Raw genomic sequence first — 72089 nt, 5'->3', positions numbered from 1 at the left:
AAAAATCACGGATAATGTCCGAAGAATCCTCAAACCAAAAGAAATTATGATCAAAGTTCAATGCCAACTTGGCTAGTCTATGCCCTATGACATTAACCGAACGTCGAACATGGAGGATGCGAGAGTTGGGAAGAGAATTTTCAGTTTTCAAAGATATGAAAACAAAAAGTAAAAAATTGAAAAGAAAATAGTTATTAAACATATTTTTTAGGCGAACAACGCCCTAGCTTCTAGAGTTCGTTGGTTTTCCCAGGTTGGAGAAGGGCTTGTACTGCTCGCCTATTTTAAAAATAGGAAACTGAAAACAGTTACTAAACAGATTTTGTTTTAAAAAAATGAAAAAGTACAAACTAATCAAAATTAATGGCTAAAACACAAAATTAATGATTGAGATTGAAAATTGAAAATCTAATAATTGTGAAAAGTATAATCTAACGACTAAAACACTCGTACCATTGAGTGTTACGTAGCGTTAAAGCCACACCTAAAACTAAAAGCTAAAATATAAAAAATGAAAGTAAAGTGGTTATTAAACACCCCCTTAAACTTCATGCTTTGTGATAAGGAATCATTTTTTAAAATACCTAAATTATTGGATGAAGAATCTTCGTAGCTTGTTTATCCTTTAGCCAACCAAATTTATTAGACAAATATGAAGTAGTAGCTCTAACCATTTGATTTTTTTTTTGAGCAACGATATTATTTATATTAATGGAGTAGAGAAGTGAGCTAAGCTTCAAACTGAGCTAGCCATAATAATATAGTTCAAACATATTCATTGCTCATGAGTTATGACCAAGTCTTCACCCCAGACGGTGTGTTTTTATGCTTCTACACGTGTCAACTGTCTTGAAAATTATTGAGTTAAAACTGTCATTCAAATATCTCTAAGATGACGACATGATTCCGATCTTGTGTATCAAACCAGATAGTAACGTCTTATTAGGGTTTAACACATTAATTAGATTGCTAACCTCAATCCTTATCTGCTCTAAAAAACTAAATATTAAAAATTAATAGAGCCCCTTCCAAATTTCCAATTAGTTTTCAACATTCGGGTCCACTTTAGTACTAAAATTCCTTACCATACAATATGACTATGAGAAGTTTATTGAAACTAAACTTCCGAGCAGTGACTCAGTACTACTGATAGGAGCACATTTATGCGACTTAGTTGACTTGTTCTTGTGCATTTATGTCGTGTTTCCTTAGTTATTTTAATGTTTAAGTCATTTTCGTGTGTTTTCAGATTTTATGGACAAAGTATGCAAGAAGATGCATTTTGGAGGCCTTTGGAGCATGTTTCGGGCTTGGAATGGATAGCAAATGCATGGGCCAAGTGGAGGACAATCCCCCATATTCATCATTTTATCACAGAAATTCGTCCATACACACCCTAGGAAGCAAAACACCCCAAAAACACCATTCTAGTGCCTAGAAAACATAACAGCCACTCCACCTTCTTCCACCCTCTTTGCCTAGTTCTCCACCACCTTCCAACCATCAAACACTCTTCCACACTCACCCTAAACCCCTCCATATCATTCCCCATCCATTCTACACCATAAATCCACCCAAAAATATGTCCACAAGCTTCATGCCGCAACAAGGAGGAAGGGAGATCCATTGATGCACTTGCTTTCCAAGTTGGAGCATTTTAGGTGTTTTCTTTCCTTTGATTTTAATGTCTAATTTTATGTATCTTTGTATTGCAAGAATGAGGAACTAAACCCCCTTAGTTGGGGGGTGATTCGAAACCATGTACATGCTTGCAATATGATTTGATTACATTCAGTTGTTATTTCATAAGTTGCGGATTCAATTCGTTCATCTACTTGATTGATAACTTATTTGTGTATGTTGATTGAGAGTGCACGCTTAGTTTTTATGCATGAATATGATGCTAGATAATGAGGGAGTTTCACCTAATAGTTACAATCTTATAATCACAAGTAGTGAAGGTCGCTTGAAAACGATCGCGTTGAATGAATTCTTGGCATTAGTTTCATGCTCATCATAGTAAGGAATGCCTCGTCAACACTTATAGTTCTCATTGTGCTTCATGATTCTTGATTGTATCTTTATTGTGCTCATCACGTAAGGAACCTTTGAGAAATGCTTTGAATTGTTGTATGCGTTTTTCCATCCAATTCATTAACTTAAGGAGAACTTGAAGGTTAATTTAAGCGTATCTAATTAACTTGGGGTGTTGAGTTTCATAATTTATTGAAAGAACAACTGAAAATCATTTTGTTTGCAAGTGTGTCATGTGTGGAGAAGAACCTCCTAACTAGCCTTTTATCCATCCTTTTCATCCAAAAACGTTTTACAATCTGTTTTGTTTTAAAGTTTCTGTTTTGTTTTCAATTTTCGTCCAAAACAAATCCCCCTTTATTTTGAAGTCTTAGATTAGTTAGAAAGTGTTTTGATTTGTGTTTCTAAGTGTTTTGATTCAAGTTTTCATCCAACTTCGTCCAAGTTCTTGTTAGGTTCTCAAAACTGCCCAGAAAGTGGTTTTTAGGCAGTTTTGAGTCATTAGGTTGCTGTTTTGAGTTTTATGTTTGTTTAAGTATTTTAAAGTATAGTTTTGCATTCTTTGAGTCTAGTTTAGTGTTTTAAATTTTGTTTTTATGTTTTTAAGTCAGTTTTCAAGTGTTTAGCAATCCCTCCTAATCCCCGGCCTAGAACGATCCCTACTTACATACTTTACTACATTTGATAAAAAGAGGGTTTAATTTGTGTGTTAACTTATTTTACGCATCAACTACAGTCTGGTGATATTTCTTTTTACATGGAAGTAAGAGGTCTTAAGTTTGAATCTCGTAGATAACGAATTCGATACCAAATTAGGCTGCTTATTATGTGGCTTAGCCATACTCCCTTTCCCTTTAGTGTAAAAATATAAATGTACTCAAAAAAAAAAAAAAAAAAAAATTCTGTCTGAGCAAATCAATTCCACAAAGTGAAGTCATCATGGAGGTCAAACTGAGTGTAATCCCCTTATTGACTTTAACCATACCACGTTCATATATATGGTTTATGACCTTGATGTTGATGGTGTCTAACAACTCTTTTGACAACCCTCGACTTATTTCAAAATTTAATTTTAGTTGCCAGACTATTTCTGGAAGAGAACAATACACCTACAACAGATGCGCCATTATAATAACCAGTCACACGCTACAAGAAAACAGAACTTTAGTGACGATGCCATGTGATTGCAGAGAAATTGTCAAAGAGACGAGGCCGTGTGACCTGCTTGCTATGAAGGAGAGAGTTTGAGAAATCGACGGGTAGAGATTGATAGAGCGAGAGATCAATGAAGATTGAGATGAGGTCATGTGAGCTGCTCGCTCTCAAGAAGACGCGTAGTTTTGTTTTATGAAAAATAAACGCTTATGACTTATAAATAAAATTATTAAAAGAGAAATTAAATGGGCAGCAATAAGGTGCATGTTGTTGTAAATAATATTTTGTTTTAGGAATGTGATTATGTAAATTTAAATTGGAATCCCAATGGGATTTAGAGATCAAATTCTTATAGGCTTTGATTATTGTAAGGCAAGAAACCCTATCATGATCAAGGAAGAAAATATCGATAATATCGGCGAAATCGTTTTTTTGAAGGTCCGAAATTTTTTTAACTATCCAAATGATTTTCATCAAAATATCACAATATTATCGCGATATTTTCGATATTATTGATAATATCACGATATAATACTAAAAAATACTTAAATATGTTGAGAAAACTCAACACATACTTCATTTGATCATAGCCCAAAGGCCGAACAAGCTTGGATTTTCTCAGCAGGAGGAATGTGGGTTTTATAGGAAAATTTGCTTGCTCACTGCCCTCACATGGGCGATGTGGGACTCGCCCAATGGGAGAGAAAATCAGAATTTTCGGTCGAAAATTTATACCCACTTTAAACAGCCATAACTTTGTCAAAACTCAACGAAATCAAGCAAGACAAAAACGAAAGTTGTAGCCCTCGAAGAGACGAAGAGAATGGTACCTCACAAGACGTCTGAATCGTTGTGGTTTGGCCGGAAAATTCCTCGAAAGTCACTGAGGTCGCCGGAAACTGGGTAAGATTCAAATGAGTATAACTTTTTCAATACTCAACGAAATTGAGTGAAACAAAAAGGAAAGTTGTACTACTCGACGAGACGAAGAGATTGATACCTTGAACGCCGGCCAACTCGCAGTGGTTTGGCCGGAAATTGTCTCGAAAGCCACTGAGGTCACCGGAAACTGGGTAAGATTCAAATGAGTATAACGTTTTCAATAAGCAACGAAATTGAGTGCAACAAAAAGGAAAGTTGTAGCCCTCGAAGAGACGAAGAGAATGGTACCTCACATGACATCTGACTCGTTGTGGTTTGGCCGGAAATTGCCTCTAAAGCCACTGAGGTCACCGGAAACTGGGTAAGATTCAAATGAGTATAACTTTTTCAATACTCAACGAAATTGAGTGAAACAAAAAGGAAAGTTGTACTACTCGACGAGATGAAGAGATTGATACCTTGCACGCCGGCCAAAATTCAATTGACACACTCCTGGCTTCCAAAATTCAATTCTTTTACTTTATATAAACTTGAAAAAACATAATCGGCATCCAAATTAAAGTTTAGTCTTATTCAATGTATTGATTTTCAATCGTTAATTGATATACTATAATTTGGAACTTCAACGCCTAGACGCATGCTTATGTGTAAGAAATTTAAATTGTCAAATTCGGCACATTATTCTTCATCATTTTATTCACTTCCCTTTTTTTTTTTTAATATCCTAAATAAAACCTCCAAATATTGTACTAATTAATTATATATAAATGATTATGGTGTGTTTAAACTTTTTTCATTAATTACTACATATTTTCTATGATGAGTAGTTTTTATATTATATATTTTACCCTAATCTTAGTATATTTTGGTTAATATATTGGAAGAATTTTGATACTTTGAATTGTATTTTCAATATAGGACTTTCGACTTCCTCTGGAGCAAAACAGAACCAAATGGATGAATTTTGGAGTAATTCCAGTTGGAGGACGTTCGTGAGTCACTTAGCTTGATCGTATCAAAATTTGGGATTTTTCCACCAAGCGGTGATTTTCTGGCGATGAAATAAAGAAGAAGTGCGCAGTGCTGGAAAGTGACGTTTTTGGGCTTACATGACGTTTTTGGAGCCCAAGATGACCTCGGATGGGTTCGTGGCCTTCTGGAAAAGTGTTCAGAATATTCCAAACATCAAATCCAGCTATATTGGGCCAGTTTTGGAGCAGCTTATGGGCCAAAACGTGGCTGTTCAGATTTTAGACGAATTTTACTATTTTTATTTATGGTTTTTATTAATTTTAGTTGGCTAGGGTTTGTGAGGTGGCTTAGCAAATATATTGCTTAGCCGTCTACAGTTTGGGGGGACACTTTATTTTATGCAATATTGGAGACAGAGAGAAGTGCTAGGGTTTTTGAAGATTTTCTACTTGAAGGTGTTTTCAATCCTTTTCTTAAGAATATTTTCTATGATTTCAATTATGAATATGCGGAACTAATTTCTTTTGCTAGGGCGAAGCCTTGAGCCTTAGCATGAATATGTGATTTTTATTTAATTGCTTATGATCGATTGCATGTGTACTTTGAATTGTTAATCACCGGGATAAAAACTATCTAATTGTCGTAATGCCTGATCACCATTAGGATCTTTAGAAAAGTAATTTGATGCAATTTTGGTCGGAAGGTTCCCTGAAATTGACGCAAGCTTCTTGTGATTAATAATTGTAATTTCTCTTAGGATGAATATCACGTCTTAAGGATTGCATGGTTTTTCAAAGGATTTTCATAAAGCATAATGAGTCTTTCATGTTTAGATTTGATCCGAACGTCCGGACGAGTTGCATGTTAGATATACGTTCTATGTTGGAGGTTCCAAGTAGAATATGAATTAGGAAAATCTAACCTTCAAAGTGGCATGTGTAGATTATAAGTAATTGGTAAAAATTCATAGGATTGCTAGGTGACGGTGGAACCCTAGTGCTTTCTTAATTTGATTCTCACAAAACTGTTTTATTTTCCCTAGCTCTAATATTGCAGATTATCTAATCATTAATAGTTAAATTCGTTTTTTTTAATTTAAGTAGGTTATAAAATCAATCATCTAAATTTCTACTTTACAATCATTAATTGGAATCTGATTTGTTTCGATTTATTTAATAATCCCTGTGGAGAATGACCTTGCGAGATCCGTTTATACTACAATAACCTTGTGATTCTTGCAAGTAAAATAGGAGATTTAAACCCGTTCACATGAATAGTAAAAATCCCTATCATTCTACACTCACAATGTTTGCCAGCTCGCTATATAATCAACTTAAATCAGTTAAATCCATCATGCAATGCATTTCCTTCCAATTTTTTGTGATAAACTAATAGATAATTGACTAAATAAACATCCTACAAAGTTTCATTAAAAATTTCCAAGTTTTTCTTACAATTTCCGTGGTTTCCATGTAATTTTTATCGATATCGATATTATCCCGATATTTCCATCGATATTTCCGTGTTTTCGGACTACCGATATTTCCGATATTACCGATATTTTCTTCCTTGATCATGATTAGTATAAATAAATGAATAATGTCATGCGGAGAAACATATTTGTCACAAACACCTTAGCCCTTCATCTTTCTCTGTTGTCCCTTTCTCTCACCCACTCTTAAAATTTAGTTTACAACACGTTATTAGCGTGAACATGATTTTGCAAGAAGGAGAGGATCCTTGAAGAAGTCATGCGAAAAGCTTTTATCATCTTCGTCAACATCTAGGTAATCCTAAACCTTAATCTATTTGATTTTAATTTATATTTATGCCATGTACACTATTATTAATGTTCTATGCTATATGTATGTTATATGTTGGTGTATATGTGTGGGTATACTGAAAAAGAAACCTTAAAATCGTACAAGCGGTGGCTGGAAGTTAGGCCTACGTCTAAGCCGCCAGACTGAGTCACCAAACCCTTGCCTTAGACTGGACAACTCATCGTTCTTGATGTTGTCCCTAACCTCTAGTCGCTGCCGTTGCCCTATCTCCTCGACAGAAATCGAGCAAACTTTAGGGCCGCAAAGATTAGTCACCATGACGCCTAAAGCTGTTCTCCTGTGGTGGTGATTGTCTCTAAAGATCGAGGTTCAAGAGATTCTGGGAGAATCTTAGTAGATTGAGGTCGTTTCACCTCGCCACTGTCCTTCTAACAACGTCAGCATCGATACTTGGACTCCACTATATTTAGAGGTGGAGGACTATGCCTTGTAACCCATGCCAACGTTAAGATTCTTCCGTCGTGCCCTATTAGGTTACCACTAAGAATCCATGGATTTTCTCCTCTAGAACCACATCTCTCGATGATATCGAGGTTGATGGTGAGGTCTAGAGTGTTTGACTCGACCCATAACTTCTAGAGGATGCCTGAAATCTGTAGACTTGTTTATTTTGGCGAGGGAGACACCACCAGTGATTCGAATAATGTGTGTTGAACAATATAGACTCAGCTTCGGCTGAAGTCTGTTGAAGAAAACGCCCAACTTCAGCTAAGACCTACTGAAGAACGCGCCCAACATCAACTAGGACCTACTGAAAAACGCACCTAGCTTCGGCTGGGCGTACCAAATCTACTCACCTATCTTTGGCTGGAGAGTGCCCATCCATGTAGAGACCCGAAGTTCTCCATGTCTTAAATCCGTTAAATCATACTATGTCTCTAGAACATGAGGGGAAAACTTTTGAATATGCTAAGTTCATAGAGTAACGTATCGTATGCAATTAACAATTACAAGGAGGAAGCATGCTTGTATGCACGAAAAAATAAAACTTAGACTAAGAAATTCAAAGCCTTGTAGTTTGGTGAACCAAAGACTTAACTCAAATTACAAAGAGAGTTGAGATTTCTTATACCTTTGAAGATTCTCTATACCTAGCAAATGGTAATCACCCAAAGTGAGGACCTTCATTACTTTCCTTGAGTTAGACACTATACCTTTATCTTCATAACTTTGCTCCTTGGATTTAGATGCTTGAATGGATTCTCCAAAGCTTCCAAAATTGCGAGCCTTTAACTTTCGACACCAAGGATGATTGAGGAAGAAAATGAGTGACATGGGAGGAAGAAGATGGTAGTGTTCTTCTCCCATGTAGCTTGCATCCTAGAGTGATAAGAGAGAGTTGTATTCTCTCTTCTTTCTTTATAGAAACCTCTTAGTGAAGGAAATAGTTAAAAGATCTCTATGTAGCCACTCACATGTCAGTGGCACAAGAGACATTCTCCTTTCCTTACTTGTATGGCTAGCCATCCCAACTCATTTGGGCATTTGGGCTTCTTGAATTTTGTTGTTAAGTTATCATACAACTTAAGTTAATGGGCTTGAAATGGAAGCCCATTGGGCCTTGAGGCCCAACGTGTTTTAAGTTGTCATACAACTTAAGTTAATGGGCTTGAGTATTTTAATCTCATTGGGCCTTAAGACCCAATACTAACTCAAGGTCTAAAACGAACTTATTTTTTATTATTAATTAGTCATGCCATAAACTATTAAACTGTTTAATTACTCTACTCAACTTTGTTATATTCTTCAATCATTACACGATTTGCGATCCATTAGGTTCTTTTTAGCTAGGTAGTGGGTTATTAGAACTCTTACTAATCAATTGTGAATTGAAACTTACTTTCGTTTCTCCCTTAGTGATTGTTAATTACCATGGTCTAACCCATAAGAGACATCTAGTAATATGTCATGACTCCTAAGCAAACTAGAAGAGGTTGGAGAACTTGTTCAGTTTGGGATTACAATGCAATATGATCTTTCTCTAAATCAATACTCTTGATCATATTGTTTAGTTGATAGTTTTTTCATGTCTACTATCCAATGTGATTCTCTTATTTATATGATTACCTTGGATGTGATTTGGAACGAACTTCCTAAATCTCATTCATACTTTGGCCAGAGATTCTTAATTATATTATGGAGTATTCTCCCTCAACGGTTTGAAGGTTAGAGATACCTTGTTGTATATTCACATGCCCATGTGATTAAGTAGCTCAACCCCAATTATGTCGTGGACACTCTCTAACGGAATGCCCTTAACATAGTCAAAGATTAAGGACCTAACCACAAGACAACTATGATGCCTCAGGTCAAAAGACTACTTTGCATTATCCCAACTAGGGAGTTCTCATATGACATAAGTATGAGGACTCATGGTTGATCACGTTCAGTGGACTCACTCTGATTAAGCACCTATACACTTGTCTTGGTGTCATTCACACCATTGACTTGAGACCCGTCACTCTTTGAAGAGAAGACATAGTATGTAATGATTTATCGAGATTGTCAATGCCCAATAGATAGTCCTATGTTCAGGAATTATTAGGATATGTGTATAAAAAAGTAAAGTCTTATGAATCTAACATCTTTAGATTACATTCTCTTAGTTACATATTCCTTGAACTTATCGTTTAAGTGTATAACATTTAATGAGACGGCTTTAAACAATAATCTTTACCTTTACATTAAACTAGATTAGTTTAATATGTGAAAAATTCATAAAGTATCATCTCATGATTTGCTTTAGGGCACATTTCCAATAGTCCTAGCCATGATTCTTGTGAATATTAATTCAAAGCAACAAATCAACATATTAATTAACAAATCCTAATTTGGGTTTGTTAATTAATATGTTAACAAATCCTAATTATGGGTTTGTTAACAAATCAACATACTCTGGTTCTGGTATTCAAGCCTCAAATTGATACCGAATATGATCAATATTAGATTTTTGAAATCTCTTTTTAAGTTTTAACTATGACCATTTCATGCAAATTGGATTTGATTGTAAATTCATTTTTATAAGCTCTTATTTGTAACTATTAACTGGGAAAGATGGCAATTTATGAAGCATGTATTCACCCTCTTAGAATTGGGAAAAGGATGTGAACACCTTATACTGACAACAGAGGCTGCAAAACCTTTCTCATTATTTTATAACTTTTCTTATCTAGCAACAACATGACTAATGAGCTATTAATTTCTATATGTTCAAATGATTTAAGTAGTCGCTAAGTTAGCCTAAAGGCAATTCTCTCTTTTAATGCAATATTCTACTCAGCAAATATATACAAAGAAAATGATACAGACTTACAGTGATAAACCAATCCAAATAATCTATTAATTTTTTTTTGTAATATGGACTCGTGGACCTGGCTCAAACCGGCTCGTTTCAAACGGGCCAGGTAAGTTTTGGTTTCAAATCTCAGAATTCATATACTTGGTCTGGCTTGCCCCGTTGCATTTTAAAACGGTCCAGTTCAGTCCCTCCAAATTTAGTCTCGCCCCGACTCATGCCCACCCTTACTCTGAAGTATATATAATCTAATCAGTCCTGAAGTATTGTGAGGTTGGGTTCACAGAAGAGGATCTTTTGGAAAATACCAACTTAACTTTTCATGCTACAAATAATTTCCTGCATCAACAATATCAAGTGCAAAAATTTACTAAGGCATCGTTTGTGAATGCAAATTTCTGCCATCTTCTCCTTTGATGAAAATGCACCTGCAAAATAATAACACCTAAAATTAAGGCCAAAAGCCTCACGCACCCACAATGACTTGGGGATGGGGCTTTGGCTGAAGAATCTCCTATGCCAAAGTTAGAATTCTGAAAAGAATGTGTTTAGGAGTTTGTGGGTAGCAAATGGCTTGGCTTTTTAGTGGGAGAATATGGCTATTTATAGGGGAGTGGCTGACCCTATTTGGAGAATAGTGGCCGGCCATATATGGTGAATTTGTGTGAATAATTGCAAGGTATTATGTGAAAAAATATCTTGCAATTAACTTGGCAATTAATCCTAAATTAAATAGAAAATCTGGGAGTTACCTTTTAAATAAGGATTTGATGAGGAGTGATGAGAAAGATTTCAATAAATACCATTTTGATCACCTTTGACTCTTCCTTGATTGAGCCGTTATTGTTCGTTGCACGCGAATGAGAATTCCGGTATGCCTCAAGGGTAATTTTGTCCTTTAAGTCCACGTGTCACCTCCATAATTTTCTTGATTATTTTTGGCTCCACAAATACCCCCACACATGTTCGGCTGCTCGCAGGAAAGGCCAGCAGGTGTAGAGATATTCCCTTGCTTTAGGAAACATAAGATCATTTCCTATATTGATGTAGATTCCCACATTTAATTGGAAATTAGATCATTCTAGAAAAGGGAAATAAATCACTTCCAAATGCTATTTAAGTCTACCTTAAGTAGATGATTAAATCAACTTTAGAGAGCAATTTATTCTACCTTGCAAAAGAGAGAAAGTTAAAGGATATTTGTTCCCCTTCCCATAGCAATCTTCTATACTTGCCAGTGCAAAGGATCGTCTTTCATTGCTTTCTTCATCTTCATGTCGCACCAAGGTAAGAATAAATTAATTTTCCTTGTCTTCGTAATTTTTTGGAGCCCTAGAGCTTCAAATTTAGCTTGACGGGGGTCGAGGATGTGTGAAAAATGGTTGGAAGGGCCATGACATTGTTGCCATGGGTGGTAGGGTGCGGCAGCGGCTCGGCTTGGGCCGAGGGTTGGCACCGTGAGCCTAGGGCTCGGCACGTGGCTAGCTTGGGCCAGGGTATTGAGGTGCTTGGGTCTGGGTCGTTGTGCTTGGGCCCGTGTTGGAAAAAGGAATGCAGGCTTGGGCCTCTTTCTTGGGTTAGCTTGAGGATAGCTAGGCTTTGACCCATGCAAGAAGTGAGAGAGGAAGGCGCAATGGCGCTAACCCTTCTGTAATTAGGTTGGGTTGTGAGGCCTGCTGGCTAAGAGAGAGATGGACCAAGCTGTAGGGCTTGGCGCAGTTGCTAGGCTCATGAAGTTTTGGGTCATAGAGCCTGGTGTGCTGATTGTTTTTAACTGTCTAACGATTCTTCCTTGTATCTTTGTAGAATTTCTTCGAGTATGTCATCTTCAAGCCGTAAGAGTGACGATGATACACCGCTGTTGTATCACCAAGGCGAGTTTTTGAGTAAAGTGGGTTATTTCAAGGCTGCTCTCTTCAAAATTAGCTCTGATGACTCGTTTAGAGATTTCTTTGAGGCATATAGGCACGCCATTTGGTCTGGGGTACGTGTGAAGCGTGTCAAGAAAGGTAGCAGCTGTGAGCCATATAATTGGGCTCAGAGAGCCATCAAGTTTCACCCCTACTACTTTGTGTTAGGATTTACTTTTCCCATGCCGTATGTCTTCTAAGAAGTGCTTTGCTCCATGAAGTGTGCCCCCGCTCAATGTTCTCTAAATGAGGTCCGTGTGATGGTGGGATTCCTTAATCTAAGCCAATTCTTTGACTTGGATCTGACCGTAAAAAATTCTGGTACTTCTTTGACATAGGCCATATTGATGGAGTTGGGCAGCTGCGATTCCACCATAGGCTCTTCGATCATTCGAGCAAGGGAGATCATGACTGGGCTAAGGAGACTTTGGAGATAAGTGGAGAGTGTGAGTCTGATTCTTCCCTTAAGCTGCGCGTTTCGACGATTTTCATCACCGGTAAGCAGACTGCTTTGTGCTTTTGCTGAGTTGCTATCTGATTTATTGATTGTCTTCCCTTACTTATGTAGATTCAGAATTCGGCTCAACTTCCAAGACTTCTCCAGATATGAAGAAGGTGCATGTTACTTTTGGTATCCCCGTTGAGTATCGTGAATGACGTTGGCTGCTTAGTCCTCTTTGTCGGGAGAAATGTGGGCTGCCCCCGAGAAAGGAGATAAAGTGGATCAAGGAGGATGCATTAGCTTGTCCGATCGTTGTCGTGGAGCTTGTAGTAATTAAAGGTGGAAAGAAGATATTTTCCTCCACTGCTTGTGAGGGTCCTCTTGCTGCCAATAGGCTTGTGATTGATTTAACTTCTTCCAAGGGGAAGAAAGATGAGGCTGCTAGATCTGAGCCGGTGACTCTTGCCATGCCGAAGGTAGCTAGTATGATTGCTGATATAATTACTCAGCGTAGAGGTTATGTTGTGCCCCCAGTGCTGAAATCTGTGCCAAGACATCCGTTGGGAGCTAAGTTTGTTCACATTTGAAGAGGCTTGCTACTATGAAGAGCTATAAAAGCTGGACTCCACTGTTAAAGTGGCTCCAAGGCCCATTCCTTTTGTTACTGAGACTAGTTCACCTGCTGAGAAAGATGAGACTTCTCATATAGGCAATTGTGAGAAATCCACCAAGCCTGTTTCTGGAGAGGCTGTTGAGATCTGTGCATTTTTGAAGCCATATCTGCTTGAAGACATGAACGCGTATGCTAAGCTTGTTGATAGCGTTAGAGGGGTTATTTGCCTAAGTTCATTTGTGAAGCATATGACCTAGTATAGAAGGACTGCTCTGCTTGCTATGATGCAGAAAACGGCGATTCTGGCAGCCGGATCTATGTTCCTTAACCAAGAGGATTCCAAGGCTACCAATGAGATGGCAAAGACTATGGCGGTTGAAACTTATTATTCTACCGAGATGATCAAGAGGTTGGAGTTTAAGCTCGTTGTTTTAAAGAGGTCCAATATCTCTGCCCCACTTCTTTGCAGCTTGAGACCGCTTTCCAGGAGATCGTTGACTTGAAGACTAGGCCTTGACGCAGTTTAAGTTAAGTATGAAAGTGTAGAGAAGGAGATTGGATGTTACATACCTCAGATTCAAGATCTTAAGCGTGCTATTTCTGAGCTTCGTTTTGCTGCTTGCGCAAAGGATGAAGAGTTGATTGCTGCTTATAATCAAGTGATCCATTTCAAGAAGGTTTTCGATAAGCTTGAACCCTAAATGTTGGAACTCTAAGGTCCACTAAAGATAAAAAACAATTTGAAGAAGGAAGTGGATAAGTTGCAGCACGTCCGTGTTGGTCTGCTCGAGGAGAACGAGCAACTAAAGGGTTCGAGGCTGGGCTCGAGGCTTTGCTTGTTCAAAGTCAGGCCGATTTCTACAAGTTGGGTTATGTAGATCATCTCTTTGGCAGGCCGTCTAACTTTGAGTTTGCTGGGAAAGACTTCGAGACATTCTCTATTTCTCCGGAAGACTTGCATGCCTTTACTTTTGAGGCTTCCATTGTGAAGTAGTCAGAGAAGTTGGTGCCCAAGCTGAAGGAGCCGGGAGTTAAGCGCTGGATGATGCCACTGCTGAAAGTGTGGCGATCGAGTAGTTGTGGGATGTCCAAGTTGCTGAAAAGTAGTATTCTAAGTAGCCTTTAGGATTTTCTTTGTTTTTCTTGTTGCTTTTTTCTTTGCTTGAACTCCTTCAGCCTTTGGTATTTGTTTATCAATTTAGCTAAAAAATTTAATAAACTTGTTTCCTTCGATTTTCTTCATCTTTGCTTCTTTTGTTTACGCCCAACCTTTGACCTTTAGACCAACGACAGACGTGCTGCTTTTCTATAAGCAGACAGGCCCATGTAGCCTATGCAGTCGTAAGTGTTGGTGTAGAACTTTTGCAAAGTTGTTAGCCATAGGGTTGGCAGCTGGACTTCTTACTTACAGAAGCACACGAGTCCGCGTGACCACTTGGCTGTTAACCTTGGCTTTCTTCAATCCTTTGACCTGTGTGGCCTGCATCACAACATACTAAAGGTTTTTGGATCATGAAATTCGCTAATCTTTTGTAAGTACACGGTTGTATGGAATTCCGTAAGCAAAAAGGTCCAAGAGAACTCCTTGCTCTTTATGTAACCAATTTCGTGGGTTGCGTAACAAGTATCACAACACTTTAGGAATTAGTGTAGATCTAAATGATCATTTTACACTTGGCAGAGGTGAAGCTTATCGATTGCGTAGCATGTCGACAGTAGATAGAGCTTCGTATATGCACGCTAACTGTTTAACCTTTCACAAAAATGTCCGGTTGTATAAGTTTAGCCCAACTTACTGCTCGAAGGGCAAGCCGTAAACAATTTTTTGGAAACTGTAAGCTACCTTAGTGTACTCGATACCAACTTTAAGGTTCCAGGGCAGCCGTCCATGGGGCATACTGTGTAATGTGCCTCATCTGTCTCTAAGGCCCGATTCCTCACATATTAGGCTAAGAGACCAAAAATCCTTCAATTAGCTAAGCCTTGAAAAAGACCATTGTGGCTACTTCTAGGAATCATGGTGCAAGCCATCGTGCACCTAGTTATTCTAGGGCAGCCTGACTTATCCACGTCTGGATATTCGAACTGTATAGTTTATCCTTCCGCATCGGAGAGCAAACCCATATGGGTGTTAGGGAATTGGTTGACCCTCTAGCATTGGAGAGCATGGTTGGTCCCTAGCGGGGTGCAATTCATAAGATAAGTCCCTAAGAAGGGCACAGTCTTCTTTTGAAGTACATGAGTGATCAGTTGTTGTAAGCATACAGCCGAGCCAAGTTGTAAATTACTTCTAAATTCTTCATTGAAAAATGAGTGAAACGAGTGAAATCCTAACTGTAAGGTTGGAACTACATAATAAGTGGATAGTCCTCGGCTTGCGAGGTGGTGCCCATCGAGCTGCTTGAGTTTTCAGGCTTTGATGTAATGGGAGGCCACGCATGGTACTTCCTCGGATTGTAAGCGTTCCACTGCTTTTCGATCTCTTTGTCGTTCATGGTGGCGAGGGTGTAACTACCCTTGCTACCTACTTTGCTAATCTTGTACAGACTTTTCCAGATGGGATCCATCTTTTTGGAACATTCTCTGTGGGTAGTGATGAAGGCTTTTCTTATGACTAGATCTCTGGACTTGAATTGCCTGATCTTGGCCCTTTTGTTATAGTTGGAAAAAAGCTGCTGCTGGTAAGTTGCGATGTGGGTGAAGACTTTCTCGCGTTTCTGCTCTGTCAGATCTAAGTTTGTGGCCATCTTCTTTTTGTTCTGCTCGATGCTTGGCAGTAAAGTGCTGGTACTTGGTACGATGACATTGGGAAGAATGATTACTTCTGAACCAAATGCCAAAGAGAAATGAGTCTTACTGGTTGCTCGTAGTTTGGTTGTGTGATACGCCCATAGACATCCGGGAAGTTTGTTTGGCCATTTTTCCTTCTTGTTGGAGAGGGATTTCTTAAGGCAGTCTAGAATCGTCTTGTTAAATGCTTAGGCCTACCCATTGCCTTGGGGATACCTTGTCATGGACACGTGCTACTTGATGCCATACTTCTGGAAGAACTTCGCCAAATCTTTGCTTACAAATTATGGGCCGTTGTTTGTGACGATGGATTAAGGGATGCCAAATCGAAAAATGATGTTCCTCCATATGAAGTGCTCTATGTCCGTCTGAGTTATGGTTGTCTTGGGCTCTACTTCCACCCATTTGGTGAAGTAGTTAGTTGCCACGATCATCATGCTTCTGCCCCTAGTAGTGGGCTGCATTGGCCTTACCAAGTCGATTGACCACTGCATGAACGGCCAAAGACTCGTCTGCAGATGTAGTTCACTGGCATGTAGTGTTGGTACTGGCTTGTAACATTGGCAGCAGTAGCATTTTTGTACTAACTCCTTAGCGTCTTGATGCATAGTAGGTTAGTAGTAGCATATGTTAAGAGCTTTCTGTGCTAATGATCTGTATCCAGAATGATTTCCACAAACGCCTTCATGGATTGAACTTAAAACCTTTAGGTCGTTAGGAGACGCTAAGCAGTAGAAATGTGGTCCAGTGTAAGATCTTTGAACGAGAATACCGTTCCACATGTAATAACGTGCTGCCTTTGTTTAGAGCTTCCTAAACTCTAATATTTCCATAAGGAGTGTACCTTTGACCAGGTAGTCTATAATGAAATCTTGCCAGTTATGAGTTGTACTAACCTGTGACACTTTGGCTGCTGGCTCCGTCTCTATGCTTCGTTTGTCTAGATATTCCACTTGAATATAGCGTTTGAGTTGATGGCCGAGGGCTCAACCTAGGTCGGTTAGCACGTCCGCGTGGGCGTTGTTTACCTGAGGAACTTGAGTGAGGGTGTAAGTCTGAAACTCCTCAAGTTATTTTTGTACCTTCTTTAGGTATTGTGCCATCTTCGAATGTTTTACTGTGTACTCCCCAATAGTCTGGCTGGTGATTAGTTAGGAATCAGAATGAATTGCAGGCTTTTTCACCGCCAAGTCTTTTACCATTTGGAGGCTTGCTAGTAGGGCTTCGTACTCTACTTCGTTGTTGGATGCTTTGAAGCCTAGAGTGATTTCCTACTCGAGCATCGAACCATCTGGGGTGACAAGGACCGTGCCTGCTTTCGAGCCCTTGTAGTTGGATGCACTGTCGACATGCAAATGCCAGAAGTCTCATCAGGTGAAGCAGGCATGGCTAGGGTGTGCTTGGTTGCCTCCGGGGCATCGTTGGGTCGCTCTGCTGTGTCGACTAGGCTAGGCGTGAATTCTGTTATGAAGTCTGCCAAGGCTTAGACCTTTATCGTCGTACGAGGTCAGAAAATTAAGTCATATTGGCCAAGTTCCAAAGCCTATTTCATTACTTATTGAGAAGCATCTGGACCATGTAGGATTGATCGTAGAGGACACTGAGTCATGACGAAGACTGTATGAGCTTGAAAATATGGTTTGAGCTTCTGAGCCGCAATAACTAGCACCAAAATTAATTTCTCGATCTTCTGATATCTAATTTTCGCATCAAGAAGAGCTTTAGAAGTGTAAAATATCAGCAGTTGGGCCCCCAACTCTTCATGTATGAGGGCAGAAGTCACTGCTACTTTTGAGATTGCAAAGTAGATGTATAAGTTTTCCATTATTTCCAGCTTGGATAGTAAATGAGGTGATTTGATATACTTCTTCAGGTATTGGAAAGCTCTTTCGCACTCATCATCCCATTTGTCTTGTTATGCCCTCTTGATTACTTTGTAAAAAGGCTTGCATAGAGGAAGCGGTTGAGTGTAACTGCTCGTCCGGTCAAGCTTTGGATCTCATTCAAGGTAGTTGGAGACTTTATCTTTATGATTGCTCGAATCTGCTTGGGATGTGCTTCGATTACTCATTGGGTTACTAGGTACCCTAAGAATCTGCCTGAGGATACTCCGAATGTGCATTTGGCGGGATTGAGCTTCATCTTGTACTTTCTAAGGATGTCGAAAGTTTATGCCAAGTTGCTGATGTGGTCTGATCGCTGCTTTCCCTTCACCATGATTTCGTCGACGTAGACCTCCATGGTTACTCCAATTTGCTTATTGAACATCATGTTTACTAGTAGTTGGTAAGTGGCTCCAGCGTTCTTAAGGCAAAAAGGCATGACCTTGTAGCAATAAGTGCCTCGCTCAATCATGAACATGGTTTTCTTATTGTCGAACTCGTGTATGGCTATTTGGTTGTAGCCAAAGTATGCATTTAAAAAACCGAGCAGCTGGTTCCCGAAAGTTGAATCTACTCGTAGATCGATTCGGGAAACTGGATATGGATCATTCGGGCATACTTTGTTGAGGTCGGTGTAGTCCATGCAAACCCTTAATTTTCTATTCTTTTTCTTCATTACTAGCACGATGTTGGCAAGCCATGCTGAGTGTGCTACCTCTTATATGAATCCAACCTTCAATAGCTTGTTGATTTCCGCTTCGATGATCGCCAATCGTTTGGGTGTGAAATTTCTTCTTTTTTGGATTACTGGTTTGGCAGTGGGGTCAATGTGCAGCTTGTGGCAAGCTATCTCGAGGTCGATGCCAGGCATGTAGGAAGGTGACCATGCGAAGGCGTCATGATTTTCCTTAAAGAAAGCCATGAGTTCCTCATTTTCTTTTGGGCTCAATTGTGAGCTGATTTTAGCAGTCTTCTCCGGCTGCTGAGGATCAAGAATGATGTGCTCAGCATTTCTTTAGGTTTCCATTTTTCTCGTCTGTTGGCATATTGATTTGGACACCATTTTCTTGATCCGTTTGTTGTAATTACTATTGGGTAACTTTATCGTCCTTTGGACCTCGGTAGCCTCTACGGGGGTAAATGTCTTCCTTTTTTACTCATTCAGTACTTGCACAGTGCATCATTGAGATGTGGCCCGGTCAGACTTAATTTGTCTAATTCCTTCTCCTAGGATGCGGAATCGGATATTTTGATACTTGACGAAGGTTACGGTGTCCAGCTTTATCAGCCAAGGTTGCCCTAGAATCCTATTATAGGGAGACAGGTTGCTTACTATCGTGAACATTTGCTTTGAGACAACTAGCGGTGTTCTCACATCAAGTGTAATGTTGTCGATAACAGTCGAGATGTGTTCGTTGAATCCAATGATTACCTCTGCTCGGCGTATGATTGTGTTTTCTAGGCCCATTTTTTGAATTACTTATAGCTGCAGTAGGTTGACCGCACTTCCAATGTCAACCATTATTCTGACGACTATAGCGTGGACTAGTTGAACATATATTACTAATGCGTCATCGTGTGGAAAGTCGACGCCTTTGGCATCTTACTCGGTGAAGCCAACAATAGGTCCAGGTGAAGTGTTGACTGCCTAGATCTATGAGACTAGTAAAGTTTGTTAGATCTTCCTCTTCTTGGAGTTGTTGGTGGCTTCCAAGTGCTTGAATTCGGTGAAGATGCCAAAGATCCGGATTGTCTTAGTCGGTGGCTCTTTTTCAGCGTCTGCGTTTCTTCTAGGATACGTAACTGGCTTGTCCAAGTATCTGTCGACCTTGCCTTCTTTCACCAACTTCTCTAGGTAGTTCCTCCAAGTGTAACAGTCGTCGGTTGTGTGACCGGGACCTCGATGGAATGCGTTGTACTTGGTGTGGTCCAATTTGTAGGTATTTCCCTTTGATTGCTTTGCCAGCTTGAACCATGGTTCATTCTTGATGTCACTGAGGATTTGGTAGATCGGGATCGAGAACTTAGAGTAGTTCTTCGGCGTCGGCCTCCTTTAGTTGGGGATTGATCCTTGCGCTTGGTCTCCTGCCTGGTTTTGTTATTGCACTGTTTCCTGTCCTATTTCTTTTAAGCTACTGGCGATTCTCTTCGAGGCTGCTCAGGTGCCTTGTCTTCTTGTCGAGCCTCGTCTCAAAGTGTATGTTTCTTTGCTAGAGTTAGATACTCTTTCATGATCAATTCTCCGAATAGTGGGTGGTCTCCTTGGAGTCATTTTTGGAAGGCTGCACTACCTATCGAGTCGTTGCATCCAACTATCTTTGCCTTTTCAGCTTTAAACCTCTTCACATAGTCGGGAAGCGACTCCTTTGGGTTCTTCTTGATGTTGAACAAATGGTCGGATTTCTTCTTGATCGAGCAGTAAAATGAATACTTTTTGGTCAAAACCAAAGAAAGCTTATCGAAACTCCGGATGGATTGTGGCGGCAAGGTGTGGAACCAATCTTGCGCCTTGCCTTGTAAAGTGGGGGGGAATATTTTGCACATGAGAATGTCTTTGTTACGATAGATGATCATTGCGCTTCGGTAGCACTTTAGGTGTCTCTCCGGATCTCCATCCCTTTTGAAGAATGTGAAATGCGACATGCTAAACTTGCGCAGAGGCTCTGCCTGCTTGATCTCATCCGTGAAGGCTGACCTGCTTATGTTGGTTATGTCTCGTTGTAGTGCCTCATCAGTGACCTCCTTGCATTGGAAATCGTGCAATTGCTTAGTCATAAACCTTTCTACTTATTTCTGAATTTACATTTGTTGGGGTAGCAGAGCTTTCAGTTGCCCCCGGTCATGACCTGCTAGTCTAGGTTGCTCTTCTATGTGTTCAGCTAGTCTATGTCGCGGCTGTGGTGCATGTGGTACGTTCCTAGCAGGAGAACGAAGTTCTCGCAGGCTGCCGGTTGAATTTAAGTCAGATTGAGTGATTGCTTCTCTTCGTTCGTCGTGTTACCTACTTCGATGTGAGGTGGAAGATGCTTCTTGCAGGCCTAACGTGAATGAACACTTCGCTTGGGAGGTTGCTCATGTCGATTATCGGAGTATAGCCCTAACCGTGAATGTATACTCGTCCGTAGGCCTAACCGAGAGTGTACACTCTTCCGAGCGCTAAGGTAATAGTATACACTATCTCGGGGGCTTAGTCGGGAATATACACTACCCGAACGCTTGGTTAATAATTGGTCAAGGGGTTACTTGCCGGGATGTTGTTAGAAAGGTTCATCGTCTCCCTTTGTCTTACTTTGGGATATCTCGTCTGGGGCGTGTTGCATCTTGTTACGCTGCAAGAGGTCGCTTGTCAACTCTATGCGTCTCTTTATGTAGTGGAAGTGTAATGGGCTTCGGGTGCGAAATTTTAGTTGGGAAATGTCAAATCTGTGGAGAAATGGGGTGAAAATTCCCCCGGTTTAATCATCGGTTTAGAAATCTGAAGTTGAGACGGTTGAACCAATCTTGGACCAGTTTGGATTGCTAGGAGGGCCACGTACGGCACACATAGGACATAATGTTGCCTGGTCTGCTTGGCATTGGGCCGAGGGTGAATTAGGCTTGCGCTAGGCTCGCGCTGAGTCACGGTTCAGGCTGGCTCACCTTGGGCATGGGCCCACTTGAGCTAGAGTGGCATTGGGACCTGTTCCATGAGCCTTTAGCCACCTGGTTTTGGGTTTGCATTTCTTGGGCTCGTTGCGGCATAACATTTTGGGTTGCTTCGCACTGAGCTTGTGGCCTTGTAGCATGGACCTTGGTCTGCTGCTACGAGGTGGCGCGGGCTTGGGCTTGCTATTGCATGGCTGCTTGCTCACCACAGGTAGAGGGCTCGCCATGGGCTGCCATGGTGGTGCCTTATGGGGGTGATTCTGCTCCATTAGCCATCGTGTTAAGCCTCGTGGATCGTTGTGATAGGGCTATGCCTCGATCTCCATCGTTTAGTCCAAATCCTTGAACGTAGGAAGTTCCATTCATTGTGATTTCCAAATTTCGAGTCATTATACTTTTCTTTTACATTTATTCAAAGAACTTTATAAAAAATTCGAGGAATAAGAACGTACGAAAAATCTACAAATGAACGAGAAATGAGAAACTTTGAATGCGAGAGTCTTCTTCGAGCGTGTGAATCAAGACTCTCAATGAAAGCACCAATTTGTGGATGCAAATTTCTGCCGTCTTCTCCTTTGACGAAAATGCACTTGCAAAATAATAACACCTAAGATTAAAGCCAAAAGCCTCACGCGCCCATGATGAATAAGGGGCTTTGGCCAAAGAATCTCCGATACCTAAGTTAGAATTCTGAAAAGAATGTTTAGGAGTTTGTGAGTAGCAAATGACTTGGCTTTTTAGTGGGAGAATAGATCTATTTATAAGGGAGTGGCCGGCCCTATTTGGAGAATAATGGCCGGCCATATATGGTGAATTTGTGTGAATAATTGCAAGATATTATGTGAAATAATATCTTACAATTAACATGGTAATTAATCCTAAATTAAATAGGAAAATTGGGCGTTACCATTTGAATAATGATTTGATGAGGAGTGATGAGAGAGATTTGAATAAATACTATTTTAATCACCTTTGACTCTTCCTTGATTGAGCCGTTATTGTCCGTTGCACGTGCATGGGAATCCCGGTATGTCTCGAGGGTAATTTTGTTATTTTTACCCAAAAGTCCACGTGTCACCTTCATAATTTTCTTAATTATTTTTGGCTCCACACCGTCAAAGGCACAAAGGATTGTAAAGACCTTTAAATATAAACTTGTGAACATGGGGAGACAAATTTGTGGCTAGCATTGGGGAGATGACCACTGTAGGTGTGATTCCCTAGGTTTCAAGGCTTAAAATTCAAGAGTAACGCTAAATCTGCCAAAGATTCTTTTGACCTTGGCATGTGTGTTATCACTGTGGTGCACTAGATCATTGGTTCTGTGTATGTTGTGGCCACCAGAAGGTTGTAAAGGAGTATCACGCAAGGAAGAACATTTTCCACAAGAAACAAACTTTGCCCAAGTTTAGAGTCCTGCAGATACGACATTGGAGACATCTGACTTCTAGATGTTCCTGGCAAATTCTGGAAGACTAAGTTTAGGATATAGAGCCATATAGAGGCCGAAATTACCTAATTGTTTTGGTTTAATTTGTGAACAATTTTTATGTTTCTAAATTTCGAATTGGTGATTGTTTTCTTTAATTTTAAGTTTGAATAATGATGAATGGATTTTCTCGATTATGTGATTAATTGAATATCAAGTTTATTCTTAGTTACTGTGACCAATTCAATTAAATTATCATTATGTATGTTTTTTGGGGAAGTTAGTTTTCTGCTTGATAATGCTATGACTTATACCATATTGAATGAACGTAAGTACTTTACTAACTTCATATCTAAAATTTTACCTTCGAAAACTCTTAAACCCATCACATCCTGGTTTAGGTCTATGGCATAATCCTCATAATGTTGTCCAATGGTATAAAATCACCATTCAAGATATTCGAGCTAATGACTATCACATCGAAACCACCGAAAAGAATCTAGTGGATTATTTTTGCGTAACTTCCCACAAATATGGCTGACAATGTATTCTAGAAAAGATTAAACATTTACTAAATGGGTTGTACTAAATCACTATTCAAGCCGTAGAGGCGCACTACGTGGCCAGCCTCCCCCTGCGTTTTCTAGTCCTTACATGCTGGAGGATATATGGGTCATAGTGTGATGTGCCATATACTTAGTTTCTCTCATGGCATCCCTTCACCCAAAGTAAGGATATTGTACCCATTTGCACACAATGTCAAGCTTGTTTATTAGGGAAATTGCATATTAGACCATCCCTTACAAAGATTACTATTGACCCTTTATCTTTTCTTCAAATAAGGGACATTTGTAGACCAATTCAACCACTGTACATACCATTTAGATACTTTATGGTTTTGGTTGATGCATCGACCAAATGGTCATATGTTTTCTTATTGTTCACAGAAATGCTGCATTTGCTGATCTCTTGGTGCATATTATTAAACTACGGGCTCAGTACCCTGGTTATTCCATAAAGTCTATTCGACTGGATAATATTGGATAATTTACGTCGAAAACATTCGACAACTACTGCATGTCTCAGGGTTTTGAAATTGAACATCCAGTTCTCTATTTTCACACCCAAAATGGTCTCATATAAGCATTCATTAAGTGCCTTAAATGATCCAGAAGAACATAAATCACGGCCCTAAGTGGTGTAACAATATCGAGGCTGAGATTAAAAAGCTCAAAGATGCTGAATTCATTGTGGAAGTTTTCTACTTGGAGTGGTTAGCAACATGGTCTTGGTTAAGAAGAAAAATGGCAAGTGGTGTGTGGATTTTACATATTTAAACAGCGCAAGATCACTTTGTCAAAGATACCCAAAGATGAAGAAGTTAATCCTGACATTAATCATGGTGGTGAGGAAGCTGAGGCCTTACTTTAATTCATTACGGATTTTGGTGATGACTGAGTTCTCATTCTGAACAATCCTCCACAGTCTTGATGACTCTACAAGAGTCAACAAGTGGCCTAGTGATTTGGGCCAGCATGGCCTATTTTACAAACCTAAGACCGCCATCAAGGGGCAGGTGCTAGTAGACTTCGTTGGGAATATTTTTTCCTCATCTATCCTATGGATGAAACAACCTTGGCTAATGGGAAGCCGTCACATGTAAGGCAAAACCCTAACCTAGGCTCTCTACTTGAACGACAGTCTGGTTATTTCGTAACTTCTCTACAGAAGCGTTGATCTTCATCAAGGTTTCCCAGATTTGGTCCATGAAAAGGGTTATTTACTTATTGGATTTCCATTGTTTCCAAGCGTGGTCGTTGCTCTATGTCTGCTGTTACTTGCCCTGGGAGTTGTAGTGGTATGCGGTAGCGAGTTATTCACTTCTGGGATAATGGATCCATCAAAAGTCAGGTTATTTCTACCAGTGGGATTAACGTTGGCATTAACTGAGTTTTCCTCGGCCGACAAATCGGTTGGCAAAGTGATATAGTCTAGAGGAATATAAGTTCACTCTCAATGAAAGCACCAATTGTTGGAACCAAATTTGCGCACTATCGTGAGTTGTGGTTGAGCATAAACTCGAGCAACCTGTAAAACAATAAACAATCGTGAGCAAGCCTAAGATAGGAGGGACGGCGTGCATTGGCCAAATGCTCTCCAATGGTCAAGTTAGTGAACGATTTTAGACTCAAGGAATGGGCAAAAGAGTTTAAGTGTTTAGATTGCGTTACCATAGATGAACCCTTGATGGGTGTATTTATACCGTGGGGAGAAAAACATTTTTAGAATAGAATCCTCGTTCTGAGCCAAAAAAACCTAAAGGATATCTATAAGTAGATATTACACCCTCTTATGAGTTATGATTACTTGTGGTGCATGCTAATTCCTAGATTGTAGAAATTTCAAGACTTATAGGATTTGATTGTTTCCATATCTAGATTAGATTGTGTGTCTTATGGAACAAACATGGTCATCCAGTGAAGTCACTAGGACTCCGCCTAGTACCCCAGATTAGAGTGATTGTGGCACCATTACTCATTATGATATAGCTCCGCCCAGAGCTGGTAAGTCCATGAACAGACTTCTAAGGTAACTATATTGGAATTAGCCTCTTTGACCCTATTAAATTCATGGTTCCACATTAGGATACGTAGGTTGTCCAATCCGGATTCAATTGCAACGCCCCCGTCTCCGCGCAAATAAGTCCACGGAGAACTCAACTTCTTACACCTCATCATAGGCTTATCGTCAAAAGTGATCCCTGATGTAATTATTACATCATATCATCTTTTTCTTAGAACTACATTAGTGATTTGATTCTCCATCCTAGAGAACTATAGGAAATTCTTCCCGGATTCATTCGCCCCCTTATCAACCAACCCTATTTTTTATTATGAATAAAGAAGTTTTATTTTTCAATGTATGTTATTTCTTTTTTCTAGTAATGCAGGGAATATCTTATCCACCACAAGCAAGGTATAAACTTTAAAAACTTCGCATGAATGCAAGTTAAAAAAAGTTCAAAAGTAATATTGTCAGATGAGCCTTTTTTAGCCTATCCCGTCTTGAATAGTCAGCAGCTTGGAAGACTCGAATCGTAATAAGCGTGGTTACGATTAGTGGGCTATGAGTATAGGCACATGGCACCTTGACCCTGAGGTCCAATGCACCGTCCAACCTCTGAAAAGTTCATATAACTAGAAAAGTTGTGGGTTATAATGTTTAAACATAGGCTCTACGCCATTCAAGGGAATAGTAAAAGGGGCAATCCAGAAATCATCCAAGGGTGGCTCTGAACTCCGACTCTGAGTATGACTACATTTATCCCAGACCAACATACTAAGTAAAGTATGTTTTGCAACATCATATGATAGTATATGTGAAGAAGGCATCTAGACTAGGAAGTCTTCAAGATAAATTTTATTCCATTGGAGCTTCGATACGTGGAAATGCTTTGGCCAAGCCAAGCCAAGGTAGTCTGATCGGAAATGCTCAGGTCTGACGCATAGGTTTGACAAAAGGATTTAAAAAGTGTTTTCGACCCATATACCGACGACCAAGTCTCTAAAGTACTTTTGTGTAAGCTTCACTGGAGATGGACATGCAATCCAGTCTAGGAAGAGAAATCTCTCCTTATATTACATTGCAAGTATTGAAATCCTTGACCCAAAAACTGATCGTGGCAAGGTAAAGAAATATTATTGTTATTAATTTGCTCCTTGCAAATCGTTTCAAGTATGGAATGAACTACTTGAATATGATAAATGCGTTGTTGAGCACGAAGTGAAAGATTCTTCATAGGTTTAATGTTTAATTCTTGGTACCGAAGTAAGGTGGTACTCTGACTATCGCAAACAAAATACTTTATGGATGTGTAATTTGGGAGGTAATGTTTTTTTTGAACCAACGTTGTCGAGATGGGCTTTTGAGCTCTATCCTGGACCCACAAACTTACTTGCGTTTTGCTCTGTTGCTGATTTAATTTCTCAATGTTCGTTTACTTTAGCAAAGTTTATTGGATTAAAAGGTTTTCATGGATAAAAAGGCGCTAGACAAGTAAATATTCACACAAGCACACATTTATTATCAAAGCCCTAATAAAAAAGTTCAAGTTGGTACAATGGTTTGGGGAAGACAGACCCTTACCCCTGGAAAAGAAAGATTTTGAAGACTGTACAACATACTTGGCCAAAGAACATCAATTTTGAAGGAATCTCTGTCACCAGATCAAGTGCGTATTACACCCATCTAGCTGCTTTCCAGGCAAGATATTACATTGAGGGCGAGTGTATATTGCTGAGATTTGACCCATATGCAGAGGTTGTAGGGAGAGTGCTACGAGGATGAATGTTATGGAACAAACCGTAATAAGTGAGGGATATTAACATGGAATTATGGCTAAATTGGGTATTGCATAATCCTAGTTGGCAGAGATTGGGGAGGAAAAAAGGTTTTTTGGTTTGAAGATTCTGGACATCGAAGGATTACAGAGGAAATTGGGTATAAAAGGAAGGTTTGAGTTAAAACGCGAGAACTTCATGGTATGAAGATTAAAATGATAATGGAAATCTCAAAGGAGAATCAACTATTTAAAGGTAGACTGTTGGAAGATCTCACTCTTGAAAATAGAGAGCATTTTGTTTAGAGATCGATGCGTGTAAAGATCAAATTCAATCAATAACATGCATGCTTAATTCTTTGAAGAGCATGCACACGAAATGGAGGTGTTAGTCATCATTACGGTTGATTTTGTACGATTTTAAACGATGAGTGACAAAGATCGAAGCAGCTGAACCACCCCATTTTAATGTCAAAAGTCAGGCCAATGCACATGAAACTGAAGATTAAACTATACTTATTCCAGCTTACTCTGGAATGCATGGTCTTTGGATAACAATCCATTATGGGAATAGGTTACCTTTCAGATGGATAATTGGGGGCAATTATGAGACCATGATTTTCCAAGGTCGGAGCAAGGCTGATTCGGAGCTGGATCAAACGGAGCAACGGTACCACCATCACCATGTTCCGGGGCAATAGGCAAAGTCTTATCGGCTCCACTGGATGACCACGCTTATTTCACAAGACACGCAATCAGATCCTGATACGAATCCAATCAGATCCTTATATGTCTTGGAGTTCTTACAATCCAGGACTGGTGTGTGCCGCAAGTAATCATAATTTCTAAGAGGGTGCAATATCTACTTCTAGATATCTTATAGGATTCTTTTGGCTTAGAATGCAGATTCCATCCTAAAAATGTCTTTTTCTCCATGGTATAAATACACCTATCTAGGGTTTATCTCTAGTAACGTAATCTAAACACTTCAATTATCTTGCCCACTACTTGAGTCTAAAAAACTATTCACTAACTTGATTGTAGGAGAGTCTTTGGCCGGCACACACCCCCCTAGGTTGCTCACTATTGTTTATTGTTTTCTAGGTTGCTTGAGTTTGTGCACAACCACCACTTACGACGGTGTTTGAATTTAATTCCAATAGTTGTTGTTACCTTTTTGGTTGTATTTTTCATTAGTTTTTATCGTCTCCTAGTTTATTTTGCCTTATGCATTTCCTAGTCCAATTGCCAATTGGTAGAAACCCTATCAACACTTATATAACTCATTCGAAATAAATTTAAGAACTACCATAAAGATCTTCATTGTTTTCGCCATTATACTGTCATCTTCATTGTTTCATCTAGGTTTGCTCATAAATTGTTGGTAACTTCTGAGCCTTCAAAATTATGGTGTGAATTTGTGATTTCAGAGTTGGATTATTTATGGGTTTTGACTTGTCCCATCTAGTTTTCAAGATCAAGTTATGAATTGTGCGTAATTGTCTGATGCAACCTTGCATGTTAATAGTTGGATGAAATGTCTTGATGAATTGAGAAACTGCTTTCTTCAAATCTACATTCAGTCTAATTTCAAGATTATATCACTGTGTAGGTAGTATGTTGTAACTGGTAATTTGGATGAGTAGTTGGTGAGGCACTAAGCCATTTTTGATTTGGTTTTGTTGACAATTAAGATTATTATTTATCTATTACAATTTGAATTTTTTTTTTCTGTAAGTGGATAATTTTTGCTGGTTCAAGATTCTTTTGAGATTGAAGTAACTAATGGTATTGCAAAAATCCCTGAGGGCAACGATGGATTTGTCTAATCTTTTCAATTGATAAGACTTTTGATAATATTTCTTGGTTGGGTAGTGGGGTATGAACAACTTTTCTATAAGTTCCATTAAGGATTGCCAAAGCATGATCTTCTCAAAGTGGTATAGCTTATCCTCTAATGTACGTTAGATTATGTATTTACCCTATGTTTGCTAGGGAGGTTGTAATGTTTAATTTCGCTTGTACTAAGAGCAACTCCACCCATGGTCCAATTGATAATGCAATTGGGTTGAATTACCTTTGGTCCCAAAAAAGTGGTCCGCTAGTGCAAAAAAGTGGAGGCTAATTGGGCCAAGGGCTTATGCCCTTTCAACGATCATTGAAAGAATTGCATGGATTTGTAGGGAGCCCCCACATGAAATTTTTGTGCAATGCATCAGCGTTGGATTTCCAACAGTAAAAAAAATTACAACTTTTTCTACAGCTGCCACCTAGCGAGCTCTTGGGCATCCAACATAAATAATTTGAAATTCAAAGGACATGATTATTCTAACGATAAAAAATTAAAAAAAAAAAAAATCAAAAAATTACCCTTTTTTTCCTATAAATACCCAACCATCTTCATTTTTATGTTATTGAAATTAGACAATCATTTTATTTTCATGGAACAAACTTACAAAGCATAAAAAATAAAATATACATATTGTTAATAGTGCCCTTGCCTTTCACAAACAGGCAATGGCGGATCCATGATTCTAACATCTGGACCTAATCAAAGGACGTTAGGCGCTAGTCTGGTGGCGAGCTGAGACACCAATGCTCCTAGACAAGGTCTTGGCAAAGGGCTAGGCAGACTAGGCGGATTTAAGTATACTTACTACTATGTATCATACAAGTAAGTACCTAATTACACTTACAAAAAAAACTATACTTGTATTGAGAATGTAGGGTTTATTATTTTAATTAGGTATTATTAAACTATAACATATGAAAATGTCAGAATTTTTGCTTTAGTATTTTAGTAATTTTGATGGTATGAGATGAAAGTGCAAGTGACTATGAGTTCATAGTACTTTATGAAATAATTTTCAAAGGTCATATGAATTTATAGGAAATCTAAATTTATAAGAAATAAAAAAAAATTAACGGTTATAAACATATGGTATAAAAATATTGGTTTAGTAATAGATCATCGCTTTGCTAATTAAAATGATAGGGTGACATAACCTGATTGGAAAAAAATTAAAAGAAAAAGAAAAATGGGAATTGGTCACGTCGGAAATGGAAAGAGAAAATCTTTCTTGTTCTTTGTAACCAAGGTTCAAGAAAAATAGAGCCATGGTGATTTTCTCTATATTCCACTTTTCTAAAATTAGATATTTCTTATTGGTTCAAAGTTTTTGTTATAGAACATCTACACAACTATGGTCGTATTCTATTTTCCCCACGTGTCCAGACAATTTGGTGGTCCTCATAGGTCCTCAGAGGCCCTTCTTTGGACGTCTGGTGGTCCTGGGCCACCTCGGTCCGACAATGGATCCGCCCCTGCAAACGAGTGGACTTGCACAAAGGTAATTACTGTTCATGGTGAATAATAAAAGTAATTTCATTGCCTTGCCCTTACCCTTCTAAATGGGTAGACTTGCTCTAAGTTAGTCGAGGGATTGTAATTTACTTTACATCTAAAAAATCTTAATGAAAAGAAAATAATATGTCTCTATATGAAAATACATTAAACAAAAATACTTTATTTTTCGATGAAACAATCCTGGAAGGTTTTAAAAAATAATTTATTTTATTTCTTTTTAGGATTATAATTTTTTTTATTTTTTATTTTTGGGTAAAGCACAAAGTACTAATGTCATTGAGCAAATTAGGTTTTTGATGAGAAAAAGAAAAGACAAAATATGAACCAACCTAACAATAGAAACTTTACTATTTTTTTGCCCCAACAATTATCCTCAATACAGTTGGGGCCCACCAACAATTACAAGGATCCATCCAATCCAACCTCCAACTCCAATGTTCTCTTTAAGGAAACTTATTTCAAGTGGTGATAATGTTTACTATTGTATTTATCATATTCAGATGAGTTTGCAATTGATGTATATCCACAACATAGATTTTGAAATTTAAAATCTTTCAACAGTAAATTCAATAATAAATAGAATGGTGACATCATTATTAATTTAAAGTAGTGAGCAAAAATATTTTTCGATCATTAATATGGTAAAATCTCCTTTGCAACCTCGGCAAAACAGCACATCTCACGTTTATCTTACGTGATCCCATGCCACGTGTAAAAGCACAAAAAATATCAAAAATTCAAATAAAATAAGATGAATTTAGCTAACAAAATATTAAGAGTTAATCTCAATTTATTGCTCTAAAGTTTCTTTGTTTTCAACATTTCATACATTAAGTTTTTTTCATTACGGTTTGGTACCTAAAATCATAATTTTGGAACTCTTTCATACATCTGTTAAGCTGCTTGTTAAAACAACAATTAAATTGTGACGTGATGCCCACATGGACAATAACTAGAGCTACAGGTCAATATAAGCCTACTTGAATATTAAAAAAAAAACAAAATTAATTAATAAAAAATAAAAAATCTTTTTTCTTCTTCCCCTTCAAAATAATAAACTAAAATTAACCGAAATATGAATTATTTGCTGTTCAACCGAAAAACAAACAAACAAAATATTCATTGTTTATCAAAAACAAACAAGTGTCAGTATTTTAGAATTATTTTTTATTTTTAAAGGGAGTTTATGCAATCATTCCCATTTTTGCTGTTTCAAACTTTTCTTGTTTTTCTTTTTCTCCATAATTATCCGCCCTCCACTCCCATACTCACACACACTCTCTCTCTCATCTCGGGTTGATCGCCGGAACCACCACCGTCCGATCAAGTCGCCGGCATTCCGGCGATCTGGCTCAGATGACTTTGAATTCGGATCCACCAACAACCACTCAGCGATTCCAATCTCCAAAGACGGTACATTTCTTCGTACCCCCACGCCCCCTTTCGATTTCAAATTCAATTTCGTTTTCCGACGCCGAAATCGCCCATTGAATAGAACTACTCGGGGATTTGATTGATTTGTGGAGAATCTAGGGCTCTCGTCCCATGCATGTTGAATCAAATCATCGCCAATCGCCGATTGCTTCCCCCACGTCGCCAGAGCTGCTTCCCGATTCCCATATCGATCGCTGTCCTCAATTCTAGGGTTTAGGATTCGTCGCTGCATTGGGAAATTATGTTTAAGAAAATCATCAAGGGGAACAAGAAGCCCGCGAAATCCGAGACACATGATCCTTCTTCGTACGGGTACGGGCAGCCCGGGACCCGCAATTCTGGGGCGGTCTCGGCGAATGTGGTCGTAAACCATGCCTCCCGCTCTGGGCCGGCTGCTTCCGGCACCAACGCTGTTGGCGCCGCAGGGATTACGGCGTTGCCGCCTTCTGGAACCATCGAGCCTCTCCCTTCGTTCCGTGATGTGCCAGTCTCGGAGCGCCAGACCCTGTTCCTTCGCAAATTGCAGGTTTGTTGCTTTCAATTCGATTTCTCTGATACCCTTAAGAACCCTAGGGAGAAAGAGATTAAGCGTCAAAGCCTTTTGGAATTGGTTGATTTTATACAATCTGGGTCGGGTAAGATCACCGAGACTTGTCAGGAGGAGATGATTAAAATGGTGTCTGTTAATATATTTCGGTGCTTGCCCCCTGCGTCCCACGAAAACACAGGCCAGGAGAATGCCGATCCTGAAGAGGAGGAGCTTTATTTGGAGCCGTCCTGGCCTCATTTGCAGTTGGTTTATGAGCTTCTTCTTAGGTACATTGTGTCATCTGATACGGATACCAAGGTTGCCAAGCGTTATATTGATCACTCATTTGTGTTGAAGTTACTTGATTTGTTTGATTCTGAGGACCCGCGTGAGCGCGAGTACTTGAAAAACAGCCTTCACCGCATATATGGGAAGTTCATGGTGCACCGACCGTTCATCAGGAAAGCCATCAATAACATATTCTATAGGTTTATATATGAGACCGAGAGGCACAGTGGCGTGGCTGAGCTTTTAGAGATTCTTGGGAGTATAATTAATGGGTTTGCTCTTCCAATGAAAGAGGAGCACAAGTTGTTCCTTGTTCGGGCACTTATACCGCTGCATAAGCCGAAGCCAATTGCCGTGTATCACCAGCAGCTGTCCTACTGCATAACCCAGTTTGTTGAAAAGGATTACAAGTTGGCAGATACGGTTGTAAGGGGTTTGTTGAAATACTGGCCGGTGACCAACTGTCAGAAAGAAGTTCTTTTCCTTGGAGAACTTGAAGAAGTTCTGGAGGCAACACAAGCTGCCGAGTTTCAGCGGTGCATGGTTCCTCTTTTCAGACAGATTGCTCGCTGCCTCAATAGCTCTCATTTTCAGGTTTGGGAATATTTTCAAATTTTATTGGGTTTGCTTCATTTAATTATCCATTATGATTATTTGTTTGTATGGAAGACTAGAATTTTATTTTGCTGGAGCTTTAAACTAATACTGACAGACTTATTTTGTGAATTTTACTTGGTGGTATTTATCTTGGTAAAGTTTTTCCTTTTCCATTTTTTTCTTCAAATTTTGTTATTTAGTTTTGCTTTTGTTGTACTCATGATTACAATGAATATTGGTATTTATCTTGGTCAAAAGTTTTTCCTTTTCCATTCTTTTCTTCAAATTTTGTTATTTAGTTTTGATCTTGTTGTACTTATGATTACTTCATTGTATGAATGTATTGAATTGCATCATGATATGAAATCTTGCTCAAATAGAAACTGCTTCTGTTTGTGAAAATTGCCATTAGTGAGCATTTATTGTAACCGAAATACACTTTTCCGCAATCTCTCTAAAGCTACTTTTTGGTTGAATACCATGTCATTGTTCTCCTTACCTCATTTCTCTTTTTGCACGAGGCTGCGTCCTTATTAGTTTATTCTAGTTTGATAAATTTACCTGTTGTCTCTTTCTTTTGTTGCTGATCTCCTACTAATGTGACTGCCATTCTGTTATATTATGGTACACATAAGTGTTTGCTTTTTGTGTTCCTCCAATGGGAGAAATCTACCTTCAGCACATAATTTCTGTTGCCTTAGCTGTTTTGCCTGTTTCTTTTACATTTGATATGATCTTTTTGTAATTTTTCATCCGTCCATCTTTAAAGAAAAGGTCAAAAATTGATACGTTACTTGAAAAGAAAAATCAATTACGCAATAATTTGGAACACTGGTCTATAGTTTGACTTGGAGGGGTTTTCATTTCTGGACATTTGACGAGCGGGGAAGGTAGAGCGGTTGTTATAGATGGCTAAAGTTCTTATGTTAATGTTTTAGGAATGCACATAATATGTTAAAAACACTGGCGTCCTTGTCATATTGATTTTCTATTGAATAAGCAGACATGCAACAATATAGTGGGTGACATTGACATATGAGATCAAGTTGTAGTCTGGCGGTATATAGGGACCGTATAACTTGAGAGGGAGAAGTAGTTACTTATTACATAAAGGACCATCTTAAGTATCTGAAATCATATAGTATCAATATTATGGGGGCAAAAGCACAAGATTGCCTCGTTAGACAAATCCCCAGGAAATTGTGCATTAGGCAGTGGAAAACTAAGTGTTTGTTAGACATGAATGTTTATGAAGCAATGATGGATGCAACCTTCTCGATTGACATTTTACATTGATATCCCTTTGATGGTTAAGATGATCAATTTATGAAGAGAAACAGTTCACCTTGATTAATCTAACTTTCGATGTATTTTTGTGCAAAAATGCTTGCTGTATTTGACATAGTTTTAAATTTTAATAGTTCCCGTTCATCCCTATTAAGTGTCCTGCTGACAACATTCCTGATTTGTTAAGAAACCTGAAACCTGTAATGTAATGTTCGGATGAAATATCATGGGCTTTTTATAGTTGTAACTTGCAACTAACAATATGTATGTTTTGTTTTTCTGCCAAACAGCAGCAGTTGTTTGAATTTAAATGCTTTTTTTTTTGTTCTCATTTTATGCATTTATTGTTATTTAATCTTGTAGAGGTCGCACTTGGTGCGATGGCAAGTGCCTTCGCCCATGAGCGGTAGGTCTCGGGTTCGAGACTTGGGAGCAGCCTCTCCATAAATGGGGGTAAGGCTAGCCGACATTCACCTCTCCCAGACCCTGCGTAAAGCGGGAGCCTTGTGCACTGGGTACGACCTTTTATTGTTATTTAATCTTGTCCCCAATTAGACGGTTGTCTAATGCTGTCTTGTGAAAGTATTGGTATGACCCAGCAATAAATGGGATTCTAGTTAGCTTTTGTGCTTGCCGTCATGAATAATCTCAATGTAATTGGAGGTAACTCTTTTAACATTTATGAAATGGTGAAGGGATAGGATTCCAATTCAAAACTTCTAAAGTTGTATTTTCCTAATAATTGCATTCCTGGAAGGTTTTTCTGAGTCACATTTTTAATGCAGGTTGCGGAACGAGCACTCTTCTTATGGAATAATGAGCACATTGTCAGTTTAATTGCTCAGAACCGCAATGTCATACTACCAATTATTTTCGAGGCGTTGGAGATGAATATCCAAAATCACTGGAACCAAGCAGTTCACGGGCTGACTGTCAATGTCCGGAAAATGTTTTCGGAAATGGATGCTGAGTTGTTTGAAGACTGCCAGAGGCAGCTTGCAGAGAAAGAAGCGAGCGCAAGAGAGGTGGTAGAACAACGAGAGTTGACATGGAAAAAACTGGCAGACGCGGCAGCACAGAGAGGGGAAGAGGATATGGTTACGAGCTGAATGATCAACCAGGGTTTCATGTACCGGCATTGGTGGTATTCTTTTTTAATATATTTTTTGTCGTTTAATTTTTTGATCCCGGTTCAAGTCATTGAAGATATCAGAAGCAGTGATAAATTGTAATTTAAGATGTACGGAATTTGTTAGCAATATGCTGCAGATTAAGAATGATTTGTGAAATATGTTTCGTACTTCTCCCTCTTCATTTTTCGAATTCTTCTACCATGTTGGGAACAAGAATTATATGGTAAAGTTATACTTTTTTGTCTATCTTTTGTCAATAAAACATTGGAAATGGAACCTGCTTTCCCATGTGCACAAAGTGAGTTTAAATTTGTGTGATGTTTTGCAAACGAGAGCCTAATCCAGTTGGGTAGAGCAGTGTCTCCGAGCCATTCTGATGTAGCTGAGTTTGATTTCTTTTCTTGTAGTATAATTAGATTAGAATATCGTTAGAATCGAAAGAAAATTTTGTGATTTTTCAAGCAAAAGGAAATTTCTTAATTTTCAAGAGAAATATGTGATGTCATTTACTTAACAATTATGAATCAAAATGTTCACCTCACCAATGAATTGGAACTAATGTTACCTTAAATTGGGAAGTTCCAAGTTCCAACCTAGAAACTTGAGAAGATTAGGATACTACACATTTTATGAGTTTCCAATTTTCTAGAGCAAAATATTATATGTAGAGGATAATGCACTGATTTTCCTTCAACAGATTAAAAAGAAAGGAAATAATAACTATACATTTATTTATTTATTTTTCTTTTTCAATACTCACATTTAATTTTGTTTGTAATTTTTGTTAATTCACTTAACATGATGACTACTATTCTAAAAATCCCCGCCTAGTGCCACCTAGGCGTTAGATGGCTAGCCACCGTCTTGATTAATCCTTAGACGTTTGAAAATTAAGAAAAGACACCTAGACCCGCTTAGGCATCAGCTAGGGTGCCTAGGCGCCTGCCTAGCCCACCCAGACCTGCCTAGATAGCCACCTAGTCGGGACTCTCAATTGGACAAAAATATATGATTTTATTTTGCATTTTATTTTTTTAATAAATTGTGAAGAAACTTGTTTAATACTTAGATAAACATGCATTATATGCTTATTCCCCATATTTTCATTATGTTTTAATATTTTATAATCTATATGTCATTCTAATTTGCATTTATGTATCCCAATGCAATTATGTATTTCTTTTAAGTATAAAGAAGTATTTATTTATACGATTTATAATAAATTTACTTAAATCCATTTAGGCCCCCGCTAGACTTCTAGGCGCTAGGCCCCAAATCCCCATCTGACTAGAGGCTAGTTTCTTTTAGAACCTTGATGATGACTAAAAATAAAGAGGGTACATGTAAGAGGAGAAAAATGTGGGTATCATTTCTCAAAAAAGAAAAAAATCTTAAAATTAAGAGCGAAAAAGGGAAATAGATTAAAAAAATAAATTATCAAAAGGTTTTCGTCAACCAAATACTACTAAAAGAAAAAATTTAGTTTACAACGAGGTTAAACGCTCAACAGCTTAAGGGATGTCGATAAGCTTGATCAAATAAATTGGACCAAAACAATACGAAGAAATCAAGTTATCCAATTCATCAGCCACAAAATTCACTAATAAATTGAGACATAGTAGACTCATTTAGAATCTAAAGCAGTTGATGCTTTAAGTGGGGAAAAAAAAAATTTATGTTTATGAACTTTGATGCAAGGTTCAATTTAAATCACTTCCCCTTCGTCCTTAACAACTTACCATCTAACCTCATGAACAGTGTCACTCTACTAAAAAGAGTCAACAAAGAAAAATAAAAACAAATATGTTATTCTTAACATTTATTTGTACCATCTCTTTAATAGAGATGAGACGCATAGACCAGCTCTACCTCTATTAAAGAGATAACATAAAAAAGGCAAACTAAAAATTTAATAAAAAAAAAAAAAATTTGAACAAGGTTTATTATATTAACACTCCATATTGTTGAATAAACCTCATATACTTAATACATCCCACATTTGCTTTTCAATTGAAAATTATCTTAATACACCTCACATACTTTTCCCTAATACCCTCACACTCCACATTCTCAACATCCACATTACATTTTCTACATACACCCCGTATTTTCTATAATTCCAACATTATCTTATAATACTCATTTGTTTCTTAAATCTCTCCTTGTTCAAATTTTTCCACATTAGTATCCTTCCCATTAAGAAAACTTTGGAAGTTCTTAGCAGTAAACCCTCCTTTTTATCAACCACAATCACCTGTTGCTCCTCACTTGTGGGGCCAGTTTCGCAGAGAACTGGGAAACCGTGTCCTCCATTGCTCCTTCCAGAATCTCTAAACTCCATTTGGTTGTCCTAACGATTATTTCTGTGAGTACTCGAAGCACTCCAATTCACATCCTTATATAAATATTGGGTAGTATGGTTTCCTGGGGAATCACAAGCAGGTATTGGGGAAGAAAGTAGGGCCTCCTATAAAAAAATTTAAAAAAAATGATTTTGATTCATAGTTAGATGCCCGTTAACATATGTTTGAGAAGATAAATATGATACTTTCATAAAGGTTAATAACCCATAATAAGAGAAAGGGTTTGGGTAAGGAGGCATGCGCATATATGAAAGTGCAGTGAAGGTTTTTAAAGGTACGTAGTTTCATTCGTTAGAGTTTTGTTTAACAGTAAAGGGTGGAAGTGAGAGGGGTTTTGATAGTTGAAAAAGATAAATAATATATTAAAAGTAATTTAGAGTGTATTGAGAAATTTATTACTTTTTCTAAACCTAACAAGATCAAAATTGTCATTACATAATATGATACATATATCATTTAATATAATTGGTCTTAATAAAATAAAAAAGACCTTCGAACAAACGCCAAGGAAATACAAAACCTCAGCCGCCCAGCTTTGCTCCATCATCTTCTTCATCCAACAAAAAAATCCACACACAGACGCATAGACGCTCACCTCTCTCTTTCTCTCTTTCTCTCTCTCTCTCTCTCTCTCTCTCTCTCTCTCTCTCTCTCTCTCTCCGTCTAGGTACGAAAGAAGGGCATGTCGCGCAAAGGAGGAAGTGATTCTTCACTGCCAAAGGACGTGCCTTGGAGGACCTCAAACGTCAAACCCATCCCCAAAATTCACCATTCCCCTCTTCTCCGTATAACCCCCAACCCTACGTCCAATTACGCCCTCTCCGTCATGAAGGTCAGTTTTCTCCCAAACTTTACCCCCATTTTGCTCCTCTAATTACATTGTTCTTTTCGTTTTTTTCTCATCTGGGTCGTCGTGCAATTGTGTAATTTTGCAGCACCCGAATCCAGTCGGAAGTGGGTTGGCCATGGAAGCTATAGTGGAATCCGCTGGACCGGATTGCATTGTCCCAGGACAAGTAGCACCCGTCAAATTACTTGGTCTCAAGGTTGCCTCCTGCTCTTCTTTTTGTATCACTAAAATATATTCATACTTATTTGGTCCAGTAAGCCATTATTTAGCTTTTTAATTCACAAATTTTGACTAATGCTTTTGTGGGTTAGCTTACTTTTTGACCAATTGCTGCTGCCTGTAGGTGGATTGCTATAACTGTTATGCTATCTGAATTTAGAATTTATAATTTAAGTTATGCTAAGTACCTATGCAAATTTAGAATCGAAACATCTGGTACGGGTTGGGGTTTGCCTGTTGTTCTTTTTAATTTGTTTTGCTTTCTTCTCTGTAATGTTCCAACTTTGTAGTATATGCCATTGCTTTATGTTTGAATTGGGTGTCTTTTTTTGATGTTATTCGTAAGTTTATTACTTTCTTCAAACGCTTGCAATTTCTGCGTACACTAATTAGTTCTGCTTTTCCGGAGGCGTATTTTGCGGCGACGTGTCTACTTTTACTAGGACAGTGCCTGTGCTTGATTGTCTGTTTCACAGTTGCGGTTTGGTTCTTCGATTTGCTTATTGTGCATGTGCAATAGATATATGATATATCAAGTTTTTACTTTATACTTATCAATTATCTGTGCACCTGGTCTATTGTTCTTCTTAGTTATTATTGTTTTAATTGAATATTTGTTTTTCTTGCAGGTATGGCCTATTGAAGTTAACCTGAAATTTTTGGAACCAGTAGGGCGAGAGCTGAAGCAGCTTGGAAAGGTAAATTCTATGTTTCAGATCAGTTTTCCTCTCGGAGTTAGCATTCTTGAATAGATAATGAAAGTAGATAGCTTTAGAAGAAAAAGAAATAAAAATACATAAAATAAAGCTGGGAACGATCTTGAGTTATGGTGTTGTCTCCAATATCATGTAATGGAAAGTAGCAAGAATGTCAATAGATTGATACACGTTATTGATAATTCAAGTAATGAAGAGAGATAAGGTGAACATTCTGAGCATAGTAATTCAGAAATGATTTTCCTCAATAGTAAAACCAATCAATGATCTGCTGAAAATGATATGATGCCAAGAAACAAATGAGTGCTTTTAGGTCGAATCGATTGGAAGTGTAGAAATGTTCTTGCACAGAACCATAATGAAATTTACTATTGGATACATTAGCATCTTTAGTTCTTGCTACATATCTTCTGTGTTTAGGGTTTGTAAGAATTTATCAGCTTCTATTTTCAAGCTGTGGCCTAGGTTTTGCAGACCTGCTTTTCCCCAAAACTGATGATTTTTCTATGAATTTGAAGGAGGTTGGGTTTCAGTTATATCTGATTGACTTGCTTTTCCCAAAAACTGATGATATTTGTATGAATTGGAAAATTTGTAGCTCAGAATTAAGACTTCTCTGTACCCTTTAAGTTTTTTTCTTTTACTTGTCCTGAAAGTGAATAAGTAAGGATAAATTTATTACCTCAACACTTTCTTTGTGGTCACGGTTCTAGAATGTAACTTCCACCATTGTTGATAATAAATTGTTACTTTTGTTTGATACTTGTCCAGTACTCACTGGCAGAACAGTTTGTGCTTTCATACACAAAACATGAAAGTCCACAGTTCCAGAGGTCTTAATAATTAATACATTGATCATGTCTCTAATGCAGTTCATGGATGATGCTGTCAATCTCATGAATAAATCATTTATAGATCGCTAGGTCATTGATTTCGTGGTATCAAGAGGATAGGTAATTGCAGTCAGCAGAAGCCTAACCAGGAAGAATGACTTATTATGTGGTCTCCACTCTCCACTTGTGTTGTCTTTGCTTGTGCTGCGGTTTAGGCGTATGTAGTTGTTAGTATCTAAGATCAGAAGCGGGAGGTTTCTTATTTTGTATTGTGGCATGAAGAGTTTTCTTTTACATGTTATTCCCCCCCCCCCCCCCCCCCCGCCATATATACAGTTTTCCTGTTCAGTATGTGACTTTAATAGTTGAATTTAAATAATATGAGTCTTGGAGAATGTCTAGTTATATTTGAAAGCTTTGTCTTCCCTGTACATATAGCACATAAATGCATATGTAGAAGTCAAGTTCAATGACTAGGATTGGATATATTAACTTACGAGATTTGAGGTTTATTGATTCTTTGACTAGGATTGGATATATTAACGTGCGAAATTTGAGGTTTATTGATGTCAGAGATGAATGCCAAGTTTGCCAACTTCTATCTTTTGTCGAAGGTCAAGACATTAGATGGATTGGTTATAAGGTGTCAACCATTTGTAGTTGTGAGAGGGATAAGTTTCGTTCGTTACCAAACCATCTTTTACTTTCGACTTGGACAAAATTGGGAAGCTGGCATCCATTTCTTCATTCAACATACCTGAATCTAATGAGTTAATATATCCAATCCAATGTAATTCTTGGCACCAAACTTGTGGTCATGAAGCATATACCTGTGCTTGGATTAGAAGGGATATATTTCCTTCAATTCCCTCATTAATAAAATCATTCACATCTACCTTTAACCTTGAAACTTATTTGTTGCCCACTCCATTCCAATCCCAGGCACCAAATGAACCCTAAGTTCAAGGTAGGTTGCAGAAGGGATAATTGAGCCCTAAATGTAAGGTACAGTAGTACCATCAACACTGGTTTTGGATACTAATACCATACAAATATCTTCGGTTTGGTAAAATTAACGTATCATTCCTGTTTTGGCACAAAATTGGTATGGTAATGGTATGGTTCGGTATAATGGCTAAAAATTCCACTCCTCCGCAGCCAGTCCAAACTTCTCTCCAGATATGCAAATGCAAAGTGTCCATAATATCTTTTAATCCAATCAAAATATTTGCTTCCCCAGGCTACCTTCCTAAACATTATCTCTTTATCCCTTCCCTTTTCTCCCTATTAATCATATATTATATGAATAATATGATTAATAGACAGAGACAAAATGGCTAGAGACAAAAAATGTGATGCATAAAAAAGGGAGAGAGAAGTAGAATCATCAACTGTTCATCTTCCTGGATGACCTAATTTGTTGCCTTAACTGGATGAGTTTATGTAAGCCAAAGCCAGTGGTGGAGTTCCCACAAACTAGTGGAGTTTATGTAAGAGGTCTCATTTTTCCCTTTTCCCCAACTCTTTTGCCACCCGGTTCTGTATATAAGGGTTTAGCTTCTCTTGGTTTGTCACACCAATGATGACTTGTCAAGCAGCCATGGATGGAGAGAAACTGCGTAAAGGTCCGTGGCTCGAAGAGGAAGATGAACGACTCACCACCGTTGTAAACCTTAAGGGGAATCGGAGGTGGGATGCATTAGCGAAGGAATCAGGTAAGCACATTACATATGATTTTTACGTGTGAAGTTTAAAGATGACTCACTTCATATGTAGTGAACGGATAAATTCAGATGCGGTTTACATCATGCAGGTCTAAGGAGGAGTGGTAGGAGTTGCAGGATGCGGTGGTTGAACTATCTCCGCCCAAACATTAAGCATGGCCAGATTACCATCATAGAAGAGAAAACCATTCTCCAACTTCATCAACGTTGGGGTAACAAGTGAGTTTTGTAGTTGTTGTCTTTGGTAATACCTTTTCAAGTTTGCGAGATTATTACCTTCTTGCTACATCACTAGCACTATCACCTAGCTTAAGTGCATAATGCTGTAGTGTTCTGAGTTTGTTCTAACTATATCACTACATCAATCTTATAGGTGGTCGAAGATTGCCCGAGCGCTGCCAGGAAGAACCGATAATGAGATCAAGAATTACTGGAGAACTCATTTAAAGAAGAAAACACAGATTCCAGATGGTATATTGTGCTTCCATCATTTTCTTCTGATTTCTGACATATTTTGTGAAAAATGCCAAGGCTTGTTCTTCAAAGTGCTTGCTCCACATTACTAACAATTGCTCTGTCTGCAGGAAATTTCCAATGTACATTGAACAAAAACGGACGAGGTCTTTTCTGCCAGGAAGGTGATATGAATAATGAAAAATACGACTTCGATCAAGACCATGACTCCGTTAAGAATTCATGGGAAACCAAGGTTACTAGCTCTGATGATCTTGGTTTATCAGACTTTGCAGTGACAAATTCTCCATATGAAACCCAGTTATCAGATTGGATATCTGAGCTATCAAGTGAACAAAATGGAACAGCCTATAATCAGGACTGTAATAGCGTCGAGTCCGATTTATGTCATCTGACATGGACTCCGGATGATAGTGATACATGGGACTGTCCAAGTTTTCTCTGGGACATGAATTAACAGAAACTCAATAGTGTGAAATGTGGATCGAATGAACGTCAAAGAATCTTACTACAATGCATGTTGCTAAGAAAAATGGAATTTTTTCCTTTCCAGCTCCATCAAGTGAAGTTTTGGCATATCTTCTGGGAAGCAAATACGGCAGCTGATGATGGCTTAACAAATATTCTTGGGACAAAGTAAGGAGGGTGAATAGCTTTTGTACGCTCGTCTACCTAGAACAGTAGGATCTACTTCGATAAGTTTGGTAGAGTTCACCGTAATGTACTTGATGAAGCTTTTCGAAGCTGTAATTTGTAATGGCATGCATTGGATGTACAATCATCTAAGTTAAATTTAAATTGTTTTCCCTCGTCTTCTCTCTAAGCTGTTAAAGCGTAGCGAAAACGATTCAATGAACACCAAACAAAGCAATATTACAATCCTTTCAAGGCCCCACTTGCCTCCTTATATATAAGGAGTCATTTCTCTTTACATGACAATGTGACATCATTTCACCTTACAAATGTTATAATATGAACTAAGTGACATTATTTCACCACTGTAAAAACTTTGTATTCAAACTGTTTATTCTCTTTATCATCATCCAATGATCATCTCTAGAAAACTTCATTTAGCTTAGAGACCATTTTAGTTGTTCATATGAATCAAACAAGTTGACAATTAATTATAAGAATACTAGCCTTCATGCACGCGCTCAAACGCGTGCAAAAGACATTTTTTGAATCACAGCGTGTTATGCGCGACTTACATGTTTTAAATGTATTTTTATGCATAAATTAACAAAAGGAAAGTCAAATATTTGAAGTAAATGAATAATCTTAGATCGTGCTAGAAGAAACCCCTCATAAACCAATTAAAGCAACTGAATTTACATAATAAAATCGGTCTCTATAGAATTTACATTAAGAATAGAGAAAATAATATTTAATAAACAATTGATTGAATCACATTATTGCTAGCCCATTGTGAGGCTAAGCCCACCCCATCTCCCCCTTAGTGTAGATAATATCGTTTGTTAAAAAAAAAAAAAATCATTTGACAACTAATTTAATCGCATTATTATCCGCATGCAAAAAACTTTTTTATAACCGGTATTACATGCCTCTTAAGATGTTTTGAATGTGTTTAAAAATAAAGAAGATAATATTTAATAAACAACTAATAGAATCATATTATTGCTAGCCAATTGTGAGACTAAGCCCACCATCCTTCTCTTAATGTAGATAATATCGTTTGTTAACAAAAAGAATCATTTGACAACTAATTTAATCACATTATTATTTGCGTGCGAAAGACCTTTATAACTGGCATTACACGCCTCTTATGATGCTTTGAATGTGTTTAAAAATAGAGAAAATAATATTTAATAAACAATTGATTGAATCATATTATTGCTAGCTTATTGTGAGGCTAAGCCCACCCCCTCCCCCTTAGTGTAGATAATATCGTTTGTTAAAAAAAAAAAACAATCACTTGACAACTAATTTAATCACATTATTATCTGCGTGGGAAATATCTTTTTTTATAACCGGCAATACACGCGTCTTAAGATGTTTTGAACGTGTTTTAAAATGGGAAATTGAATCACATTATTGCTAGCCTATTGTGAGGTACTAATTAAAAAAAAAGCACCAAAAAACAAATTAAAATGACGAAGATATTTTTTGAATCACGGCGTACTACGCGTGACTTACGTGTTTTAAATGTATTTACATGCGTAAAAAGGAAAGTCAAATATTTGAAGTAAATGAATAATCTTATATCATGCTAGAAGAAATCCCTCATAAATCAATTAAAGCAGCTGATTTCACATAATAAAATCGGTCTCTATAGAATTTACATTAAGAATAGAGAAAATAATATTTAATAAACAATTGATTGAATCATATTATTGCTAGCCCACCCACCCCCTTCTTCTTAGTGTAGATAATATCGTTTGTTAAAAAAAAAAAATCATTTGACAACTAATTTAATCACATTATTATCTGCGTCCGAAAAACCTTTTTTATAACCAGCATTACACATCTCTTATGATGTTTTGAACGTATTTAAAAATAGAGAAAATAATATTTAATAAACAATTGATTGAATCATGGTATTGCTAGCCTATTATGAGGTTAAGCCCACCCTTCTCCCCCTTAGTGTAGATAATATCGTTTGTTAAAAAAAAACAATCATTTGACAACTAATTTAATGTAATTTAATTACATTATTATCCACATGCGAAAGACCTTTTTTATAACCGACATTACACGTCTCTTAAGATGTTTTGAACGTGTTTAAAAATAGAGAAAATAATATTTAATAATCAACTGGTTGAATTCACATTATTGCTAGCCCATTGTGAGGCTAAGCCCTCTCCATCCTCCTTAGTGTAAATAATATCGTTTGTTAGAAAAAAAGTCAATCATTTGTCAACTAATTTATTACACATCTCTTAAGATGTTTTGAACGTGTTTAAAAATAGAGAAAAATTGAATCACATTATTACTAGCCTATTGTGAGGTAATAATTAAAAAAAATGACAAAAAGATTCATTATTTTAGAAAATACTATTAAAATGATGAAATTACCCCTACCTTACTTGATGCATTATTTTGGGATGCCTTTGAAGTTTTTTTATCTTGGGGGCATTTTTGTCCAAATATTTTTTGTTGAAGCTTGGTTACACCAAAAGAGTGATGTTATTACCACCCCAATGTCTTATCTTCTGACCCACCTTTTAATGAATTTTTTAATTACAAATTTGTCCATTTACAAAAAGATTGTTAAGGACATTAATTATCTTGTTTTGCTTAATTTAAAAAAAAAAAAAAAACACAGGTTGGGCATGGGGGACAATTTGTCTACCTTAAATCCTAACTCATATTTTCATCTCCTTTCATTCAGAGAAAGTAAAAAAATAGCAATGGACTTAGAATATGACTTTTTCATTGAACAGGTAGAAGATGACGCTTATATGGAAAAGTTAGAAGATTATGTTTCCATTGAAAAGGTAGAAGAATAATTTGTGTGTAGATCATTTGAATTTGTCCATCGTATTTTTAAAAGAAAAACTAATGAAAAGGGCTTGAAAACTTTGAGTTTTAATGATAATGACAAAATAAAGGGTAAAGTGAATAGTACCAGGATTGACTTTTTAGTGTAAAAATGTGGTTTTTCGTTAAAGTGAACAGTACCAGGTGCTTTTCGTTAAAGTTCCCATTTTTAAATTTGTCATTGTTGAATTCTTTTGAATTTGGATACATATGTCGTTTCTATTTGAATTTGCAAACTTTAGTGGTTTTCATTTACATATTATTTGTTATATTTTTTAAGAGACAATTTTATAATTTCATATGTACGTATGTATTAAAGGTTATATTGGGAATAATAGGGAGTGGGAAAATAGCATTTTAATTTTTTAACTTTTTAAGGTGGGTGGGATTATAACGTGGGTGGGAAAATAAGACAATGGGGTGAGTTCAGTAGCTCTCCACCAAAATTACCATTCACTTTTCCATTGGCTTGCTACGTGTGATTTACACGTTTTAAATGTATTTATATGCGTAACTTGACAAAAGGAAAGTCAAATATTTGAAGTAAATGAATAATCTTAGATCATGCTAGAAGAATCCCTCATAAACTAATTAAAATGGCTGAATTCACATAATAAAATCGGTCTTTATAGAATTTACATTAAGAATGGAGAAAATAATATTTAATAAATAATTGATTGAATCACATTATTATTAGCCCATTGTGAGGCTAAGCCTAGCCCCTCTCACTTAGTGTAGATAATATTGTTTGTTATAAAAAAAAACAATCATTTGACAACTAATTTAAACACATTATTATCCGCGTGCGAAATACTTTTTTTTTTATAACCGGCATTACATGACACACCCTGACCTAGATCGAGGCATGCTGACCATCACGTGAAGATGACGTAGCCATGTGCACAGTACGGAAGCAATGAAGATATAAGAAATGCAAATAAATAAAAGCCAACTAACTAGAGTACTAGATAAGATAAGGTGCAAGTGCGACATTAAGAGAGTTCACAATTAGAGCATAAGTAGCCTAAGTGCAGTCCAGTAGGATGAATACTAATTATTCAACACCAAAGATAATCCTACATTGGTGATAATCTGTCAGAGCTACCGTGAATTCCTTGTAAGCCACCGACAAACAATCCTAACTAGAACCTGGAGGGGTGCAAAACAGAAAGTATGAGTGGGCAAAAATAAAGCTTTTCAAAACCATTTCATTTATCAAAAGTTTTAACCCCTCGCCATAAAACCTGTATAATTTCCCAGAAAATAGAATATATCCATATCTCAAAACCATGCTCAGAAAATGATAATCATAAGTATGCCATGCCAAATATCTCAAAATATCAGAATAAGTAACTTGAGTGAAATAACATATCAGCTGGATCCACCTAAAGTGGCATGTACGGCTGAATCTATAGCTTAACAAGTATGCCTGCACATGAGTTGGAACAACCTAAGGTGGTTTGTATGACAGGACTGTGTGTAAATAAATAAATATGCTCTAGTGCTACGATCACGTGAAGACTGTGCAAATAATCGTGGGTCACCTACGAGTCGGAACCACCTATAATGGTTTGTATGACAGGACTGTGCACCTAACTTGGATCCAAGATGAGGGTATGGTGCGGGAGGTAAACATCACGTGAAGGCCTGTGCCCTAGTCACGGGCGAGAGCACTAACACCGGGGTGCAGGTTTATAAATTCTCAACACATCTCACATCATCATCAAATCACATATAAACAGTCTACAACTTACCTAGTACTTACTTGAATGTCCACATCGTCAAATCACATTTATGCATACTATACTAATTCATACTCTAAGTATAAATCAATATGCATGGCATTTCAAAACATAATTTCATTAAACGAATTTTCTGGGAAAAATACCAAGTATATAAGTATATACAGAAAACCAAAAGCCCACTCATTGATATGTGGAAGGGTCATAACCCCCGAGCCTTGCTTGACTGCGTTCGTCCTCAGGATAGGTGATGTGATAAAAGTTAAGCTCTCAAATTAAACCCTCTTGTTGTCAAATTGTAGTATAAATGCAAGTAGGGATCGTTCTAAATCGGGGATTAGGAGGGCTTGCTAAAACCTCTAAACTGACTAAAAAACATAAAAAACAAAGTTAAAAACGTTTGAATAGACTCAAAGGACTCAAAACAGGTTCACAGGACTCAAAACAACTTAAAAACACTCAAAACTGCCTAGAAACACCAACTAGGTAGTTTCTGATTCTAAACACAACTTTGGACGAATTTGGGGTTTTGGCTTGACTCAAAACACTTAAAAACACAAATGAAAACAATTTCTAACTAATATGACTCAACAAAGTAAAGGGGGATTTGGTTTTGACGAATTTAAAGTAAAAACAAATAACTAAATACTTAGAACATATTGAAAACGAATTTGGGAAATAAGATGGTTGATGGATTAGCTAGAGGTCCATTCTTCACACATGACACCCTTGTACATGAATCGATTTCCAATTGCTTTTCAATAAATTATGAAGCTCAACACCCCAGATTAACAGTGATGCACTAATTAACCCTCAGATTTTCCTTTACTCATTGAATTGGATGAATGCATGCGACAACCCAAATCATTCTCCAAAAGTCCCCTATATGAATGCATAATAGAGATACAATCAAAGATCTTTATGTTCCATGAAAATCATAAGTGTTGACAAGACATTTGTAACTATGAATGCATGATATGTTTGCCAAGAATTCAATTAACGCGATTGTGACTAGCAACCTTTACTACTCATGAATATAAATTTGTAACGATTAGGTGAAACTCATTTATATTCTAGCATCAAATTCATGCATGAAAATTAAGTATGCATCCCTAATCAACATACAAGAATCAGTTTTGAAGAAAACAGTTAATTGAATTGCATTCACAACTTATCAAATCACAATTGGAAGAAATCAATTCATATCTCAAGGATTTTCATGGCTTTGAATTTCCCCCTAGCTAAATAGGGATTCAACCACTCATGCTCACAGCAAAACGAAAGAAAAAGAAATTAAACATTGTAAACATAGAATGAATTACACCTAGAATGCTCCAGCAATCAAGCTCGAACATCCAAAAGGCCTCCCTTCTTTCTTCTTGCTGCGGCACAAAGGTGGATGAAGTGTATGAGATGAGCTTTGGGATCAGGAATATGTTTTTGGTTGAATAGGGCTGCGGCAAGGATGTATGGTGGTGGATAATGATGTAGAATGGTGAATTGTTGCGGCTGAGAGGTGTTTTTGAATGGTAGAGAGGTGGTACGAATTTTGGCTGAAAAACTTATATTTATAGGCTAGGGTTTTCACAAATCCTAATGGGAAAAGGCTAGGGTTTTGTAGAAAAAGGCTTGGCCCAATCCAAGGTGGAAAAGAACTAGGGTTTGTGGCAGATTTTTAGGCTTCTAGAAAGAGAATAGGCGCCACTTTTTTAGGGTTTTAGAAAGAACTTGTTTTGTGGCTAAAATTGGGACTTCTAGAAGGTTTTAGGGCACCACCTTTTTAGGGCTTCTAGAAAGGTGAGTGCGGCATGTGTTTAAGGGAAGATATAGGCCTTCTAGAAGGGTTTTAGGTGCCCTTGCAGCTGATTATTCATCTTCCAAGTCTTGAATTGATTTCTCCATCTCTTTAGCACATTCCTAGCTTCACTTGATCTTCAAAAACGTCCATTCCTTGTGCTCCACATGCATGCAATCCATTCCAGCCCATAATTGCTCTAAAATGCTTCAAAATGCACTCTCTTGCCAACTTTGCCAATTAGACCTACAAACAAACGAAAATAGCTTAAATCGCTATAATAAACACAAACTAACCATGAAAATGCAAGAAAACAAGCTAAGTCTCATAAATATGCTCCTATCAATAGGTCTCACCTATATGTGAAACAACTACATAAACGTTATTTTAGAGCACATACACAAAACTAGGTAATAACTTCTCGTACATAGCTCAATTGGGGTATTTGAATATACCACCATGACTTACTCAACCTCAGGAACATCCCCATATTTTTAGAAAAATTTTCCGAGCACCCATGCGCCCTCACGCACCGGCCAAGGCACGGCCAGACACGCGGCTCACACACAGGCACGTGCCTGGCACACCATACGGATTTGCTAACGACATTAGGGAATATTCTGTTAAAAATTAGCATATACCGTTAATTATACCTGATGCCATTAGCATATTCCATCAAAGTTGATGGAGTATTCTCCTTCTTCAACCTTGGTTCACCGGAGTCTGGCGCAGGTGCCGTTACGATCGCCGGAAACTGGAAAAATCTTTAAAACTTCATATCTCTTCCATTTCTCAACCAAAATTCATGAATTATATACCAAAATGAAGCTTGAGAGGAGAGGAACAAAACCTTACCACTTTCAAGTTTTAAATCCACCAAAAACTCGTCGGAAAACCCACGATAGTTCGGCCACCTCTGCAACTCAACGGACCTGAGCTTCCCGACGTTCAAAACCTTCCAAAATTCTTCTAAAAGCTTCGCAAAGATGATTTAAAACCTCCAAAAAGCTCAAAACTTCAAGAAATACTCGCGATCACGTCAAGGTCACTGTGCAGCTCATCCGGGGTTTTTGGTTTTCGGGTTTTCGAAGCTTTCACGACCAACCAAAGGTATAGATCGAGTCCCAAACTCACAAGGAACACAAAAACCACTTCTTCGACGTCGATCCGAGCTTACAAAGGTTAGTTTGAAATTTGTCCGTACAATTGTACGAAAATGGAAAGAAGTCCGATAGGGAGAGAAGGAAGAGGGTTAACGGGATTGGTTGGTGTGTGTGCGGTCGAGATTTGTCACCCCACCAACCACAAAACACTAAAACAAATTTTAAATTTCCTATTGGGTCCCAAAAACTTAGGAAATGGATTTAATTGGTCAAAATATTAAGCTTAACACACAACACAACTCAATGTCCAAAGGTAAATTAGTCAATTCACACCATCAATAAAACATATTTTGGGACGAGCTATCACAACCTACCCTCTTAAGAAAATTTCATCCCCGAAATTTCCATACAACAATAAACAATCGCTAATAACCATAAAATAAGCGCGGATATAACTCTTTCATATTTTCCTTTGTCTCCCAGGTGGCTTCCTTCACCGAGTGATTCCTCCATAAAACTTTCACCAGGCGTACGGTCTTATTCCTCAGAACCTTATCTTTCAAATCCAAAATCGTCACTGGCTCCTCATCATAAGTTAAATCCGGATTAATTTCCAATGGTTGAGGAGGTATCACATGCGATGGATTAGAAACATAATGACGAAGCATGGAAACATGAAAACCATCGTGCACTTCAGACAACTCTGGAGGCAACTCAAGCTTGTAAGCAACTTCACCGATTCGCTCGGTGATCAGGTACGGTCCGATGTACGTAGGACTTCGCTTACCTTTCTTCCCGCCGTACCATACCTCTCCACGGTGATAGCTTCAAAAACACCCAATCACCAACTTTATACACTCGGTCTGTGGCATACTTATCTGCTAGACTCTTCTGTTGATCTTGGACCGCTTTCAGGTTAGACTTAATTACCCGAACATTCTGAGTCGTCTCATCCACAATCTCAGGGCCCACTAAAACTCTTTTACCAACCTCTGACCAACATAAAGGTGTACAACAAGATTTACCATAAAGTGCCTCAAATGGTAACATACCGTTGCTCGAATGATAACTATTGTTATATGCAAACTCCATCAGATCTAACCGCTAATGCTAGGCATCGCCAAATTGTAATATTGAAGATCTTAGCATATCCTCCAGTGTCTGAATAGTTCTCTCTGATTGTCCGTCTGTCTGAGGATGATATGCCGTACTATAAAGTAACCTCGAACTAAGAGCCTCCTGAAATGCCACCTAGAACTTAGAAGTGAATCTAGGATCCTGATCTGAGATAATACTAATTGGAATCCCATGGTACTTCATAATCTTCCATATGACCAATGCAGCTAATCGGCTTAAATGATATTTCTCCCTCACTGGAATAAAATGCGCCGATTTAATAAGCCGATCAACTGTCACCCAAATTCCATCATAACCATTTCGTGTACATGGAAGCTTGTACACAAAATCCATGGTAATGTTTTCCCATTTCCACTGTGGAACAGGAAGTGGCTGCATCAATCCAAAAGGCTTTTACCTTTCAGCTTTGACTTGCTGACAAATAACACACCTACTCACATACTCAGCAATTTCTCTTTTCATACCCGGCCAATAATAAAATGGTCGAATGGTATGATACATTATAGTACCTCCAGGATGCATTGCATAAGCCAAACAGTGCGCTTCATCCAAAATTTCTTTCTTTAATTCCACATTATTCGACATGTACATTCTGTTCTCCTGTATAAGCATGCCATCAGTCTCCTGAATTCTGAGATCTTTCTTTTTCCCATCATTCATTGCCTGAATTAATTCATGGGTTTCCTCATCATTCATCTGAACTTCGAGCACTCGATCAATTAATATTGGCCTGACTTGAAAATTATCGAGTAAGGCTTCATCTCGATCTTCCATTCCTAACTTCACTTCAGTGGACCTTAAATCTGCAAGAAGAGGGACATGACAAGCGTACAAAGTATTAATTCTCGCTTGAGGCTTCCTACTAAGTGCATCCACCACTACATTTGCACGACCAGGGTGATACTCAATCGTGCAATCATAATCACTGAGTAATTCAATCCACCTTCGTTGTCAAAGATTAAGATCCCTTTGAGTGAAAAGATACTGAAGACTTCTATGATCCGTAAAGATCCTACATTTTTCTCCATAAAGATAATGCCTCCAAATCTTCAAAGCAAAGACAATAGCTGCTAACTCAAGATCATGAGTAGGATAATTCATCTCATGAGGCTTTAACTGTCGTGACGCATAAACAATCACCCTACTATGCTGCATCAACACACAACTTAGGCCATTCAAGGAAACATCATTGAAGATCTCAAAATTACCATTATCATCAGGAAACGCCAAAACAGGTGCATGAGTGAGACAATATTTCAACTGCTGAAAACTCTGCTCACAATTATCATCCCACTCAAACTTAACATCCTTCCTGGTTAATCTCGTCAGTGGTAATGCAATAACTGAAAAATCTTTAACAAACCGTCAATAATAACCTGCTAAACCAAAAAAACTTCGTACTTTAGTTACGGTTCGTGGCTACTCCCAATTCTCAACAGCTGTCACTTTCTGAGAATCCACCTGAATAACTTGAGCTAATATGACATGTCCCAAAAATACCATTTGATCCAGCTAGAATTGGCATTTGCTAAACTTAGCATACAACTGATGTTCCCTTAATTTCTTCAACACCAAAGTAAGATGTTGAACATGCTTTGATTTAGCCTTAGAGTATACTAGAATATCGTCAATGAAAACAATAACAAACCTGTCTAGATATTGTTGGAATACTCGATTCATTAAATCCATAAAAGCTGCAGGTGCATTAGTTAACCTGAATAACATTACAAGAAACTAATAATGACCATATCGAGTCCTAAAAGTTGTCTTGGGAACATCTTATCTATTAATCTTCAATTGATAGTAACCAGACCTTAAATCAATCTTAGAAAACACATAGACACCTCAAAGCTGATCAAATAAATTGTCTATACGTAGCAATGGATAACGTTTTAATCGTTACCTGATTCAATTGCCTATAATCAATACATAGCCTCAAAGTCCTGTCTTTCTTCCTGAAAAATAACACCGGAGCTCCCTAAGGTGAAGTACTAGGTTGAATAAAACCCTTATCTACTAATTCCTGCAATTGAATCTTCAATTCCCTCAATTCAGCAGGAGCCATTTGATAAGGAGTTAAAGATATAGAATCTGTACCTGGAAGCAAATCAATAGTGAATTCCACATCTCAGTCTGGCGGCAATCCAGGTAAATCATTAGGGAACACATCAGGAAAATGCCTGACCACTCGAACATCATCCACATTGCTAGGAACATTATCATTCAACACTACATGAGCCAAATACCCCTGAGAACCTTTCTCTAACAACTTCTTAGCTTTTACGGTAGAAATAACACCATGCCTCACCGTACTACGCTCGCCCACAAAAATAACCTCGGGTAATCCAGGACGATGAAAACTAACTACTTTCCTATAGCAATCTATATTGGCAAGATTGTAATGCAACCAATTTGTGCCCAAAATCATATCAAAATCCATAATATCTAATGGGATGAGATTAGCTGGCATAACTACATCCTCCACTAACACGGGACATCCTGGATATACACAACTAACATAACATCTCTCCCTTCTAGGCATCGCAAACTCTAAATCATACTCAAGAGGTGTAGGATGAGGTTGTGTCAATTGAGCAAATGTATGAGAAATAACAGAATGCATAGCACCACAATCAATTAATACTCTAGCAAAATGACCAAGAATATTGAACGTACCCATGATCAAATCAGGATTATTCTAAGCATCTTGCAATGTCATGTGGTGAATACGTCCCTAGGCTTACTGTCTTTATCCATGATCTCTGCTAGCTTGATTATTTCGCCCCTGCACACTTCGCCCCTGACTCGACTGACCAGGCTATCTCGAAGATCCCGCACTACTAGAAGCAACCTTCACGTGCTAGGACTGTCCTCCAAGATACCATTGAGATCCACCAGCTGAATACAGCGGATATGGCATATTACCTCCAAGATACTAAAGATAACCACTTTGCTGATATAGGTCCTGTGAGTACTGATACTGCCATGTAGAATAAGGAGCTACATCGCCTTGGTAATGATAAGTACCTCATCGACCCGTCTGACCATAACCACTAGATCCTTGAACTTGCTGGGTCGACACTAATGGTGGTAGGGAGGGCTGCTGGGGCCTCTGCTGATTCTGAGGACAATGCATCGCCCTATGCCCCATTTGACCACAAGTATAGCATCTACTACTGCCTCACCTACACTCTCTAAAGTGCCGATTATTGCACCTACGACATAAAGGCGCACCTGTGCCACCAGAATCTCCTTGCCTCTAATAACGAGGGCATTCAGAAAATCTACCACTTCTCCTCTGACTAGTGGAACTCATACCTCCTCTAGAAGAACTGGAACTAGTTCCACCTCTCTTAAAACTCTGAGTCTTGTGAGGTCCCAAAGATGATTGACCTTTACCTTTATCATATTATTTCTTATTTCCATCATTTTCTTCCTCCTCACTATCACTAGGCATATTCTCTGAATCTTCAATTCGTAGTAGAACCTCATAAAACTCTTGGTAAGTAGCACGGGAAGCTGTGGTCTCCATAGAACACCACTTCTTTTTAGTACCTAATCTAAAACGACGAAGCATCTCAACCAGATTAGCAGCAACCTCCGAATGATAGCGAGATAAATCAGTAAACCTCCTGTAGTACTAATTAGCCGTCATCTTCCCCTACTTCAGATTTGTAAACTCTTGTTTCTTGCGATCTATATACTCTGGAGGAATAAATCTCTTCTGAAATAACTGCTTAAAAACTTCCCAATCAGCAGCTTCCTCTGGTGATAACTGATACGACTCTTGTCTCTACCAAGATGCAGGCTGCTCACCTAAAAACCAGGTAGTCGTCTCAACCCACCTATCCTCCGGAAAATTCCCTTGCTTATGCATAAAATGAAAAGTCTTATCAAGATGATTAATCCATTTCTCTGCTCCTTCAAACCCTTCATTACGCATAAAATGATTCAACTTTAAATTATATACAGTCTCCAGATGAGTCATTTGGGGAGGACGAAGCGAATACTGAATAGCATTAGCTATAACTTCCCTTAACTGAGCAATATCAGGGAAACTAGACTCAACTGAAGGACGTGGCTCTCTACGAGGCGTCACAATTCTGATAGAAGACACCAAAATAATTAGAATATTCACAAGATATGCAAGACTGCCAAACCTAGGCTCTAATACCAACCTGACATACCCCAACCTAGAACGAGGCATACTGGTCGTCACGTGAGGGTGACGTAGCCATGTGCACAGTGTGAAAGCAATGAAGATATAAGAAATGCAAATAAATAAAAATCAACTAACTAGAGTACTAGATAAGATAATGTGCAAGTGTGACATTAAGAGAGTTCACAATCAGAGCATAAGTAGCCTAAGTGCAATCCAGCAGGACAAATACTAATTATACAACACCAAAGATAATCCTACATTGGTGATAATCTGTCAGAGCTACCGTGAATTCCTCGTAAGCCACCGACAAGCACTCCTAACTAGAACCTGGAGGGGCGCAAAATAGAAAGTGTGAGTGGGCAAAAATAAAGTTTTTCAAAACCACTTCATTTATCAAAAGTTCTAACCCCTCGCCGTAAAACCTGTATAATTTCCCAGAAAATAGAATATATACATATCTCAAAACCATACTCAGAAAATGATAATCATAAGTATACCATGCCAAATATCTCAAAATAACAGAATAAGTAACTCAGGTGAAACAACATATCAGCCGGATCCACCTAAAGTGGCTTGTACGGCTGAATTTATAGCTCAACAAGTATGCCTGCACACGAGTCGGAACCACCTAAAGTGGTCTATACGACAGGACTGGGTGTAAATAAATAAATACGCTCTAGTACTACGATCACGTGAAGACTGTGCAAATAATCGCAGGTCACCTACGAGCCGGAACCACCTACAATGGTTTGTACAACAAGACTGTGCACCTAACTTAGATCCAAAGTGAGCGTATGGTGCGAGAGGTGAACATCACGTGAAGGCCTGTGCCCTGGCCACGGGCGGGAGCACTAACACCAAGGTGCAGGTTTATAAATTCTCAACACATCTCACATCATCATCAAATCACATATAAACAGTCTACAACTTACTTGGTACTTACCTGAGCGTCCACAGTGTCAAATCACATTTATGCATACTATACTAATTCATACTCTAAGTATAAACCAATATGCATGGCATTTCAAAACATAATTTCATTAAACGAATTTTTTGGGAAAAATACCAAGTATATAAGTATATACTGAAAACCAAAAGCCCAATCACTGAAACCTTGTTTGACTGCGCTCGTTCTCAGGATAGGTCTCACCTATATGCGAAACAACTACATAAACATTATTTTAAAGCACATACACAAAACTAGGTAATAACTTCTCATACATAGCTCAATTGGGGTATTTGAATATACCACCATGACCTACTTAGCCTCAGGAACATCCCTATATTTTTAGAAAAAATTTCTGAGCACCCACGCGCCCTCACGCATCGGCCAAGGCATGGCTAGACGCGCAGCTCACGCGCAGGCACATACCTGGCACACAAAACGGATTCCCTAACGACGTTAGGGAATATTCCTTTAAAAATTATCATATACTGTTAATTATACTTGATGCCGTTAGCATATTCCGTCAAAGTTCACGGAATATTCTCCTCATTCAACCTTGGTTTATCGGAGTCCGACGCGGGTGCCGCTGCGATCACCGGAAATTGGAAAAATCTTTAAAACTTCATATCTCTTCCATTTCTAAACCAAAATTCATGACTTATATACCATAATGAAGCTTGAGAGGAGAGGAACAAAACCTTACCACTCTCAAGTTTTAAATCCACCGAAAATTCATCGGAAAACCCACGATAGTCCGGCCACCTCTGCAACTCAACGGACCCGAGCTTCCAGACGTTCAAAACCTTCCAAAATTGTTGTAAAAGCTTCACAAAGATGATTTAAAACCTTCGAAAAGCTCAAAACTTCAAGAAATACTCGCGATCACATCGAGGTCACTGTGCAGCTCATCGGGGGTTTTTGGTTTTCAGGTTTTCGAAGCTTTCACGACCAACCAAAGGTATAGATCGAGTCCCAAGCTCACAAGGAACACGAAAACCACTTCTTCGACGTCGATCCGAGCCTGCAAAGGTTGGTTTGAAATTTATCTGTACAATTGTACGAAAACTGAAGTAAGTCCAAGAGGGAGAGAAGGAAGAGAGTCAACGTGATTGGTTGGTGTGAGTGTGTGGTCCACATTTGTCACCCCACCAACCACAAAACACTAGAACAAATTTTAAATTTCCTATTAGGTCCCAAAAACTTAGGAAATGGATTTAATTGGTCAAAATATTAAGCTTAACACACAACACAACTCAACGTCTAAGGGTAAATTAGTCAATTCACACCATCGATAAAACATATTTGGGACAGGCTGTCGCAACCTACCCCGATGCCTAAGTCAATTTTTCTTAGGAGAATAAAGTATTTAGGGCTTTTATAGGGTAGCAAAAGCTTCTGAAATTTGGTAGATTATGGGGTATTTATAGGGGATATGGAGGGTTTTACTCTACACATGGCGGCATCCTATTGGCCAATGTTTATGGGGAAAAATTCTCAAGATATTAAAGCAACTGAATCCATATAATAAAATCGGTCTCTATAAAATTTACATTGAGAATAGAAAAAATAATATTTAATAAATAATGGGTTGAATCACATTATTGCTAGCCTATTGTGAGGCTAAGCCCACCCTCTCCCCCTTAGTGTAGATAATATTGTTTGTTAAAAAAAAAACAATCATTTGACAACTAAATTATTATTCGTATGCGAAATACCTTTTTTATAACCGACATTACACATCTCTTAAGATGTTTTGAACATGTTTAAAAATAGAAAAATTGAATCACATTATTGCTAACATTTTGTGAGGTACTAATTAAAAAAAAACCACAAAAAAATTAATTATTAAAAAAGTACTGTTAAAATGATGAAAATGCCCATGCCTTATTGATGCATTATTTTGGGATGCCTTTGAAGTTTTTTGTCTTGGGGGCATTTTGGCCAAATATTTTTGTTGATACTTGGTGACACCAAGTATCACTATTCACCTTTTCCATTGGCTTTATATATAGATTATACATTAATAACTATCAATTTGTTTGCCACATCAATTATTACATTTTTATGGTAAAATGATGTCATGTCGTTATATAAAGAGAAATGACTCCTTAAATATAACGAGTCAAGTATTAATTATAATCCCTCCAATAATATGCTTCTACTGAGTGTATTTTTAGTTGATAGAGAGCTTTCTTGTTATATTCGACATGTGATTTAAGAGTTAAAAATATACCACTTGATATATCTGATATATAAGCAGATAAACATGTACATGATCGATCTATACAAACACTTATTTTCTCTCTTAATTTATGTGTTGATTTTATTTTGATTTACTCAATTTAAAAATTAAAAATAGAGTGTGTTAGGAGAGAAAATAAAAGTGTGAAAGTCTTTATCATGTGAGTTAAAAGATGACGGTAAAGTTGTTCTCATTGAACATACATGCAATACCTTATTTAGTGTTGAAATTCTATATTTCAATGACTAAATCTATACCCTTACACCAATCAATTGATCAGAAAAGCCTGTGGCACACCTTCCACTATAAAATCAATTGGTAATATGGAGAGTAGCCCAACTTACTTATAAGCCCATGCAAGGTCCATTCTCCCATCAATGTGACATTCATTCTCAACATGTATCCATACGTGTTAAACTCAAATAGTTAAGGTTTGAGACAATATCAGTACACTAGTCCGTTGAACAACATATTTGGCATCAGAACCTACTACATCATCACCTTCTAATTCTATCCACCCAGGCTCCCAGCCAAGCTTAACACGAAGTTGGTAACTTGAACTTGATGGATATAAAGCAGAAAACCATAAACACAGGTTTTTGGGCAGGAATGTCGCTAGTGGGCGATCCTGGCTCGAGCACACAGGTCCCCGTGGAGTTGGCACTTTGGTTGACTGTCGGGTTCTCGCTTTGTTTGTCGGGCTGCAAGAAGAGGACATAGTTAATTCTGAAATGTGCCTTTGTCGGGCCTTAAGTATAGGCCGTGAGGCTCACAATCAAAACTAACTTAAGTGCTGAGGTGTGCCACTGCCATCTCAGTATGGCAGATGTAAAATGAGTAGATTTAAGTGGATTACTTGCGCCCCAAGTTACTCTTAGTTCTCATTATCAAAGGATTGTCGTGGATGGGTTAAGTCCACATTAGATTATTTTCTATGCCTAGAGATCAAGGACTTTTGTTTATCTTGTATGGTAAAAGGGCAGAGGTCAGGATCTAATCAAGGTATTAAGTGGATTCACTCTTAAGATAGTAAAACCATTTAACTAAAACCAGATCTAAGAGTAAGTTGAACTTTGGATCATTAAAAGACCTAAAATGATTTGAATACATACTAGGGAATTCATTACAACACTAGATCTATTAACTAAAAGACAAAACAAAGGGAATTGGGTAAGATTGAACCTTGTCAGGCAAGGTTGGACCTTTCGCCGTTTCTTTTCTTTGCAACTATAGGGATTTGAGGGTTTTAAAAGAAGATGGATAACAAATAAATTTACACAAGAAAATCGATACTACTAGTGAGCAGCAGAGCTATTAAACTAGACAAAAGATGGCTTTTGTAAGGGCTGATCCTGAAAATGATTGAGGTTAGGGGCTGACTACAGCTTCGTATGCAAATCTGGCTTGAGAAGAGTTTGTGTATTTATTTGTTTGATTGGTTGAGTGTCTTTGTCTTTGGGCCCTCTTCCTCCTTTTATAGGCGAATTAGCCTAACTTCTTGCAGCTTGGTTCTTGCTCGAAAGCAACATAATGGGTAGTGACTCATCAGTAATTTACGTACTCTGCCATCCAGAAAGTGTTTTTGGGCTAAGAGTAGGCCGATTTCCATCAAGTGTCACTTCATTCAAGCTATTAGCCTTTGCATTTAATGGGTGAGTGCCTTATAAATCTTGAAATGAATATTCGGGCTTAGGTGATGAGCCTCGGACAAAACCTCATCCTTGGTTCTTTTTGGGCTTCTCTTCCTGATAGTCCAAAGTTCAAATATTAACCCAAACAGTGCCCCCTTCAATCGTCATTAAGCCTGCAAACCAAGGCGTTTAATAATGATTGAATAGTTACTGCGCGCTTACACTCGGTATGAGCGCCATTTAATGCAACTGTCGCTAACTGAGTATTTTCTACTAACCCATGATTTTTGCCTTTTAATCAACAGCTCATTATGTAATTTCTTTTAAAAGGTTTAAAACCCCTAAATTTCCAGAATTCCCTAGATTTCTCTAGAATTACTAGGGTCTTCAAAAGTCTTTCCTGCTTCTGGTTTCTTCTTTTCTACCCTTTTAATTTTTTTTTATTTTGTATTTCCCTCCAAATCTAATCAATGGCCCGAAAAACTATTTCAAACCGATCTTCATACGAATCTGGTGAGGGTATAGTCACCCTACGCCGTCTGCTTAATGCCCTTCATCATCCTCAGGCAGGTTTACGTTCTAAACTCTTTTTGAAGAGGAAGAGGTCCATTCACTGGGACTTGCATGGGTTTCTCAAGTTCCTTTTGCAATAGAAGCCAGCATGCCAAAGGCTAATTGGTTCACTCCGAACCTGTTTCGGGCTGAATCAGGCATTTCTTCGTCCAAGTGGTCAAATCACCTCCGTGGCTTCCCTCTAATGAACGATGAAGCTTGGGTTAAATGGATAAATGAGCTTAAGCCTATCTTAAAAAAGAAATGGATGAACAATGGTATCTATGAGCTGATAATGCTCTCAAAGACCACCGTGGTCATAAAGCCAGAATTATTGACCATTGCTCTTTTTTTCTGGAACTCGGGCACCAACACCTTTGACTTCAGATAGGTCCCATGTCTCATACTATCTTGGATATGGCACAAGTCTTTGGGCTAAGACTATCGGGCATAATTATGGACGTAACTCATGATTGGGCTCTCCCTCCTCGCCCGATTGCTAAAAGTTCAGGCATAAGCTTAGGCACATCGGCTTCCCTTCCTCATTTAGAATACAACTCAACAACTTACAAGAGTTATGGGACGTCTTTTAAGGGTTTTATCCCTTTTGTGAAGAGCAACTTCAGTGCGAGTTCTTCTAATGCCAACATAGATCATGAGCATATGTATTTTCTTCTGTACTAGCTCAACAAGCATGCCTTTCCCAATAAATCCAAAGGGGTGAATGTCGAATGGATTCCTTTGGTAGAAGCCCTTCATAATTTTGAAGATGTAGCCATAGGTTCCTTCTTCCTTTCTCACTTTTATCATCTCATTTTTTAGATGACTCGGGGTGAACCATTTGAGACCAACCTTAATGGGCCAATCTGGATGATCCAATTATGGTTGCAATGGTACTTCCCAGAGTTTTGGGCAGTTAACTTGGAGTTCTTAGAGGGTGTAACCCCTGCCCGAATTTTAGCCAAAGCTCCCCTACAGATCATTCAACATTTGCTTGCTTTTATTTTTTTAGAGTCTGCAGGACTTGGGCAGACTTAGAGTAAGGAGCATCTGTTTTTCGCAGATCCGTGGTTTCTTGATCAAACTTTCCAAGATGCTCTTGGAGAGGATGCTGACCCTTCATGTAGAGAGAAATTTATCAGCTGTATTCAATTGCGGGATTTAGCCTAGGGAGTTTGCAGCGATCGTTATGAACGTGGGCTGGAGGTTTATCATCACAACTTATGTATTAGACAACTAGGCTTTAGGCAAGCTATTCCAATCCCATTTTTTATTCTATTCATTGTGGTACCTCATACCGCCTCCCATCTCCTTAAGAAGATATTTTTCGACCTACCTGTTGTAGCCTTGAGGTTATGAGCAAGGTTGCCCGAAAATGTTTGGTCCTTAATTTTGAGTGTACTTCATCTTTTTCTTCTTGATGGGAGGCGAAATGGATCAAGAAATATGGAGGAGATATGGGGGAAGCTCATGACCGTGTCTTAAGCTAACTTTCTTTCAAAATTTTTCCTAGTTCGGGTGAACTTGAAAGTTGGAAAGAAATGGTTTCTCGAAAGAATCAGCTTCTTTTGATCGGTACTTTCTGTTCTCTCAATTCATTCTTTATAAAAAAAAACTTTATACATCAATGATTCTTTAACTCTTCATTCTTTTCATTCCCTCCAGCCTAAAGGACCACAGAAACGACAGACGTCGGGTTAGAAGAAGAATCTGCCGACACATTGATTTTTCAAGAAGCTACAAATGAAGCTAAAAGGCGAGAGATTGGAGGAGGTGGGGATACCTCCGACCTTTTTGGAGACTCAGAGGCTGAGGGAGAGTCCAAAATAAGTACTCGGGCCCCTAAACGGTCACAAACAGTTGTGATAGATACTTCTTATTATGATCATGAATAACGACTCAAATCTAAGCGGGCAACCCCAACCAGGAGAAATACGAGAGCCCAAACCTCCAAGTTTTCCAAAGCTACTTCTGCTTCAAAGACCTCTACTGCTGCCATGGGTAAGAAAAAACAGAAAGCCCCCAGTAAGTATATTTTGCCTTAATCTTTCATTCATACCTCACGCTTGGGAACCAACGGTTTGGTCTTTCTTGTAATTAGGACATTCGATATCAAAAAAGCCCTTTTGGTTTTAAAGGACGCGCCATTGGATGTAGAAAGGCAGTGAAGGGCTAAAGATCACCAGGATGCGGTCCTTGAAGAATTAGAGGTATAGACTGCCCCCATTTTTTCTTAGAATTCTTTCCTCTTTTTCTTTTTCTGATAACTCTTTTACTCGATTATCTATATTAGGAGATTCAAGCAGAAAAGATCTCTCCGCTTGAAGCTTCTTCTCCTTCAACCCGATTAAGGCAAACCCCTTTTTTCCAAGCAAAACCCACCCCTTTAGAGGTGACTCCAATTTCTCAATTTGATCATTCAACTGAGCAGATGATGCATTATGTGGAGGATGACAGTGATTTGGTAAGTATCTGTTCCTAACATCCTATGCTCAAAACTTTTTTTTTCTGAACTTACTATCCTTCAATATTTTCAGCCTGCCCTGGTACAGGAATTTCAGTACGCACCAACTTCTACTTTTGGAGAACCGATAGTTCTTGAGATTCCTGTAGCGTCCGAGGTGACCAATCCACAGGTTTCTCAGCCTCAAGTTCCTCTATAGGTATATTTTTGCTTTGAATCTTCTTGCTTTTCTTTTCTTTATAGGTTAGTTACTGGCTTTCACTTCTTCTTCTACTTTTGTAGGCTTCTGTTGAGGTCTCGGGTATCATCTCTCATTCACCAGTAGGTAGAGATAATCTCTCCCAACAAACACAAGAAATTACTCCCCATCCCCCTCTTTCTAAAGCTTCGGGCTTATCTCAGGTGTATTGACCTTTTGTATTTTACCTTTTCCTGGCTTGAACACTTATCTTTTATCATATTTGTCTTGGTTGCAATAGGATCTCGCAGAGGGTTCGGGCAAGTCCCCTCCGCGCTTGGTGCGTAAAGGAGATTTTCCACATCTTTCTTCGGTCTTCGAGGTTATAAGGGCCTCGATCCCCAATTCTGAGCAGCGAGCCAAGACTACTGCAGCAACTTCTTCTACTTCCACTCCTGCTTCTGAGGACCTTTCCATTCTACCTTCTAAAGTTGTCCCTGCTGTTACAACTGAAAGTGTCAGAGACATGCCTCCAGCTTCATCAACAACATCCTTGCCATATTTGTCTTGGTTGCAATAGGATCCCAGAGAGGGTTCGGGCAAGTCCCCTCCGTGCTTGGTGCGTAAAGGAGATCTTTCACATCTTTCTTCGGTCTTCGAGGTTACAGGGGCCTCTATCCCCAATTCTGAGCAGCGAACCAAGACTACTGCAGCAACTTCTCCTACTTCCGCTCCTGCTTCTGAGGACCTTCCCATTCTATCTTCTAAAGTTGTCCCTGCTGTTACAACTGAAACTGTCAAAGACATGCCTTCAACTTCATCAACAACATCCTTGCACAATCTAGTGAAGAAGTTTGGCCAGATAAAAAACAAATTGCAATCTCCTCCAACATTTTTTGAGCCCCCTTCATTTCAGCATGCTCGCAAGCTTTTCAAGGATTGGACAAAAAGGGCTTCACAGCTTCTTTTAGTCTTAAGGTCCTTTATGATGCAGAAAAAACCCTTTTTGAACTTCACCAAGCTGAGCTGCTGCCCCCAGCTCAGTACAAGTCTTTTATGAGTTTCTTCGAGAATTTGCGGGCATTAAGGGATCAGCATCTTAAGGCAGAGCGAGCATCTAATAGAGTAAAGTGCTTTCAAGAAAAGCATGTGAAGAGTACAACCGTGCTCCGGCAATTGGTAGAGGATGAATCAACAATGGAAGCAAGGATCACAGTGGTTGGTTTTGAAATTCAGAGTTTGGAGGAGCAATTGTCATTACTTAAAGCTGAAAAGATGACCCTCACCAACCAACTCTCCCAGAAAGTAGAGGAGATGGAGAAAGCCTTTCAAGAAGTTGAGGACTCCGAGAATCAACTAGTGAATAGCAATATGTACTTAGGAGAGCCATGTAGAATTTTTGTTGTTATGCAAACTTACTTTTATAGAATAGTTGCTTTAGCCGAAGATGTAAAGTTGTTGGGTTAAGATTTCTATAATCCCCTTATGAAATGAAATGTTCTTTAATCCGAATCCTTATTTTTGAGTTTTTAATATCAGAAGTTTCTTTCCTTCTTTCTATTCTTTGATCAACTCTTGATAGATTATGGTTTCTGCTAGAGACACATCTATCATGTGTTTCTGTTGGTATTGATTTGTACAAACATCCACCCCTTTATTACAGCTGCTTTGGACTTGTTGGGTAGTTAGAGAACTCCCTCTATAGGCTTATTCATCCTACCTTTATCTCCCAAGTGGCATTTTTCTTCTCATTCCTGGCCCATGTTAAGTTGATCATGTTGATTAGGGTTTCTAGGAAAGGATCTGTGTCAATCATCATGTTGGTCTGAGGTTTCTCTAATAGCCACTTCCCTTTAATCATGAGATCTTATATCCAATCTCTGAACTGGACACAATTGGCGATAAAGTGGTTGAAGGTGTGGTGTAGCTTACAATACTTTTTCCCCTTTAACTCCTCGGGTTTAGGCTGTTTTTTAGTACTGTCAGTCACAATCACTTTTGCTCGTACTAGCTCCTCATCTATTTCTGCAGCTTTGGTTAAGTCAAAGGAATAACTCTGGTATTTCGGAGGTTTCATAGGGATAAATCCTCTATCATTCATCACTACCTTCTAATCTTTGACTGGTTGGACTAATCCCTTTACTATCAAGGGTTTAAAGGGAGTGGTCATCTCTGGTGCACACATGTCTATTGCTTCTCTAAGTTCTCTCCCATGACCATCATTTTCTTCTAGTCGCTCTTTGAACTCTACTTGGTGAATGACAACTTTATTTCGGTAGGAAGGTGGTGCTTTAGAGGAGTGTTTCAATTGTTGTTCTTTAAGTAACAGCTTCTCATATTTGGTAGCAGCGATCACCAACTCTTGCAGTTCATTAAACTGTACATCATAAAACTTCTTCTTCAAGGGTAGCCTTAAGGCTTTCTGAGCAATAGCTATGAGTTGGATATGGTTAATGGGAAACTGGCATCTCATCCTCGTCCTTCTAAACCTCATAATGAAATCTTCCGTAGATTCATGCTCATATTGTTTCACTTCGACTAGATTGTTAATGGTCATTTCTGGCTCCATCCTGTAAAGCTGCTCGTGGAAAGCCATCTCCATTTGTCTCCAGTTGGCGATGAAATTTGGGGGTAACAAAAAGTACCATTGAGATGCTAACACTACCAATGAATTCCCAAATAACCTTATCTTATAATTGGGATTGTCTTCGAACGCCACACAATGGTTGGAGAATTTGAAGATGTGATCCCTGGAGGACACACTAAAGATGTGATCTTTGGGCTTCTCTTCCTGACAGTCCAAAGTTCAAATATTAACCCAAACAACAGGCACGATAAAAAGTTGTTCAACCTCAATATAAAAGTGATTGGGAAACTAGATGAGAACTACATCACCCTTTATCCATTTTCAGAAGATTTTTCATCCTAAATTAAAGTGAATTAATAAACTGTAATCATAATTAGGCCAATTAAAGCAAAAGGCAACAGCTTGCTCTTATATTTTCTTTTCTCTTGGTCTTGGATACCAAATATGCTTCGTGTAGACATTGTTAATGTTAATAAAGGAGATTAAAATCATTGATTATTTTCAGATATTATAAATGCATGTCTGGGATAATATACAAAAATAGCAAGCATGACAACGAGATGAAAAATGAGAAGATGGTGGAGGTGGATGAAAGTGGCGGCTGTGGAATACGGCTGCTTCCCGACATGTCATCCGTATAGTCTGGACCTGAGCCTAAACCATTTCCGTCGCCGTTCGAGCTCCACTTCCCCAGGTTGTTGTCCCTGCCCAATCAAAATTGCATTAGGCATTGTCACATTTTTTTCAGAATATAGTATCGCGTACAAGTTTTACCATTTCAAACCAAGAAGTCACCACTAATTATAAGTTAACATGATGAACGAATGAGTTCAGTAAATACTTCAAGTTAAATAGTGTAAATTAATTAAAGCTAGGCTTAAAAAAATGAGTATGTACTGTGTATTTCGGAGTGCTCTAGCTTGTGGAATTCTTATGCTTATTGCATATTCATTTGTAAGTTCTATACGAAAAATCCCTACCAGTACGAGGTAATAACGAATCTTTGACCATCCAAAAAGCACTTTGTTTATTTTAACTGAAAAATACCAAAAACGCTTTTGGTAATTAGAAGGTATATATATGTATAGCTTTGAAAAGGAAAGTGATTTCTGCAATTTTTTTTAACCATTGCACTCTCCCATCTCCCTCCTTTTTTTTTTTTTCCCCTAGCCATAATATATTAAATTGAAAACTAAAAAGAAAATTGTGCAGATAAAAAAAAAAGTGGAAATCATTTTTTCTAAAAAAAACACACTTCAATCACAATAATAACTACTCAACACCCGATTCTCTCTCTATATCACTCTTAACATATGGATTGAGAGTCATTTCAATTCTCTTCAGTAAAAGGTACAAATTGGGATCATTTTGATGGGTGGAGTATCTAAGAAAGTGAAAAAATGCTACTAAGTCCTAGGATGACCCCAACCCCAAACGGAGTAAATCTAACTTTAATTAACTTCAGCCTGAATTCAACCCATGCACCGTAAATTTGGCATGAACTAGTGGGAAATTATTGAACAGTAAAGTGAGTTCATAGCCAATTAGGAAAAGTAAAAGGATGTAAAAAGAGAGACAAAAAAGTGCAGAGAGAGAAAAAGAGCAACAAGGAAAAGAAAGAGACCTGCCACCAACACCAAGGGCACCAGCATGCATGATGAGTTGGTCAATAAGCGCAGCAGACTTGGGCTCCACACTGTAGGCCTTCTCATAGTTAAGCTCCACTCCCTCCCCAGATGCTACAAAAAATGCTCCGTTTACCATTATGTCCCCCTCCGATCTCCAGTTCCAGTTCCTCCACTTCCCTTCCGCCGTCTCCACACGCTTTGTCACCTCCTTGGCGTTAGGGTTTGACGGAGCAGTGTAGCGGTTGCCCTGGCTGTTAATTGTAGGGTCTCCACTGCCTCCGATGGCGTACATTTCCCATTGGGTGAAGTCGTTGTTGACCACGTGGATGTAGCCCCTTCTACACCTAGGCACGAGAATTCGAGAGTACATCAATATACAACATACATTTCTCAATTTAGCAGTTAGATGTATGGTCAAAATTGAAAAGAAACCCTACGGATTAATCTGAGCCGCTTAAAAAGTAATGTATGCTAAACAATGTTTGATCTATAATAAAAGGACTAACCTAGGCATTCTCTGCACCAACTTTTCTCCAAAGTGATTGAAGGATATGGTGACTTGCATTCCAGAGTCGGGCAAGTAGTCATCGCTGTGACCAAGCAGCATGACTTCGTTGTGATGAGAGAAATAATTGTTTGATATTGTTATTCCTGTGGACCCCATCACTGCATCTATCAGTCCATCCTTGCAGTGTGATAGGCTACAATGGTCTATCCATATGTCTTTGGATCCAAAGATGGAGATCCCATCGCCGTCTGATTCTGTGCGAAAGCCGTAGTGAGTTGGGCTGGAACGCACATTAGCCTGACCTGCATAGTCGCCCAAACAAATTACTAATAATATTTTGAAGGACTAGATAAATTAAAACTAGGCGCAACAATGTAATCATTCGTAAACTATGTGCATCTTAACACAAATGAGATTAAGGTAAATCCTAAACTAAAAAAGAGTAATCTTGATATTATGTAAAGTCAGATAAATATTAGGTGAACGCAAATATTTACAATTATCAACAAAGCACATTTATTATGAAAATGGTATATACCAAATAAATCTGGATACATCAAAGGGCCCCCTATTTCTTTTTAGAAAAAAAGAGAATTAATCGTGGGACTTACTACACATTGAACCTCAACAATCTGAACCGTCTATTTTGTAAGTCTCGATTAGTAGATCATCCTTGCAAAAAATTAATTCAATCAGAAAGCATTTGCCTATTTAACTATCACGATGAAATTTCATTGTTTCTTATAGAACAAAGTGTTCGTTAATTTCTTTCAACTCAATTAGATATCTCAAATATTTCCGATTTGGCTAATAGTTTGCAAGAATGAGCTATGAGGTGCAACTTGAAAAATAGACGGTTCAAATCGTTGAAGTTCGTTGTGATATGGACCCAACAACTAATCCTTGTTTAAAAAAAAAATGAAAATCTCTTCCCTTATAGCCTCTCCTGTTTGGAAAACTAAACTACATGTATCAGCAAACCATGCGCACTAGGTAAAATGGGTGTGTATCAAACAAATCGAGATACATATTGAAAAAGTTAAAATACGTTTAACAGAAAGTATATTAGGTAATCTGAAACAGGTACAATTATCAACAAACAACACACATAGGTAAATCGAGTTTTCCTTGCACATGAGACAAAATATTGGTGGCCAATTAATTATGGCAGATAAAAATTCATGTACCTGACTGATAACAATGGTGGATATGCACATTGTGGATGATGACATTGCTTATGTACTGCAGAGTGATGCATCCACCACCAACAATGTGGACATTCGCTCCGCGGCCATCGAGGGTTTTGTAGCTGTTGAAGATAAGTTCTTGGGAGAGCTTGATGAGCATGTTGCGAGGGAACACAATCCAGAGAGGCTCAGTCTGAATCACAGCATATCTGAGAGTGCCTGGCTTCGGAGTCACCGCGTCGTCATCTGAGTCGTCCGTCACAATGTAATACTCACCCCCTTTGCCTCCATGAGCATATTGACCAAACCCTATTGCACAATCTGCCAGGCTTTGCCTGTTGTTTGGCCAATCCGGATCACATTTCCAGCAGTCGTCTATCGGGTTTCCGGTCAGGCACGTAGAATCCAGATTGTCTTTCTGGGTTGTTTGCAGCATTTGCCTTCTTTCTAACGAAGCATTAACCTTCCTGAAAACACACAAAAAAATTAGGAAAAAATACGGTAAAAATTTATCACTTAGATCTAGGAAAAGGGTAAGAAACAGAGGAAGTAAACGAAGCTATATATGTACCTATTAACTTGTAGAACAACTTCATCTGGGTTGGGATGCTGACCAGGGAGAGTGAGGTTGAGGAATGCAGTGGCAAGAGGGGAAAATGAGGTGAGAAGAGAAAGCAGGACAATGCAGGTTCTGGGGATCATTTTTTAGGTAATGTTTGGAGGGTTTTTGATATTTTGTTGGGAATTCTATACCAATTTGGTACAAGAATGTGTGTAGTTAGGGTTTATGGAGTTGCATGGTTATTTGAGAGGATAATAAACAGTAACTGAGTTGTACATTGTGATTCATGTATGTAGTGAATTTTGGGTGTGTTTGAGTGGAGAAGATGGGCACTTGCTTCTTCTCCCACTCTCATCTTTCTTACTGTATCCGTTAGTGTCATTTCAGTGTTGTTCTTTTATAATCATTGATATAGACTTTGGGATTTTCACTTGATGGAGGTAAAGAGAGAGAGAGAGAGAGAGAGAGAGAATCACTAGAATGGAATCCGCCTGCTCTCGAGGAAACGGTCTCCAAGTTACTTTTTCCGGCATTACTTGCAATGGAGATTAGTACTGTCATTTTGTGATGCTATTGGAAGAGTAAATGTGTTTGGAAATACATTAACGATTCTTTGTCAATATAAATACATTGATTATAGTTCACTTTTAATGAATATAATCACACATCTAAATTACAATAGGAGATAGAATTTGGTTGACGCTAGTGCAAAGAAAAATTGCAAATGGAGAGTGGTGTAGTGTCAAATTTTAATATCAAATCGACATACATGTCACATGATATTGTTACAGATGCAAAAAATTCTCTATTATTACCACTCCAATAGCACTTTTGAATGGTTGGTGTCATTCTTTCAAATTACAAAATGTTATATTGGAATAAGCAAGTTTGAGTCTCCGTATATTAAAAAATTAGACTCTAAAATGAAAAAGAGCACATCCTACTTGTCATCCAGTACACAAATCAACCAGCTGCCAAAATTTCTATAGAATGGTTGGTGTTCTTCTGAATATTTAATTAAGTAGGAGTGATAGATAGTACACAATGATTAACCGTGAGGAGTAAAGTTGTGCTCCAAATACAACATGTTTTATAATGCCAATTTGCCAAACAGCTTGAT

General features: G+C 38.2%; 4 protein-coding genes across 4 annotated transcripts; 3 read left to right on the top strand and 1 right to left on the bottom strand.

Annotated features, from left to right (window-relative positions):
- The first annotated feature begins 31799 nt into the window (after positions 1-31799).
- On the top strand, positions 31800-36026 carry LOC126593608 (serine/threonine protein phosphatase 2A 57 kDa regulatory subunit B' beta isoform). Its single transcript, XM_050259709.1, has 2 exons — positions 31800-33445; positions 35521-36026. Exons 1-2 carry the CDS (start codon positions 32276-32278, stop codon positions 35842-35844), a joined length of 1494 nt encoding a protein of 497 aa, XP_050115666.1. The 5' UTR covers positions 31800-32275; the 3' UTR covers positions 35845-36026.
- A 2696-nt stretch (positions 36027-38722) lies between these two features.
- LOC126594056 (uncharacterized) lies at positions 38723-41244 on the top strand. Its single transcript, XM_050260258.1, has 4 exons — positions 38723-39063; positions 39167-39277; positions 39930-39998; positions 40889-41244. The coding sequence occupies exons 1-4, from the start codon at positions 38914-38916 to the stop codon at positions 40937-40939; spliced, it is 381 nt and encodes a 126-aa protein (XP_050116215.1). The 5' UTR covers positions 38723-38913; the 3' UTR covers positions 40940-41244.
- A 202-nt stretch (positions 41245-41446) lies between these two features.
- On the top strand, positions 41447-43856 carry LOC126594055 (transcription factor MYB27-like). The gene is made up of 5 exons (XM_050260257.1): positions 41447-42346; positions 42448-42564; positions 42663-42792; positions 42947-43044; positions 43158-43856. Exons 1-5 carry the CDS (start codon positions 42283-42285, stop codon positions 43502-43504), a joined length of 756 nt encoding a protein of 251 aa, XP_050116214.1. The 5' UTR covers positions 41447-42282; the 3' UTR covers positions 43505-43856.
- A 23688-nt stretch (positions 43857-67544) lies between these two features.
- On the bottom strand, positions 67545-71370 carry LOC126594581 (probable pectate lyase 12). Its single transcript, XM_050260941.1, has 5 exons — positions 70979-71370; positions 70408-70874; positions 69219-69522; positions 68709-69056; positions 67545-67788 (listed from the first exon to the last, which is right to left on the bottom strand). Exons 1-5 carry the CDS (start codon positions 71107-71109, stop codon positions 67593-67595), a joined length of 1446 nt encoding a protein of 481 aa, XP_050116898.1. The 5' UTR covers positions 71110-71370; the 3' UTR covers positions 67545-67592.
- Between the last annotated feature and the right edge of the window lie 719 nt (positions 71371-72089).

Source organism: Malus sylvestris, chromosome 12 (assembly GCF_916048215.2).
Source record: "Malus sylvestris chromosome 12, drMalSylv7.2, whole genome shotgun sequence".
Classification (NCBI taxonomy): Eukaryota; Viridiplantae; Streptophyta; class Magnoliopsida; order Rosales; family Rosaceae; genus Malus; species Malus sylvestris.
The sequence above is the reverse complement of the archived record's forward strand: the minus strand, read 5'-3'. Positions and strand labels throughout refer to the sequence as shown.

Coding starts and splice junctions, on each gene's coding strand:
- LOC126594056 (XM_050260258.1), top strand. CDS start 38,914: ATGTCGCGCAAAGGAGGAAGTGATTCTTCACTGCCAAAGGACGTGCCT. Junction 39,064..39,166: donor ACGCCCTCTCCGTCATGAAG/GTCAGTTTTCTC, acceptor GTAATTTTGCAG/CACCCGAATCCAGTCGGAAG. Junction 39,278..39,929: donor TCAAATTACTTGGTCTCAAG/GTTGCCTCCTGC, acceptor TTTTTCTTGCAG/GTATGGCCTATTGAAGTTAA.
- LOC126593608 (XM_050259709.1), top strand. CDS start 32,276: ATGTTTAAGAAAATCATCAAGGGGAACAAGAAGCCCGCGAAATCCGAG. Junction 33,446..35,520: donor TCAATAGCTCTCATTTTCAG/GTTTGGGAATAT, acceptor TTTTTAATGCAG/GTTGCGGAACGAGCACTCTT.
- LOC126594581 (XM_050260941.1), bottom strand. CDS start 71,109: ATGATCCCCAGAACCTGCATTGTCCTGCTTTCTCTTCTCACCTCATTT. Junction 69,523..70,407: donor CCACCATTGTTATCAGTCAG/GTACATGAATTT, acceptor GCGACTATGCAG/GTCAGGCTAATGTGCGTTCC. Junction 69,057..69,218: donor TTGGTGCAGAGAATGCCTAG/GTTAGTCCTTTT, acceptor TCTCGTGCCTAG/GTGTAGAAGGGGCTACATCC.
- LOC126594055 (XM_050260257.1), top strand. CDS start 42,283: ATGAGTTTATGTAAGCCAAAGCCAGTGGTGGAGTTCCCACAAACTAGT. Junction 42,347..42,447: donor TAGTGGAGTTTATGTAAGAG/GTCTCATTTTTC, acceptor CTTGTCAAGCAG/CCATGGATGGAGAGAAACTG. Junction 42,565..42,662: donor TGCATTAGCGAAGGAATCAG/GTAAGCACATTA, acceptor TACATCATGCAG/GTCTAAGGAGGAGTGGTAGG.